General features: G+C 34.0%; 7 protein-coding genes and 1 long non-coding RNA gene across 21 annotated transcripts in view; 3 read left to right on the plus strand and 5 right to left on the minus strand.

Annotated features, from left to right (window-relative positions):
• Positions 1–667: 667 nt before the first annotated feature.
• Positions 668–14,543, minus strand: LOC111694983 (uncharacterized protein KIAA2013 homolog). Its single transcript, XM_023464087.1, has 16 exons — positions 14,451–14,543; positions 14,268–14,380; positions 13,684–13,876; positions 12,964–13,109; positions 11,200–11,327; positions 9,701–9,857; positions 7,144–7,268; positions 6,521–6,682; positions 5,587–5,676; positions 5,411–5,500; positions 4,628–4,707; positions 4,141–4,254; positions 3,019–3,134; positions 2,636–2,732; positions 2,032–2,166; positions 668–1,235 (listed from the first exon to the last, which is right to left on the minus strand). Exons 1-16 carry the CDS (start codon positions 14,507–14,509, stop codon positions 1,214–1,216), a joined length of 1,827 nt encoding a protein of 608 aa, XP_023319855.1. The 5' UTR covers positions 14,510–14,543; the 3' UTR covers positions 668–1,213.
• Positions 7,284–9,159, plus strand: LOC111694962 (uncharacterized). The gene is made up of 5 exons (XR_002763758.1): positions 7,284–8,203; positions 8,285–8,387; positions 8,461–8,532; positions 8,587–8,661; positions 8,740–9,159. It is a non-coding gene; the product is annotated as an uncharacterized LOC111694962 (long non-coding RNA).
• Positions 14,381–17,003, minus strand: LOC111694960 (uncharacterized protein YER152C). The gene is made up of 2 exons (XM_023464049.1): positions 16,913–17,003; positions 14,381–16,009 (listed from the first exon to the last, which is right to left on the minus strand). Exon 2 carries the CDS (start codon positions 15,923–15,925, stop codon positions 14,675–14,677), a length of 1,251 nt encoding a protein of 416 aa, XP_023319817.1. The 5' UTR covers positions 15,926–16,009; positions 16,913–17,003; the 3' UTR covers positions 14,381–14,674.
• On the minus strand, positions 17,001–25,321 carry LOC111694961 (patatin-like phospholipase domain-containing protein 2). Of its 2 annotated transcripts, none has more exons than XM_023464051.1 (5): positions 25,241–25,321; positions 20,270–20,532; positions 19,489–19,592; positions 18,469–18,552; positions 17,001–18,149 (listed from the first exon to the last, which is right to left on the minus strand). In XM_023464051.1, exons 2-5 carry the CDS (start codon positions 20,525–20,527, stop codon positions 17,489–17,491), a joined length of 1,107 nt encoding a protein of 368 aa, XP_023319819.1. In that variant the 5' UTR covers positions 20,528–20,532; positions 25,241–25,321; the 3' UTR covers positions 17,001–17,488. The 2 variants fall into 2 exon arrangements, with proteins under 2 accessions (XP_023319819.1, XP_023319818.1); XM_023464050.1 differs by lacking the exon at positions 25,241–25,321 and adding an exon at positions 22,120–22,192.
• LOC111694959 (dual specificity mitogen-activated protein kinase kinase 4) lies at positions 21,131–28,167 on the plus strand. Of its 2 annotated transcripts, XM_023464048.1 has the most exons (7): positions 21,131–21,486; positions 24,121–24,205; positions 24,598–24,869; positions 25,255–25,363; positions 25,948–27,121; positions 27,757–27,801; positions 28,050–28,167. In XM_023464048.1, the coding sequence occupies exons 1-5, from the start codon at positions 21,308–21,310 to the stop codon at positions 26,668–26,670; spliced, it is 1,368 nt and encodes a 455-aa protein (XP_023319816.1). In that variant the 5' UTR covers positions 21,131–21,307; the 3' UTR covers positions 26,671–27,121; positions 27,757–27,801; positions 28,050–28,167. The 2 variants fall into 2 exon arrangements, with proteins under 2 accessions (XP_023319816.1, XP_023319815.1); XM_023464047.1 differs by having other exon boundaries at positions 27,757–28,167.
• A 770-nt stretch (positions 28,168–28,937) lies between these two features.
• LOC111694958 (DNA replication licensing factor mcm7) lies at positions 28,938–38,908 on the minus strand. The gene is made up of 14 exons (XM_023464046.1): positions 38,710–38,908; positions 38,054–38,150; positions 37,746–37,837; positions 36,397–36,577; positions 35,336–35,542; positions 35,015–35,103; positions 34,558–34,860; positions 34,252–34,420; positions 34,102–34,158; positions 31,740–31,802; positions 31,356–31,546; positions 29,946–30,152; positions 29,337–29,621; positions 28,938–29,201 (listed from the first exon to the last, which is right to left on the minus strand). The coding sequence occupies exons 1-14, from the start codon at positions 38,838–38,840 to the stop codon at positions 29,087–29,089; spliced, it is 2,187 nt and encodes a 728-aa protein (XP_023319814.1). The 5' UTR covers positions 38,841–38,908; the 3' UTR covers positions 28,938–29,086.
• Positions 38,909–39,334: 426 nt separating this feature from the next.
• On the plus strand, positions 39,335–60,639 carry LOC111694963 (broad-complex core protein isoforms 1/2/3/4/5). Of its 11 annotated transcripts, XM_023464053.1 has the most exons (5): positions 39,335–39,528; positions 40,973–41,709; positions 53,421–53,536; positions 58,718–58,821; positions 60,455–60,639. In XM_023464053.1, the coding sequence occupies exons 2-5, from the start codon at positions 41,010–41,012 to the stop codon at positions 60,576–60,578; spliced, it is 1,044 nt and encodes a 347-aa protein (XP_023319821.1). In that variant the 5' UTR covers positions 39,335–39,528; positions 40,973–41,009; the 3' UTR covers positions 60,579–60,639. The 11 variants fall into 11 exon arrangements, with proteins under 11 accessions (XP_023319821.1, XP_023319826.1, XP_023319822.1 ...); XM_023464058.1 differs by lacking the exon at positions 53,421–53,536 and having other exon boundaries at positions 39,336–39,528; XM_023464054.1 differs by lacking the exons at positions 58,718–58,821; positions 60,455–60,639 and adding an exon at positions 53,921–54,143 and having other exon boundaries at positions 39,336–39,528.
• Positions 60,640–63,593: 2,954 nt separating this feature from the next.
• The window catches only part of LOC111694980 (putative uncharacterized protein DDB_G0289263), a 14,657-nt gene continuing 7,481 nt past the window's right edge, over positions 63,594–70,769 (minus strand). For both annotated transcript variants that reach the window (XM_023464083.1, XM_023464082.1), the window contains 5 exons: positions 69,357–69,620; positions 68,894–68,930; positions 65,787–66,011; positions 64,553–64,642; positions 63,594–63,846 (listed from right to left, as the gene is read on the minus strand). In XM_023464083.1, the coding sequence (XP_023319851.1) occupies positions 63,609–63,846; positions 64,553–64,642; positions 65,787–66,011; positions 68,894–68,930; positions 69,357–69,620 (854 nt within the window). In that variant the 3' untranslated portion in view covers positions 63,594–63,608. The remainder of the gene's footprint in view (positions 63,847–64,552; positions 64,643–65,786; positions 66,012–68,893; positions 68,931–69,356; positions 69,621–70,769) is intronic.

Consider the following 70,769-nt stretch of genomic DNA (forward strand, 5'->3'; position numbering starts at 1 on the left):
GAGTTTTTTCTCACGTTAGAATTGAATTGCTTTACATTTAAATTGAAACATTTGAGGAGCAAAAATGCATTATTTCAAGAAAAGATTAGAACCATATAAAAGAAAAGATACAAAATTTTAATCATTTGAGAAGCGGAAAGGCATTATTTCATGAAAAGATTAAAACCATCTATTTATAAAATTAGCTTGTCTGGATGTCTGTTTGTTTGCAGTATCCAATAAATTCCAAAACGGCTGAACCGATCGGGCCCAATTTTGTGTGGGACCTCACGTGAACCCAGGAAAGATTTATGAATGATCAAAATTTTTAAAATTTGAATTAAAGATTTTTTATTTTTGTAGAATTTTGAAAATGCGCGAGAAAATATTATGAAATCCGCAACCTTTCTTGTTTTTGTTTTATACTGTACAAAGAGATGCTCACGACTCACTCTGCTCACAGATAAAGCCACAATTAAAAGTAGAAATAGAAGATGGACGCGAAGTGCCCTAAAAGCCTAGTGTAATAGAAAAGATATGAAGTTTCGAACATTTAAGGAGAAGGAAAGGCATTTTTTTCATAAAAATAGAAAAAAGAAAAAGGCGGGTCTGTGGATTAATTTACATCCCTGAATCATCATCATCGTCTGAGGAAGAATAAGCAGTCAGCAGTCCGAGAGACATTTCGTCTGAAACAAAATATTTGCTTAAATACGTGGGGATCACAGATTAGTTGGAGGCACACAGTACCTCGGTATTAACACGATTCATTATTAACTAATCAATCAATCATTGTACATATATCAAAACTACAAATACGAAAATTTTTTAGATTTTAAAGAAAAGAGTTTGCATATACGATCAAGTTAAAATAATAAGGACTAACATTAATTCTAGTTTAGTACAGTGCATAGACATTTGATCATTCTATTTTGCAGATGGGAATCCGGGAAGTGATCAATTGTCCGGATGAAATATATAAATATGATGAATATTATTGATGTTTTTTTTTTGGATCGAATAATGCAACATCAGGAAGAATTCTTAAAGTCTGAATGACTGATAATGTACATGGCTTTAGTTCGAATACTGTAACCAAGTAGCACTCTATAACTGTAAATGATCGCCAAGTAACAGTATGAATACTGTAGATGATCGCCAAATAACAGTCTATCACTATAAGATGTAGATGATCGCTCAGGAAGAGACCTCTAGCTCTATTCGGTGATATCGCCTAGTTATAGTCCGAATGCTTCCTGAAAAGTAAAAATAATAATTTTAAATGTTGTCTTCTTATAAAACCAATAATTTCATGTATCTACCTATTTCACACAATGTACATTCCAATTAAAATGCATGAACAATATTATCAAAAATCTTATGGAGACAAGAGCCCCAAGATTCCTGGTTCAAATCCAAATTGGTTCTTAGGTCAATCGTCAAGAATTTCTGAAAGAATTTAAATTAGATGATTCCATATCGCCTTAAAAACCTTTTATTGGTTAAATCTACTCGTTGACCAAAAAAATGTTTTAAAATTACAAAAAGTTAACCCAAAAAGGTATGTGAGTTCCCCCCTCCCCCCACCGCCCGCCCCCAAAAAAATCAATTCAAATCTTCAGCACACTCTTAGACTCTCGCTAAAGATCGATTTATGCAAATACAAATTCAGTTTTCAGCTCTCTAAAATCTGAACGAATACTGTTGTCAAGAACTTGCTGCCAAAAATTCGGTCCGGTACTTCAAACAGCGACTAGTGGTTTTCAAAGCCCTTCTCTAAAATCTATAATGTAGTCTCTGTTTGCTAGGCTATACGATCATAATTCAGGAAATCGAACCCCGTAACCGATTTGCCTCAAAATTTAATTGGGTAACTCGGGAGACCCAAAGGAATGTTCTTAGTTTCCGTTTGAGATTTTAAATTAAATGGGTCCACTTTACTAGAAAAAAAGCTAAAATCGTAATTTAATTCCAAGCGCGGGTAAACGGCGGGAGTAACTGTGCCATGGGAAATTAACGCTGGGTTCTCAAGGTAATCTGGCATAAACTAACCTGATCCTCTGTTTCTCCTGTCCTGCACAGTACTCGTTGTAAATCAGCTTGAACAGGAATAGGTGGAACACTATGATAAGCGAGGCGATGGATATCCAGAATATTACAGGTAAACCTCCAAGCTTGTTTCCAGATCTGGAATATATATTTCTTTAAAAAAGTCATTTCCCCCATTTATTTTTTCCGTGTATTCTTAAGATATTTTTTATTAGCTGATTGGAGGAAATTTCTTGCTAGTTGGAGATACTTCTTTCTAATATATACCCTTACCATTCGTCTCAAATTCTTATAATATGTTTTTTTTTATCAATTCAAAAATTTCGTTTAAAAGTTTAAAAGGGGCAGAGACGTATTCAGGGGGGCTACTAGGGCTAAGCCCCCCCCCCTGGACCAGTGAAATCTATTGATTTCAGGGGGTTTTTCATGCCCCAACGGGTGCTTAGCCCCCCACCCTGGAAAGAAAAAAATTTAAGCCCCCCGGACAAATTCCTGAATACGCTGTGGATCTGATTTTTTTTTATCTTTTTATCGTAATAATTGTAAAATTGTTTCAGCAGTAATAAATGATTTGATTCGAATTCATTTACTTGTAACCATATCTTACCTGTGCAGTTCGAGGACATGAGGTTGGTGTGCTGGAGCCTCTACGACCTCCTTTACGTGGATCGTATGCTTCAGGTCCATCATATGCTCTTGATCAGCTAAATTTAAATGTTTTCAGATGTTGAAACTTAATTAAAACTGTTTTCAAACATTTATTTTTTAGATTCGGAAAAATGTAAAATAAAATCTCTAATCCTAAAATTTTAGTGAAATTATTATTTTAAAAAATGGCGACGGGAAGATTAATGGGACTGCAGAGTGCAGCCGTTAAATTAAGTGACCCTGTGGCCTGTCCATTTCAAAACGGTGCCAATTAGACCTTTTTCCGATCAAAGAAGACGAAGATATCATTGTTTTTCTTCCTGAAAATTGAGTGTTTTATACCTGTAATATAAAGGATTGCAGTGACAGGATCGGTTAGTTTGACCGGAAACTGAACAGGAACTAGACCAAGTTGTACAGGAGGATCCAGACAACCCGCATCACAACCATAATAATCCCTTCAAAATTCGAATTTTTAAAATAATTACATAAGGTGTTCTGCTACAGATTTTGTGGCAAATTTTTTAAACATAAAGATACTTAAAGGGAGTGTTAGCGAAAAATGAAAGGGGGTATGGGCTTAATGTGATAAAAAAGCGCTTTTGATCGCTACTAATCTTACTTCTATCTGTTGCGTCTAATAAGGAGAAAATTGTTAAAAACGACTCACATGATGCAACATTCTACTAGGATCTTAAACAAATCAATTTAATTCCAAACAAATCATTCAGATATTACAAACAGTAGTTAATCGATTATTTTTCGACGCATTCGTATATAGTTAATATTTCATAATATTTTTGATTTTGTTTCTTTAACATAATTTTCGCTGGCGCTGGATTTTCGAACATTCCTGGAAAATATAAAAATGTCGTCTTCATCATCAAAAATCCTATTCCAAGTCAAATCCCTGAAATATCGAGCGCTGCAGCAACACCTATGTGACCAAATAATCGTCGTTTTATATATAAAAATATAAATATTAAGAAAAATCAACTATATACGATATATGCATAGAATTGAATTCGATATTCATATGTTGTGATATCTGAATGATTAATTTTAAATTTAATTGAATTATTTACGATCTGAGCGGAATGATGCAACTCTGTGAATATAAATGGACGCTACGCTCTTGGGTAGAAGATAAAAGTATAATTAGTATGTGAATTCAATTCGATATCAGCCTATACTCCATTTCATTTTCCGCGAACACTCCTTTTAAGTGACATTTTTTGGGAGTACCATGTTCAATGTTCATCCATTTTCATTATTCATCTTTAATAAACTCCTGATTTACAATGTTTTGATGTCTGAAAAACAGAAAAGGCGTGACACAGAAAGCGCTTACCAAGAACTTAAAGGTTTTGAAATGGTTAGGTTCTACTTTCGTAGTTGGCCATACAAGAATCCTTCATCAACAGCCTGTGGACGGGTTACTGCAATACATGTACAAAATCTAACCTGTTCTTTTTATCCATACTAACGAAGAGAGCTGCTCTGTTGTCGTCCATGACGTTGATACTGATGTTAATATGAGTCTCATTTCCGTAGTTCACCCGCCGCAACATAATATCCCTAGAATAGATAAATTTGTTTATTCTTATGAACTTAAATATATTAGTGCTTAAGATCCGGATCCGTTAGATCCGAAACATTTTGGCTTCCTGGATCCGGATCCGTAAAATATACGGATCCAAGGCACAAAATACCAATCAAAACCTGGTAAACATATAATATTTGCTCTCTCAAAACACAAATCTCAACGAATATAAGCGATTATTAAAACTTTATAATCTCTGAATTGATTATTAAGTTTAAGGCGTAAGCTTAAATTTTTTTTATCTGTTTGAAAAATTATTAAATCTTAAGGAAATGGTCATGACATGGATCCGGATCTGCATTAAAATGAAAAGGATCCTAAGCAATGCTTGAAGAGTTATGAAGTTACCTGTGGAGTTCTCTTGGATGAACATCAAGCTCTAGATGCTGATTACTAAACTTTAATCCAGGAAGGGATAAAACCATTGCCTATAATTAAAATACACAATATAAATACATATCAGTTGAAACGCAACAATCTTCTTATAACATTTTATTCATAAACAAATTGTTTCATGCTTTCATGCAATCATCAGTATCAGTATCAGTATCAGTATCAGTATCAGTATCAGTATCTGTAAATACATAGATAATAGATATGTAGAATTTACTAATTGTACTAAAAAGTTTCGAAAATACTCCCGTTTTCCTAGGAGCAGATTTAATGAATAGCAAGACATGGTTGAACCGCGCAGATGTGGTTAAACCCCTACTTTTTAGCTTACACGGCGCACAATAGAGTGGATGAACTAAGTATGTGCGATTTAGCTACTTCTTGCTTTTCATTACATCATGTATATCGTCAAATTTTTTTGTTAGTGTTCAGATCTTCTTAGATTTGTTAACTTAAATTGCTCCATCTGCTAACCTGAACTACTCCGTCTGCTAGCCTGAACTACTACGTCTACTAACCTGAACTACTTCGTCTGCTAATCTGAACTACTCAGTCTGCTAACCTAAACTACTCCGTCTGCTAACCTGAACTACTCAGTCTGCTAACCTGAACTACTTCGTCTGCTGACCTGAACTACTCCGTCTGCTAGCCTGAACTACTACGTCTGCTAATCTGAACTATTCAGTCTGCTAACCTGAACTACTCCGTCTGCTAACCTAAACTTCTCCGTCTGCTAACCTGAACTACTCCGTCTGCTCCAGCTTTGAGAAGATAATGGCAGCCGTTTTTCTCCAGGGTAAGAAGCCAGTAAGAGACAACTGTTACTGCCTGAACAGTTATTCATTGATGTAACTTTGTTCATAACACATAATGCAAGAACAAACCAAAACTCGAGTTTTATTTATATCTATTACCTCTTTCAGAGTTGCAAGAGAAGTCCACAGGTTTGGAGCTTCAAGAGTTCTTACTCCGGAGTAACAACCTTCAGCATAGCTCAGGTAGCCCTTTAATACAGGAGAGTATCAAATTAACACTTGAATAGAGATAAATAGCAGAAACTAGTGCTGAGAATCCGCAACATTTTTTTTCTAAACACATTTTAACGGTCGACTAATGACTATCGAGTTACTTGAAATAGTATTAAATCCTTCCTAATCAATAAATGGTTTTAAGTTGCGCCATAAAAATGAGCAAAAAAGAAGAAAATTTGGAAAAATTTAGTTTTTGGTGAAAAACTAGCAATACTCGAAGAAAATAGTGATAGGCATCCATCTAATTTAGATACGGATCCAGATCCGGATCCAGATCCTGGATCCGCACTGGAAAAAAATGAATCCGGATCTGGATCCAGGTCAGGAACATTTCTATAAGATTTACAATTTTTTAACACTCTTTTTTCGCTTATTTTTATGCTAGAACTTGTTTAACCATTCAGAGATCAGGAAATATTTATGATCTCTCTGTTTTCAACAATTCAGGTTTGGGTTTTAAGAGAAAACATTTTTTTTCTTCAGTTATTGGTTAATATTCTGCCCCTTGAATCCGCATATTTTTGCGGATCCGGATCCAGGAAGCTAAAAGCTTGCGTATCTTGTATTTAGTATTGTTAATCTTGAACGCTTGATCTCGATATTCGCTCTGGGCAGTGGGCACCAATGCTTGATCCTTTCATTTTAGTTATCCCTTCAGTGTATGGCCACCACGGGATATCGAAAAGGAATTAAATTAAGTCTACATAAGAAGGAGATCAATGCTTGATACCGATATTTATAACACTGAAGTGTAGATTTTCAGATCCGCTTTAAGTTGAAATTGATTCTAAGAACTGGCAGAAATTATATACTCTACCTGCAGCTCCGTCATCTTGTACTGTGGTGTGTTGTGTAGGAGCAAGGAGGGAGAGTGGGAGAGGACGTAGTAAATGGTCGCGTTCACCCGGTTCCCGTTCACTGCACCCTCTGCATACGACCAGGAGATACCGAACCCTGTCGTCCACAGCTTTCTCCAAGCCTAGAGCAAGCATTGTATTAAAATTCGTTGGAATTCTTCTACGATATTTACAGCATGAAAAATGTTATGATATATTGTTCTAAAATTCTAGTCAGAAACAATCCAACCCATATAAAGTCCCATTACGTTTTTAAGCTCCAAACGGACAAAAAGTAAGGGGAAAAAAATAAAAGATATAACCGATAGTATATCAAAATGTTTCAATAACACAATAAAATATTAAAATGTTATTTTTTGTCATTTGTCTTGCTATTCTTTTTCCTCTATTAGGTAAGGAGGGGGAGAGCTATCCTTATTCACAACAATAACAATGATGATAATGATGATGATGATGATGATGGTGATAATGATGATAATGATAATAATAATAATAATAATAATAATAATAATAATATTAATGATGATAATAATATCAATAATATTGATAATAATAATGATAATGATAATAATAATAATGCTACCTCTGTGTGAGCATCTATAAGGGACTGCCAGGTCATTGCTAACGCTGACTTAACCCCCTCCACCGCTTCCTTCTCCATCTCCTTGCGTAGACTCTCATGAGAGTTCACCTCCCTGTACGCAACTCCTAGAATCATGAGATATAATGTGCCTTCAACGATAAATTAGAAGTTTAAAATCAAATATGTTAGGTTTATTTGAGGAAATATATTTCTTTGTTAAGCTTTTAGATTACTTCGTCCCGATTGGATTGTAAACGGAGTTACAACAGTAACAAAAAATCAGCATTCGAAGGTTACTTTTGTTGGTAAAATAAGGCAGATTTAATTTATAAACATGAAAATGATATAAAGAAAATAACAGAAATAATAACAAAATAAACAGCTTTCATTTACTCCTACTTTTTGGCTAGGTTTGGAAGGGACCCTTCTTCAATCTGAATGTTTTCTCAAGAAAATACAGGGTGACCCAAAAAACAGGGATTAAGGTTTTAAAGTCTCAATAATCTTTTGAAATTACTCTAAAAAGTGCACTAGTATATAGTTTTTAATTTTAGAAGGAGTTGTTTTGGCGTTCAATACTTTCGTTTGACGTAAAACTGTGTCTAATTTTTAAAACCTATCTGTTAACTTTAAACAATTAATAATTTTAATCATTCTATATAAATCTGTATAGAAGATGCAGAGAAAAAAACAACTTAACAATGCTTAGACGTCATAATACTTAATACTTATTTAGGTTACTATAATGTTTATTGTTTATATTTCAAACTATTTCTTTCAGAGGTCCCAATTTGATTCCATGCAAAAAAAAGTCGCCTATGTAAACTTTAGGAGTATCATGGCTCCTCTCCAGATTGAGAAAACTCTACCTGAACCTGGAATTAAGCCTAACCTCAAACAATTGTGATCTTCAATGCATATTTGTGCCAAATCACAATTATCCCAATATAAAGCTTTTAATATTTTATATTTCAGAGTAGAATGGCAGGTCATGATCTTCAAGACTGAAGCTCTACTACCTGCTCTTGAACCTGTTGAGCTTTCCAGCTCAGAAAATCAGGTAGGATATTGCTAATAATTGCAATATCTAGTTGGGTTTTTACAAGAATTGCTTTTGCTTAATAAAGCTATTCTTATTAAGGAATACCAGATCTGAAACTAAATCTGATGAACCTGATCGTTATTGAGCTGAGGATCACTGGGGCCTGCTAAACTCGGTGCGGCTGATCTCCTTTCGAGTCAAGGTAAACACCTAGCTCATAAGTTGAAACCAAATGTTGAACTTAAATGGAGGCAAACTATTAATAAATATTTTAGTTCCGACCGCTAAAAGTTGAACAACTCGCAGCTCCAAGTCTCTCCTATTCAGAAGATTGAGAGCCTTGTTAGGTAAAAACAACCTTGATGATGTCGTAACCCTTACTTTACAAAATGTATTTATAGGAGAACCCGCTATAAACCTCCTTGATCTAAAACAGCTAATCACACTCTACAGGGTACCGTCCTTTTTGTAGAGAGGTAGATACATTTTCAAGAGAGCTTAAACATTGGGTAAGGAATCAATCTTAACAAAGCATAAGATTGATCTTTGTTCAGGAATGGCATGATTAGCCATCGTGTTTTAACTGTTCTGATCCTGGAAGTTTAGAGCTAAACCTGAAACCAAACTAAACTAAACCTCACTAACTGGACTGGACTAAGCACCAAATTGTAAGTAACCTTGTTAATAATCTAGTAGTAACTTGCTTCACTCCTCTGTATCAATCAATCAAGCTGACCATCTCTTTGCTGATCCCATCAATCAATCTGGACATTTCTTTCTGAAGCCTTCAATCAATCTCAACATTCTTCTCTGAGTCCATCAATCAACTAGTTGTTATCTATCAATCAGTCTGCAAATGATCTCTATCAAACAAACTTCAACATTTCAAATTAAAAGCCTTTTCATAAAGAAACTAAAATACTTTTTATAAATGAGACAAATGTTTTATCTTTCTATCTGACAACTGATATTTTACTCTAAACATTTTTATAAATAAAACTAACTTTGTGTTTTTGTTTCAGTTTCACCACGTTGATGTTAATAAAGAATTAAACCAACTTGTTCTTTTACTTGTGCGTGCATAAAAGGTTAAAAGTCCAGGGTTAATACACTCAACCTGCCAGTTAGAGGAAGTTAAAAATCATAAGAGTGTACAGCCTATTTCTATTATTTTTCAAGGTTCGTCAAAGCAGTTCCAATCATGGGGCCGGGATTTATACAACTAATCTTTTTAGGGTTCTCTTCGGAGTTATGGGTATTGGAGTACGTATACAACATGGATTTCATAGAGCCCAGAAGAAAAATCTAAGGTGGTTCAGAAAGATGTAAATGAATTTTTTTGTTTCTTAAGCAATATTAGTTAGCTAAAGTTTTATATTGGTTAGCTATAGTTTTAATAGGACGACAAACACTTACTTATAGACATCTTCTAAAATTAATGAACTTTATAATGGGAAACATTTTTGAGTACTTTCTAAAGATTAAAGAGCTGTTAGCCAATTTAAGTACTAGTACCTGTGAGTATTCTGAGACTGGTAGTCATCCTTGGAGCAATCTCAATACTTGAATCTAAACGCTTAGATACAACACTAACCATCATCCTTCTAGACTCAGATGTTACTTCTCCAGTAACAAGACTATACTTCTGCCCGCCTTCACCGTGCTCGATAACCTAGAAACATCAAATATAAGAATTGCGAGGCTTAATTAAAAACTTAGTCTCGAGTTTAAATTTCTTAGTATTTTGTTAAAGATAGACCAAGGCAGGCACTGAGTGACTTGAGACGAATTGATTTTCTGGTTTTTATTTTATAATTTTCACAAATTATCTCAAGTCTAGAGACTTACTTTTGTCTCAATGGCAGAGTCTAGACTCTAGAGACTTATATTTCCAGAACTATTTAAATTATTTAAATGAAGTTGCTTAATAATGAAGCTACTCCCCCCCCCCTCCCCCTCCTTTAAGTTTTTAACGTTATAAAGACTAGATAAAATATTGGAGATGGGAAGCATTATTACCTCTTTTTAAAAATTTTCCTCAAAATATAAATAAAATATATATATAAATTTGGTTTGTCTGTCTGTTTGTTTGTATCCAATAAACGTCAAAACGGCTGAACCGATCGGGCCCAAATTTTTTGTGCAGGGACATCACGTGACCACAGGGAAGGTTTATGAATGATAATTTGGTCAAATCTTTTTTCTTTGTTTTCATTTTTTGACATTTTCCTTTTTTTCTCTAAAATTTGGCCTTTCTGTTTTCTTTTTATGTAATCTTTTTTGGGGGGCTCTTTTTGTCCAAACGCTAGAAAGCAGATCAGATTAGAAAAATTTAAATGAATTATAATATCTAGATGTAAAAGTTTTTATATCACAGTGTAAATAATTTCTTGGCTCGAAACAACTCTTTAGCTAAAAAATGTTTACGAAAATCAGTTTAACAAAAATTGACACGAAGTGAAAGAGGATTATCTGACGTTCTTGTAATTCTATTGAATGTATCCGCTAACATGAAATAAACAAAAAATGCAATAATAAAAAGAACTAACTAACAATCTAAGAAGATAACTAAATACGTATAGATGATTAAATATGAAAAATTGAAAATAATATAATTTAAAATAACAAATCAATTAAAAATTTAACCTATCAGCAATTAATTTGTAAGTTGGCAAATCAAACAAACAAGCAAATAATGACCAATCAATCAATAAAACAAAAAACGAACCATACAATGAAATGTATTAAAATGGCCACCAACTTCAAAAGGCGCTTGATCCAAATAGTTCTAGTCAGGGGTTACCCGAGATTTTGTACGAGTGACATATTTGATGGACTAAAAATACTCTCTAAGGAAGATTTGATAAACTAAGATATTATTTGAGTCAAATTTAATGTGTCTAAATGTTGTTCAGTTGTTTGGGTGTACTGGATGCAAAATGTTCACCCAGATTCCCCCGATTAATCCTAGATAAGCCCCTGTTTGATTGGTGTTGTTGGTTAGAGGATTTAACCTTAGTTTGTGAAGTAGCTCCGTCCCACTGTGATATTCCCAGTTTCTCTACTGATAGCTGAGCAGGATATTCTCCAGGGTTGTGGATCTTCAGCTCCTGAACCAGAACTCCGGGGATAGTTCTAAACAGGCAACATTATATATTGATTGTTTATCCTACTGGTTCTGATTGGACAGTAATTCTAAAAATTATTTATATATTTAAGGAACTACCGTTGTAATTTCAAGTGACCTCTAATTTAGAAAGAGCTATGCCCGGATTACAAACGGACCCTAAACCCTATATCTGATCAATACGTGGAAGATATCTTCGTTTTTCAAGATTGAAAAAAAAACCCAATTAACTTCATTTTTTCTGCGACGAAGGTCACTTTTTTAGAGAAAATGCTGAAGAAAATAAGCAAAGAGAAACTTGTTATTCAATTTTAAGCGTATCATTGTAAATCGGATATGCAGTTCCATAAATGGAAAGTAACTTTGAATTATGTTTACAGTCCCTTCAAAAAAAAAAAAAAATTTTATTTTTCAGAACCCATTTTTCATGCAACTTTTAAAAGGTCAAGATAATTTGTCAAAAATACTAAGGGGAGGCAGGAAAAACACAAAAAGTCAAGAAAAAATACTTTATAAGCTTTGAGCTTTGCACTTTAATTTAGAAAAAGATTTTCTTATAAATTTTAAAACATTAAAACGAAGAAAATGAAATCACAAGTGGTTTAAAGAATCCTTTTGTTAAATACTGAATAGAAAACTCCAAACATAATTCCTATTTCACAATCCAATTTACAATCCTTCACAATCCAAATTACAATCCTTCACAATCCAATTTAAAATCCTTCACAAGCCAAATTTTATAGGTTTCATCATTTAAATTTTAGAAGAAAAATTAGGAACCTATACAATTTTTGAATTTATACTTGAAATTGTTCTCGTTACATAATACGCGCAGCTCTACAAGCTACTATCTTTAGGCACCATATAAGCGTAACTAAATGAACTTCTGACTAAGCCTATGACCTGACAAAAATTAAAATCTTAAAAAGGATTTTTAACGCAAGTGAACCATTATTGCTCGAGTGGTATGTCCGATTAAAAAAGGTATCCTTTTAAAGCTTTCTCTGATCATGTACAATATAAAAATTAAATGTCCGTGTTTTTCTTTTTTAAATAGTTGTTTTTTTACTTTTCAAGTTAAAAGCGATGTTATCTTCTACAATCCTAAACAATTGATCAGGTAAAAGTTAAAAGGGTATCTTAGAGAATCTTATATTTAAACACCCCCGCACTGAGTGACTTNACCTAATCTTACTCCAGGAGCCAAGAACTTGGAGAAGGTTCCATTTGAAATCACAACTCCATCTTTATCCAGAGCTTTCAGTCTAGAGAATACAGGTTTAGTATTGTAGCTGAGTAGATTGTAGACATCATCACATACCCCCCCACACACACACATCAAAGTAATTTTTTTTCAGTGGTAATCCCCAATAGGGAAAAAGTTCACCTTTTAAAATGCAATTTCGGAATCTTTAAACTGTGTAGGCCCACCATTGTCTTTTGGATAGGCCTAGGCAGCCCGGTCTTTCCGTTATTTTTAATATCTAGGTTTTTTTTCGATTTTCAGTAGACTCACATTCACAAATATCTACGATATCGGAAAAATTGATAAATCTTACTGCTACAAGTTTGCAATATTTTTTCGTAGCTTTTCGTGAGACCTCTGAAATCCGAAAAAAAAACTCAAATATTTATTATAAACGGAAAGAACCCAGGTCTAGTTCTGGATGTAATTGTACCTGAACAGATTCCTGTTCTCCTCCTCCCTCCAGATACACGCTTACAAGAGGTTTAAAGTTAACAGCCAGGGAAAGAGTTCGTTTAGATTTTATATATATTTCACTCGCTGCGTTAACACTGTTCAACAATTATCATTTCAACAGATTTTCAAATATTATCATCTAGGTCAATACTTGTTATTGGTCAATTCTTGTTATTATTGAAATAGCGCGCAAATCTAAACTTTACAGTGAGACCCGTAAACCTGGACTTAAAATTTGATTCTAAATAGTCCAATGAGAATGAAACACAGCAACTGTGCAGTGTACATAGGCCAATTTCACTTTGTAACATGATTTTAATGCCACTGGCAAAATTATTTGCTTTGTAACATCATTAAGAGTGTATTAATTGCTATGATGTCGACTTTCATTCCCGAGTTTTATGAGCCTCACTGTACAATGATTGATATCGATATACATTGTGAAAACTTTAAAATTTTGATGGCAAGTATTGATTCAAAAATTTAAGTTATACTTGTAGGGTAAGACCACCACGGGGGGTATCCAAGATGAATTAATCTAATGCGGGAAAAAGCTTAATCCCGGGAATCACAGCACAACAGTTTTGATTAAGGTTCTAAAAGTTTCTACTTCTCCTTCATCATGAAATTGTCAATAAGTTCTAATGTCGAAATGATTAATTATGATTCCTCAGCCCAATGTTTCCGTTTCCAACAAACGAAATGAAGTCCTCCCCGCTCCTGTGCCCGTTGTAGCTGTCCAGGATGTCCTGGTACCTTAGGAGCTTTGAGGCGAGGCAGGAGGGGAGGGGTTGGAGAACTGGAGGCCCCTTCCGTCCCAGGAACCATCGTATAGACCCAGACCCAATATAGTAGAAAAATACTAAAAAATAATTTTTAATTGAATTTACTTTTTTTTAAATGTAAGACATACAGTAAAAAAAAAGGCGCGAAACAATTCGAGAAAATTAAGGTAAGTTCAGAATACTTGAAATTACGCTCCCCCTGCCCCGATCATCTCTTTAAGATGAAACCATTTTTTTCATAATAATTTTTAGAAACTATTCACTTATTGCATTTATGACAACCAACTAGCTTTTTTATTAGACTCGGCTGTACTATATTTTTTATATATAAACTAAGTAACTATGAAATTCAAAGATACACAACTTCAGAGGTGGAATGTTTAATAAATTAACAAAGGGGGGTGAGGGGTGATTTTTTGAGAAAATATACACCCCTGAAGATTTCTTGCTTGTGGTTTGTAAACCTACCTAAAAGAATAAATACTAGAAGACCAGCTTTTCTATAGGAAATATTCCCATCCAGTGATCTCTTCCCTCTCCGCCCCAGCTCCAACAAATCAACCATTTTTAGCCCATTTATACTGAAATAATATAAAATAAATCTTTTTCACAATATGTATATATTTAATTTTTATCCATGTTAAGTTGTACCTTCGATTTATTCCAAAAAAATGTTGATAAATCCAATCCCTTGGGGACTGATGAATCATTTTCTTCCAGAGCAAGGTTTAACCTTTTACTGGAGTATTTTACACACTATTACGAAACTATACGAACAATAGAAAGAAAGAACTAGAGTTTACAGGTGTAGAATCACATGTTGTACCAGGAAGTCTGATCAGTAAGAATATTAATATAATTATATAGACGGAATATTACTTATTGTTCACTGCAACATTACAGATGATACGACACGCTTCGAGGATTTTCTCGGTAGGATAATAAGCAATAGATAATCGAATACAATTTTTCCAATTCTGTTCACAATCCTCCTCTAGGTAGGAATACGGACAGGCTCGCTCACCGTACAGGACGGTAACACCCGCTGTCTCCAAGCTATCGGAGAAATCTACGAGATCGTGATCAGCCGACAACCAGAGAAAGTATCCTCCTCCAGGGTTGAAACAAGTCCAACCAGAGGGTAGGTTTTCACGTAAATACTCTATTGCCGAGTTCATTCTGACTCCGTACAGTTTACGAATGAATTCAAGATTGGATTTGATAACTCCGTCCTGCAACATACTACACACTATACCTGACGTATAGTTGTTTTGAGATCCTCCTGAAAGAAGAACTCCACATTTTCTAAACCTTGAAACCAGAGCCTTGGGAACCTCAAGCCAACCTAATCTTACTCCAGGAGCCAAGAACTTGGAGAAGGTTCCATTTGAAATCACAACTCCATCTTTATCCAGAGCTTTCAGTCTAGAGAATACAGGTTTAGTATTGTAGCTGAGTAGATTGTAGACATCATCACATATAACCAACATGTTATTATCCCGTGCTACTTTCAACACACCCTTGCAGGTTTCTATGCTGTACGTTACTCCGGTAGGATTATGATAGTTTGGAATAATATAAAGCAAACTTTGGTATCTTCCTGGTCTGGTTTTTACATTCTCATTCTCCTTAGCATTTTTCTGAACGGTTCGTTCCAGTTCTCTCCAATCAATTCCGTCCTTGTCCATCGGAATAGGTTTAATCCTGAACCCAAGATCGCCAGCTAGAAGTTTGAGCGCAATGAAGTAGGTTGGGTTCTCTACATACACTACAGCATTAGTATCCAGTAGGATAGAACATGTTAGGAAGAGTCCATTAGTAGCTCCAGTGGTTAGAATTAGCTCCTCAATATCAACGGCAGATTCATATTCAGATTCAAGAAAATCCGCCAAATTTTTACGAAAAGAGACAATTCCTTGCTCGGGTCCGTACTGGAATAAGTTTCCGAAATCTTGCTCCTGTTTCATTCGCTTTTCCGTAGCTTTCTGAAACATGTCCGGAAGTTTGCATAGGATTTCCGGACCCGGAGCACCGATTGACAAATCGATCCCGTCCTTGTGGTTCTTGCATGAGAAAAGATGCTCCACGGTGTCTGGAACCTCAGGAAAACCTTGATTCTGATCCATAATGTTAGTTCAGGTTTTTAATCCGTGAATATTAGGAGCAGGTACTAGCTGACCGGATCGGGACGGAGCAGCGGGTAAACCAAACTAGGAAAAGAGACAGGTTAATTTTTGATCCAGAAGAACAGGTTCAACTTATTATGCTAAATTTAACCAATTCGTTTATATTTACAGTTTTACGGTAAAATAACTTTAGAAACTAAAATTGCGTAAATCTTTAACCCTATTCCCGCTGGGGGGGGGGTCAATTTGACCCCCTCCCTGTAGTTTTTTTTTACATAACTCAAAAAGTATTGGTCTGAGGCTGTTGAAATTTTCACTGCTTTTGCCTGTAGCAACCTAAATCTTTGTTTTGACCCACTTTCACTTGTCAGATTTTGATCAAATTTAGCTTTTTGGAAAGCCTATGACATAAGGAAACGGATTGCACAAGTTTTGCAAAAAAAAAATTGCAAATTTTTTGCAAACAACCTGTCAAAGGAAATTTGCACATTTTTAGTTTTTCTTGATTAAAAATCAGGTTATTTAAAAGTTTGCACAAATTTTTGCATATTTGAAATGGCATGGTCAAGGGCTTTTCAAAAATGTATAATTTGTCATTTTTTGCAAACATTTTTACTATAAAACTGGATTTTGCGATAAAAAATTCAATTTTCGCAAATTTGCAATTTTTTTGCAGATTCTAAAAGTAGAGCACAAGAGCTTTCTAATGATGTATCATTTGTCATATTTGGACATAAAACATGGGATTTAGAGGGGGGGGGTCAAATTGACCCCCCCCCCAGCATATCCTGGTTTTCAAGTACCCCAGCGGGGATAGGGTTAAGATTCATTTGATAACAAGGCTATCGCATTAAAAGTTCATTTTAAAATTAGGTGAATTTTTTCTAATTTTTTCAAAACGTTAAAATTTTCTATGGACGGGTTTATCTTAATTATTATTTACACATGAAAAATAAAAATAAAAATAAAACAATATAATTGAATTACTTGATGTTTAGTGTGTGTAATGTTTACGTGTTTTACTAAACATTACAATCATGTCACGTGATGAGTTAAGTCCAGGTCGCCATTTTTATCTTAAAAACAGTATCATGCAGTTTAAACACTAATCCAGTTTAATAAACATAAATTTTTTAAGTCAAGATTAATATATATATTTCTTATATAAACCTATGCGAATGAAAGTAAAAATAATGCCAAAATTATTAATACATGCAAATTGTTAAATTTACAAAAAAAAAACAGTTAAAGCGATAAATGTATAATAAACATATGAAACCTAAAATTTTAACACTGGAATGATATCTAGGATCGAGGACAACAACAACCTTAGAAATTATTGTTGAGGGTTTGTTTAAATTAAAAAAGTTTACATTTAATTTGAATTTTTCAAAAATATTCTTGAAATTTATTATAAAACACCGTTGTTGTCCTTCCTTTCCAATAAACCCGTAAAATAATTATAAATTTCTTTCTCACAGGGAGTTGTTACAATGAAACCGGCTGGTCACAGAAAAATAGATATAATTGTCACAGAGTAAATAACTGTTCGCAATATAAAAATTATGAAGCAAAAGGACAAGCAGCAAAGTCTGGAGCTAGGCCCAATACTGCTTTAAAATAGGATTCCCAAGGAACAATAATTTGCATAATATTGGCAGACTTAATTGCAACATGCTTGGAGAGTGTGTACGGAGAAATAGCAATGGTTGACATGGCAGCAACAAAACCTGAGTTTCGCATTCTCATATCATCAAGCGCTTCCTGGAACACTTCACAGATATCCAGGGGAAGATTAAGAAGCCGAGCATCACGAAACATTGCGTCACATTCGAGACAGGACGCATCAGGTTTACGCTTCCAATCTTGCATTTTCTCCAGGTTCAGTTTAAGCTTCTCCTCTCGGCAAGACTCACACTGGATGATATTTCGAGAGCGGAGATACTCAAAAGTATCATCGAACCCCTGCCTGCACACTGCCAGGAGATCCTCGGGTTTCGGTGGGATCATTGCCATCCTGAACCTCTGCATGTTCTCCATGGAGAGGGCCACGGAGGTTGTGGGACCGGTCGAAAGACTGAGATTAAGAAGAGCTCCGATCTCTGAGTCATCCCTAGGACAGATATCATGTTCTCCGCTGAAGGGGGAGATAGTGATTGTATTCCCGTCAAACCTTGGAGCATTATCTGTATATCCACCGTCAACTACAAACTCGCCATTGTGCCTGACAAGAAAGAATCAGAAATTAGTCTTCAAAAATAATTTAAACAACAGGGTTACCAACAAAGTCTAAGACTTAATAAACTTCTTTATTCTGAAGTTATGAAGCTTAATCGTTGGCTTTGGTCTTTTAAATGGTTTAAATGATTTGGCAAAGAATGTAATCAGTTAAAATATTTTTAAGAAAGAGGCTGGTTAGATTCCGTATAATCGTCTCTGAAGTCTCATTATTTGTGGGTAACTCTGTAAATTGATAATCCCTTTAAAATTAATGTTTTTTTGTGCAATTTTAAGAACTTAGTGATGGAAATCTCAGATCCCACCTTGGAGGAATCCATCCTGATAGAAGAGGAATAAAGGAAGATGCAAGGATAACACTGATTAATTCTTCTCGAGACGCAAACTCACTAAAAAAATTTAAATAGAACGTTGACGTAATAATAATTGAGGCATCCTTTCAATGTTTGTAGGACAGGTTCACCCTTTTAACCTTTCTCTGAGCAATACAAAGGAAGATAAGATATTGTCGCTTTTTATCGGGAAAAGGTTGAAGTCTAGCTCTTTTTTCATTGTCTCTTTCAAATCAATTATCCGGGGAAGTCACTTTTATAAAGAAATTACCAGGGGACATTATCCGTTTGAAGATAGAAAAACAAATATTCAGTGTTGTTGCTTACAGGAAGTGTACCTTAAAGACTCAGACATGTCCCTCTTTAAATAAAGTGAAACTGAATATTTACGTCGACATTGAATTATTTCTTAAATATTTAAGTCGACAGTTCCTTTAAATTTAAATATTTCTTTAATATTTACGTTGACAGTTCCTTTAAATTTAAATATTTCTTTAATATTAATGTCGACAGTTCCTTTAAATTTAAATATTTCTTTAATATTTACGTCGACAATTCCTTTAAATTTAAATATTTCTTTAATATTTACGTCGACAGTTCCTTTAAATTTAAATATTTCTTTAATATTTATGTCGACAGTTCCTTTAAATTTAAATATTTCTTTAATGTTTACGTCGACAGTTCCTTGAAATTAAAATACTTCTTTATTTAAGTCGACAGTTCATTTAAATTAAAATATTTCTTAAATATTTCCGTCGACAGTTCCTTTAAAATGAAATATTTCTTATATATTTAAGTCGACAGTTCCTTTAAATCTAAATATTTCTTTAATATTTACGCGGACAGTTACTTTAAATTAAAATAATTCTTAAAAATTTACGAAAACAGTTCCTATAAATCTAAACATTTCTTTAGTATTTACGTAGACAGTAGTTCCTTTAAATTGAAATATATCTTTAATATATTTGTTTCGTTATTCCTTTAGGAACTTACCTAACGATCAAATTTTTCCTATCCGCAGCTCTGGTTAAAGATATGTGTAGTCTATTGTTTGCTCTGATATGAATATCTTCTGGAAGAACTCGTTCTAACCCCTCCTAATCATTAAATAAATGTAACCTAACAAGTTTTATAGGTTTTCAGTAGTCATTTCTTAATACAATTTTTATTTTTATATCAATCTTCTTTTAATCCTATCAACATAACTTCACTCTTCTTAGTCAGGGTAAATATTATTGAGCTCATTGAACCTTCTTTGTACTTCTTAACTACCTTTGCCTTAGTTATCAAATCAAATCGATTTAAGTCAAGAAGCTTGGGATTTTCCCGCATGGCTCTCTAGCTAAAGAGGGGTCTGTCCTAGAGAACGATTTCTGTCCCCCCTCCCCTCCCTATCAATTTTGTACATGACCACTTATTTTTCAGCAAAATTTTGATTATTTTAGGGTTAGGTTAGATTAAGACAATTTCTGGGCCGAGCGCTGCGGCTAGAATAGGATGGGGGGCCTAGCGCTGCGGCTAAGACAGAATAGGGGACCGAGCGCCGCGGATAGGACAGGCTAGGGGGCCGGGCGCTGCGGCGCCATGACCATGTGTTGATGATATCAATGTCCAAAAATCGCTCTCTTGGAAATTACAAGACTTTATTAGATAGGCATTTCTTAAGATGTTTTTTAAGATTAACAATACATTTACACAAATATCCCGAGCTTTGGATATAATTTAACAAAAAACAATAAAGTTGGTATAATACTGATAGTAAGTTAACCATTACCTTTAACATGTTGTTAAGACTGAACACAGGATTGAAAGGTCCAAATATCTTCTCTGAAGCACTAATAACAACCTTCAACACCTCCCTCGCCATATCGGCCATGGACACTTCCCCTATTAGCGCCGCGGCGGCCATCGCCCCGGCACTGGCCCCGGCGATCTTGTTCTGAAGCAAGAACGGAGCAAATGTTTTGATACAGGATGCAGAACCAACATGGTACAATCCTATGAATCCGCAACCAGCAAAAGATAGGTGCATATCTCCTGAAAAATAAGCAAATCTGAGATGTCTAAGAAAAAAAAATTCTCATAAAAAACACGTAAACATATTAATAACTTATAGGTTTTGATAATGTTTAGTTTTTTTACAAATTTCTAATCGTTATTAAAATAAATTAACAGAAAATGCCAGAAAAATATCGGTATATTCCTAGTATACGATTTTTGGACCCCCCCCCCTCCTATCAATTTTGTACATGGGTCTGACAAGAAGTTTCTTACCTTAACCTAACCCGTGGCCGCAGCGCCGGCCCAGAAAGTGTCTTAACTAACCTAACCCGTGGCCGCAGCGCTCAGGGGGGGTCCAAAAATCGTATACTAGGACAGACCCAAAATATCAGGCAACAAATTAACATTGCCATCTTTATATGACTTCGAAGACACTTTTCGTGAAGGTATTCACTATCTTATTGTCGTGAAAAGGGAATTTAAAAGCAAATAGAAAGCGAAGTTAAAATAAATTGTTGAATGAAATTTGTGTTGACAGTGCAGTGTGTTGTATATACACAGGTTCGAGGTTTCTTGTTTAGCTCCTAATGCAAGGTTTTCTCCAATCCCGGAGCAGGTTCAGAATATCCCAGCCAATGAGGAGACAGGACGAGTGTACTCTAAAGTCTGACTAGCTGTCTAGTTTCACCAAAATATCTGAGAAACTCAGATTCTGTGTTTCTTCAATAAACTGTGATACTTAACCGTGTTGAAAATGAATCCTTAACCTCGTAAAAAAAAATCGGCCCGAAAAATCTAAATTTTGACCATCATGTCCGACGTTTGGAATATGAAACGAAATGGGGACTTTGATCGTTCGTCACGGCCGGGCTCCGGACGATCTGAGAGTGGACAGGAATTCCTCCGAACCTCGAACCAGACCTCAATGTCGACCTCGTCCTCGTCCTACTCTCTGTCCCCCTCCTCCCCCATGGAAAGCTTCCCATCCAGGTTTAAATTTGATAAAATACAAAGTATCGATTTATTGCCGGAAATATGGAAATCCTTTAAATTTCTTTTTCTCTTTTAAATCGATACATTTTAGCTCCGAATTATTGTACAGTATGTTTTAACAGATTAATTTTTTATTCGATCTAGATTGAATTTTGAGGGTTCAGTTTCAGGGTTACCCATAAAGAATGAGACTATAAGACGACCTGAAACTTTTTAAAATTTTAATGAATACAATCGTTTGATAGCTTATTCAATGATTGGGTAACAAAGTTTACAATCGTATCTGAAGTCTTATCCTTTATGGGTAACTATGTAGTAGATCTAGTATATATAGTGAAGAGTTACCCAATCAAAAAAGTTTTTTTTGCATTTTTATTAAAGTTGATCACTTTTCTAATCTTTTTAAAATATATAAGTCAGTACGAATTTTTATACCTCAGAATGTACACATATATTACTTGTAATGTATTTTATCACGATTATTCCTATGGATTTTTTAAAACACTTTGTTTTTGATGAAATTTTTGTTCGCGACCTTAATTACCTATATAATATATGTGTAATTATACGTTTATCTTATATGAAGTATGTCAATATTAAAGTTGAATGACCTATTGTATTGAAATGTACCTGTAAACATGATAAGATGATTAAAATCTCCTTTGTCGAATTATTTCTAAAGATCTATATTTTGAACTCCAACCCTGACAAAGTAAAGTTAAACTAAAACCTTATCTTAACCGTTATTTGGCATAAAAACCTTAAGACCGCTGTCCCAAGCAATTTAATATTTTAACTTTGTTAATATATGTTTACCGCAAATCACTTATCTTTTTTTTCTGAAGTATTGTTTGAATTAACAACTGCATTAAAATATTTAATTATTATCTTTTCTCCCACCCTAATCTAGCACGGATCTAGATTGTGAATTCACAAGATCAGAGTCCAAAATATGTTTTTGTACTTATTGAGTTTATGAAGTTATCATTTTAATTACATAAACAATCTTTAAAAAAGAGGTCTTGTTGAGATTTAGGGAATTCTTATATTAAGCCGTCCACAGAAACAAACGATGTTTGGTCTTTGGATAATGGACAATGGACATGGCAAAGAAAACATTTCATAGAAAGCAAAATCATAGATAGGACATTTTACAGATTAGAGATTTCATATATAGGACATTTAAAAGATGGGACATTTTAAATATAGGACATTTCATAGATGGGACATTTCACAGATGGGAAATTTCACAGATGGACATTTCACAGATGGACATTTCACAGATGGGACATTTCACAGATGGGAAATTTCACAGATGGACATTTCACAGATGGGACATTTCACAGATGGGACATTTCATAGATTGAACATTTCACAGATTGGATATTTCATATATAGGACATTTAGAAGATGGGACATTATATATATGGGAAAATTCATAGATGGGACATTTCACAGATGTGACATTTCACAGATGTGACATTTCACAGATAGGATATTTCATAGATTGGACATTTCACAGATTGGACATTTCATAGATAGGACATTTCACAGACAGACAAAAACTTAACACTTAAACTTAAACAATATTTACCTTTTCAATAAAAATATTTTATGTCTAATATTTCCTTATGCGCCGGAATCTTCCGTAATTAAACCCAGACATATACAGCTTCCTCCTTCTTTAATAAAGCTGTTTATTGTATAGACCCAGACATATGCAGCTTCCTTCTCCTTTAACAAAGCTGTTTATTGTATAGACCCATACATATGCAGCTTCCTTCTCCTTTAATAAAACTGTTTATTGTATAGACCCAGACATATGCAGCTTCCTTCTCCTTTTATAAAGCTGTTTATTGTATAGACCCAGACATGTGCAGCTTCCTTTTCCTTTAATAAAGCTGTTTATTGTAAAGGGCAAGACATATGCAGCTTCCTTCTCCTTTAATAAAGCTGTTTATTGTATAGACCCAGACATATGCAGCTTCCTTCTCCTTTTATAAAGCTGTTTATTGTATAGACCCAGACATGTGCAGTTTCCTTTTCCTTTAATAAAGCTGTTTATTGTATAGACGTAGACATATGCAGTTTTCTTCTCCTTTAATAAAGCTGTTTATTGTATAGACCTAGACATATGCAGCTTCCTTCTCCTTTAATAAAGCTGTTTATTGTATAGACCTAGACATATGCAGTTTTCTTCTCCTTTAATAAAGCTGTTAATTGTATAGACCCAGACATATGCAGCTTCCTTCTCCTTTATTATATAGACCTATACATATGCAGTTTCCTTTTCCTCTAATAAAGCTGTTTATTATATAGACCCAGACATATGCAGCTTCCTTCTCCTTTAAAAAATCTGTTTATTGTATAGGCCCAGACATATGCAGCTACCTTCTCCTTTAAAAAAGCTGTTTATTGTATAGGCCCAGACATTTGCAGCTTCCTTCTCCTTTAACAAAGCTGTTTATTGTATAGACCCAGACATATGCAGCTTCCTTCTCCTTTGATAAAGCTGTTTATTGTATAGACCTAGACATTTGCAGCTTCCTTCTCCTTTAATAAAGCTGTTTATTGTATAGACCCAGACATTTGCAGCTTCCTTCTCCTTTAATAAAGCTGTTTATTGTATAGACCTAGACATATGCAGCTTCCTTCTCCTGGTGGAGGACTGATCCCTGATCCTTTAACCTCTCCAGTTCAGAACAACAAGCGACAGGAAAAAGATCTCGTCAATCAACTAATCAATATACAACAATATTCTCATTCTTTCTCTTTTCAAGGTCTGAAATTATATTTTTCTTTCAAAGCACTGACTTTGAAAACTTTAATTGCACACGATTTTTCTACAGTCTCCTACCCCCCTTTAGTTGCTTGCTAACCCAGCATGGCGCTGCCTCTCAATTTATTTGGGCAGTATTAAAATTAGTTTAAAAAAGTGTTTTTTAGTAGAATTGAATAAAACCTTCACTTTATGAAACTTAATACTTGCATGGAAACCAAAAGTTCTAGACTCATCTTGGTTTCCGGAGCCAATTTTTTAGAATATTAAACTTAACTAATTAACCTCCTTAACATTTTTCACTAAAAAGACGAGGATGATGTTTTTAGGGTTTAAAAATAAGTTTCTCTCAACCTAACCTCAGAAAGGCTGGACAGCTTAACCTCAAATTCCCAGCTAAAGGGTACGAGGCACAACCGGAGAAGTTTCTTATCTACAGCAAGGTTCAGTCGACCGGCAAGCTCAAGTTTGAGAATGAGGAGTACAACTTCTGTGCCGAGGATCTCATGGATTGCGGAGAGATCGGGCGTGGGAACTTTGGTGCGGTCAACAAGATGCTGTTCAGGAAGGCCGGTCGGGTCATGGCCGTTAAAAGAATTAGGTAAGACTCCTAAAAGGGACTATAGACCTAATTTCGAGCGACTCTCTTTTTATTTTATTCGGAGTTTTACCCATAAAAACTTTGTCTGATCAAGGTTTCACGTTGCATCCATAATTTTCTCTTCAAAACTTTATTTTTTACAATTATGGTTTCTCCCTCTCTTTGCAACCAAATGTCGTGGACCTTAGATATTTCAAACTATGAATTCTGTTATATCAAATCATCTTTTTAAATACCAACGGATTACACCATCAGGTTGCAAAGAAATAGGGATGAGAAAACTTGAGTTCGTGGCCAAGATAATGTGGCAATTTAGAAGATCAAATTTATGGATTACAAACTATATATCTTAATGAATTTACTCAAGATACCTTTTTTTCTGTAGGTCTACGGTTGATGAGCGGGAACAGAAGCAGCTTTTAATGGATCTGGAAGTTGTTATGAACTCTAACGACTGTCCTTACATAGTTCTTTTCTACGGAGCAATATTTAAGGTAATATTAAATAATTATTTATATTAAGTAAAATGTACATTATCTAAAATAAATTGAGTTATTTTTTGTGCACAGATTAAACATTACTATTAAAATCAATATATCAGCAATCTAACTTAATTCGTACAATTTAAACATTCAGCTTATTTTTTTGTATTTTGATTTGTTTGAGAACTGTTTATTAAAATTAAATTAAAAATGTGAGCCGATCAAACATTTCTGCAAAGTAGCACATTCTTTATTCGTCATAAACTGTAAATTAACAGTTCGTAGAAGTCAAAGAAAGCATTTTACTCTATTCTGTGAGTTTTATTATATAAATTAATCAATTCAGTATCTTTGGTTCTTAAACTTGAAATATGCATCATGCATTTGGGCTGAAACACTACTTTAATATTTTATTACCATGGGAGGGTATATGTAAGAGAGAATGCTAGAGTTAGAAATGGAAATGAATGAATAAATGAAAATGCATATCTTAGATGTATTCTGAGTTTGAAGCTTGAAATTGATTTACTCAGAAAAGTTTGATCCGGCATCCTTTGACGGAAAAGTTGGAAAAGGAAGTATAGAATATGTTGTAGGAAGGAGATTGTTGGATCTGTATGCAGTTGATGGAGTGCTCCCTGGACAAGTTCTATAAGTTTATTTATGAAGAATTGTCAGAATCTATTCCCGAGACCTTTATCGGGAAGGTGACCCTCGCCACGGTAAAAGCGTTGAACTATCTGAAGGAGGAACTCAAGATTATTCATCGGGACGTGAAACCAAGCAATATTCTCCTGGATAAAACCGGAGCAATCAAACTCTGCGATTTCGGAATATCCGGTCAGTTGGTGGATAGTATTGCAAAGACTCGTGATGCCGGTTGTCGGCCCTACATGGCTCCTGAGCGAATTGATCCTACACGAGCTCGAGGTTACGATGTCCGCTCCGACGTTTGGTCCCTTGGGATAACACTGATCGAGCTTGCTACCGGAAGATTCCCCTACCCTAAGTGGAACTCTGTATTTGAGCAGCTAACGCAGGTTGTTCATGGAGACCCTCCCCAGCTCGGACAGCATTCTAACGGGAATATGTTCACAATCGAATTCATTAATTTCGTTAATCTTTGTCTCATGAAGGATGAGACTGTTCGGCCGAAGTACACAAAGCTCCTGGAGCAGCCGTTTATACGACGGAGTGAATCAGAGCAGGTGGACACGGCGGCGTACGTAAACTCTATCCTGGATAGGATGCAGGGGAACCAACCTAGACCAGAGACTTTGCTCGGCAAAATGGAAATTTCGGATAAAAACGGGTTCTAAAGTGTTCTAGACGCAATCCTCATTTTGAAGGCATTTTGTTAATCCTAAAATAGGGAAACAGTCAAATCCATTCCCTGTCGTTCACACAGTAATGTTCCTGCTTAAACTACTTCGATTATATTAATCATGAGTTAAGATTTTAACCGCGGAGAAACTAGTTTTACCTTTGACCCAACTCAGTTCCTTGAGACAAGTGTTCTTCTCTGTACGACTAGTTTCTTCTTCGCATGAAATATAAACTCAGTTTTAATTCATCGGTGGTATTCTTTATACATTCGTACATATTACCAACGCATTTTCTGTTACATTCATAATACATCACCAATGACCTACATTCAATGTTATTCCTTACAGAGCTCATATTTAATCATTGTATACAATCTCAGGACTTCAAGAAATGATTCCAAATTTTAGACTAGATGATTATTACTCCATTATTCTTGTTATGTAGGTATTATTTATTACGAGGATGCAGACCGGTTCTTTTCTTAACATTTTTGAAATCACTTATTATCCAGATAGGACAATAAATGATGTAATTGTATCTTGGTCTATAAAAATTGTACATTATAATTCCCATGGTTATTCTAGAGAGAAATAAAAAAATCGGTTATGTCCAAAAAGAATCATCAAGGAAATGAGTTTTATCTATTAATTAAAATTTTTCAATCATTATATCTTTGCAACCCGATGTTGAAAACCTTTGATATTTTTAACTATGAATTCTGTTAGAGTCTGAGTTTGAAGTATCAAAAATGTCAAAGATACCAATATGTAAACAAAAAGGGATTATAAAATCGGAGTTTGTGGCGACGACCCAATTCCTTTAAAGGAACCTCTTAACAAATTATTATGTACAATGTCCAGATCGAATAAAATTACGACATTTTTATCTCGTCTAGCCGTAATTGTACAAGAAATGTTTCAGTAAAATCTTTTAAAAAATGTTTTTGGCAGCTTGTTTACTCTTAAACCAGGACTTAATAATTTCCTAGTCCTTCATAAGTCACGTGTTTTATTGCAACCCTCGGCAAATTAAATATTATTCTGATCATTTAAATTACAGTGTAAAGAACCGGTCGAAAGCAATGTCAAGACGCTCGCTCGCTTGTAATCTTGTTATGAGAAAGAGTTGTGCATCGTTTTCTTACGTTTCAAGTTGATCTTGGGTTTTGGCGCTGTTCACAAAAATCTACGAAAATTTTATTTTCAATTCCCTTTCGTTGCAACTCGAATTTTCCGCTAACAATCAAGATATTGCTCAGTGTATTTTAAGTTATGGAGAAAACAATTAAAAAATCTATCGAACTTTTTAAATTTTGTGAGAATTCTCTAAAACCTAGAAACGTATCATAACGATACTCAACTCTATAATTAAGTCTTGCCAGTACATTCTTTATAACTCTTTCTATTCTTCCCTGTTCAGTAGATATTCCAGATTATGTGATTTATGTTCTAGATATTATTATACGATCATGAATAAAGCATTGTATAGTAGCGATATTTTATATCTCAGATTTGAGACCGTTAGTATGTATGTTCTGAACCATAGAGACCGTTAGTATGTAGATTCTAAACCATTGAGACCACTAGTATGTATGTATGTTCTAAACCATTGAGACCGTTAGTATGTATGTTCTAAACCATTGAGACCGCTAGTATGTAAGTTCAAAACACCGAGTATATATTGGTTCTAGGTTCAGTGAAGTGAGTACTGCAAGTCCTGCAAGCTGGGGAAAAAATGTACAATTTTAGAATAACTAAGGTTGCTTGTGTACGTTTTCTCAAAAAAATGTTTTTTTCTCCAGTGCTTTCTGTGTTTACTTTCTTCTATTTTGTTTAAATAATATCTATCTCTGAGATCATTAAGTATTGACGTGTACGCCGGCAAAATGCCTACTAAATATTTGCCAAAACCGAAGTTTAAACAAACTTTTGCAAATCGTTTGAAAATATTTGTACTGTGTGATCCCCAGTTCCTCTTAGGATCAAGGTGTCGTGAGCTGAGTTGGCTGTCTATCTTTATCTATGGTTCTAAAATATAATCTAAACAAGTTTTAAAAGTTATGGAGTTGAAAATCGATTTGTTCTTTAAAGCATAAAAAATAAAAAATTCAGTTGGGTAGAAATTTTTTTTTGGAGTGGGGGCGGGGACAGTAATAACTTCCATTTAATCACAATTTTATTTTTGTAGAACAACTAATTTGCGCCCAATTTAAGTGATAAGAATGTATTTTTGTTGAAAAATATATTAAATATTCTGAACATAATACTTTCCAGATATATGTATATTAGTAAAATGCAGAAGTACAAACATGTTTAAAATAATTTGTACTATTTTCTGATCTGATAAAAGTTTGGCAGATTTCTGTACTCGGAGTGAAAGTCGAAGGTTTAAGAACTTGGTTTTGAAGATTTATTGAACAAAGGTGAGCTTGGTTCTGGCCTGGTTGAGCTGCCAGATATCAAGCTCCTCGTAATCCTCCAAACACTTGTCTACGTCAGCCTGCTTGAACCCCTTCGCAGTACACCTGGAGAAATATTCAGTTATGGAATTTTCCAAGCTTTAAAAAAATTATCTATTTTTTTTTTTTGGGGGGGGGGCTATCCTAGCAACTTCTGTTTAAACATTACTAAGAAAAAAAAATTCGAATATTCGAAAATACCTGTCTCTGACATCCTGAACCTTGAGAGTGGTCTGTCCATCCCTCATATTTCTGATTGTGTTGTAAACCTGGTCCACTATCTTGGTCACCGTCCTACCAGTTCCCTTGTCCTTCAAGCTGTCCTTGCACATCTCCATCAGTCTCATCGCCTCCTTAACGTCGTCCTTTTCCACGGTGTTGACGATCCTAAGCCTGGCGAGGGCGGTGGCAAGGCGTAGGATTGCGAGAAGAGTACGGGCGGAGGTGAAGGTACTGTTACGAGAGTTATTCTCCGCCTTGTCTTGCCTAAAAAATTGGTCAAAAAATTTGAGACTTTATAAAAAAATTGCATCAGGTGTAAAATTTCTTTTTTTTACTAACAATATTTTATATGAATTTTATAGATTTTTTAAACCCACTAATTCCTGTCCTGAATTTGAGAGGCCTAATTCTAATTTGCCATATTAATTTAAATGAAGTATAAATTTTACGTAGTGATAAATATGAAATAATAAGCCTAGTGCAAATACTGATTTAAATGAATTCCTTATCTTAATTCCATATTCAATATTGAACAAATACATTTACGGAATTAATATTGAAAGTATGAATATGCCTCAATCTCCTTACCTTGCTTCTTGACGCATCTGACAGTACGCGCCGACAATAAAATCTGAGAGCGCGGCAGGGATGACGGGCGTCTGCTTCTTACAGAGCGCGATATATCTGCGCATAATCTTCATATCCAGGGGCGCATACTGCTGGGGAGGATTGGTGTTGTGTTGGTGAACGTAGGTGATGTGCTTCGCCAGACGAAGATCATTCTCTCGATCAGATCTAGCAAAATTTACAATTTGAAGATTTATTCAAGATCGTGAGAACGCAAGTTTATTTTGTGAAGCCATATGTTTAGCATATTGTCACGGAAAAGATTAATTTTGTCCAAGAATAAGTGGAGTATATTGTTCAGAAAACGAAAAGGAAGTATTTTTTGTGGAAACCCCAGGTTTTTGACAATTAAGTTAAGACACCTCGCGATTAGACTAGGCAAAGTTGATCCAAAACGAATATTGAATCAGATATCTTAAAAGCACCCCATGTACAGAATACACTGAATTTTAAGGAAACCAGTGCTTAGGGTTAATTTAATTTCAATACGTAAGCAAGCCTGTAGGGGGGGGGGGGGGGGGGAAGAGCCAAGAAGTCCACCCTGTTTTGCAATTTAGCGATTCATGAATCCTGACCCTAAGCAAATTTAAGAGCTCTGATCGCAAAATAATAATTGAACGTTAGTTTATTAAGCTTATTGTTCAATCGATATACTGTAGTACAACTATTAAATTAATCCTAAATGTTCACCGCAAATATTGTGTGATGTGTAATATAAAAAAATGTCATGTAAAATCATGATTTTGTAATGTAAGGCCTTTCTTGTCATGGTTTGAGTACAATGTACATATTTGATTTATGGATGAATAATGAATATATATATGAAAATTGTAAATTAATTATTATTGTGATTTAAATTAAGCAATAACCAGAATAGATTTTTTTTATTTCATATCAGATAACACGTCTGACTTACTGCATATCCGGTGGGTAAGTTTTTTTTTTATTGTTTGAGTGTAATACAGATTTTTCTTGCCCCCCCAAGAAATGTTTAGGGGGGGGAAGAAAATTTCCCTCTTAGACCCCCCCCCCACAAAATGACTAGTTGCGCGCCTGTACGCAAGTCCTGTAAACAATGAGGCAAATCCATCTAGCTCATCAATATTCTTTTCCGTTTAAATTATTCTTAAAGGGACATCAGTAAGCGTGATTTCAAGTGACCCTCCATGCAAAGATGGCAATGCCAGATTTACAACGGTACCCTTAACAGTGATTTGAGCATTTCTTGCTTATATGGAGCAATGGAGAAATTCACAAAATTAACACCTTACCGAGTCAGAATTCCTTTCAAATTAGTTTTTTATCTGATAAATGAAACCCTAAAATCTACATTAATATTAGTTTGGTGCGCCCTGTTTAAAAGTTGCTTACTTGTCAGCTATGAGCCAGAGAAGATCAAATCTTGAAAGAAGAGCAGCTGGGAGATTAATATTGTCGGAGATACTTCTCTTACTGTTATACCGTCCATAAGCAGGATTAGCTGCGGCTAGGATGGATACCCTGGCGTTCAGGCTTGTCAAGATACCGGCCTTTGCGATAGAAATAGTCTGCTGTTCCATTACCTACGGAAAGTCTTGTTGTTAAATTATTCTTTGTACTAAATGCATCAACTAATTGGGTGAACCATGAAGAGATATCAATTTAAGATTTCATATATGATGAATATGATGAATGTAGAATAGGAATTATAACATTTTATTGCCAATTAAAGGTTTTACAACTTCTAATATTTGAGCCAACTTGACTTGTTATTACCTCGTGAATAGCAGTTCTGTCACCTTCGTCCATTTTATCGAACTCGTCAATACAGCAGATACCCTAAACATATTCACTTTTTACAAAAATTGCAATACCTCTCGATTACAGCAAATACCCTAGACAAATACACGTTTTACAAAAATTGCAATACCTCTCGAATACAGCAAATACCCTAGACAAATTCACTTTTTACAAAAAACTGCAATACCTCTCGAATACAGTTAATACCATAAACATATTTACTTTGTTAGAAATACCGCAAAACCTCTCGACTTTCGACTATGTAAATTTTTGCCCTTCATACACAAAATAAATAGAATAAATAATTATTAATAATAAATTGAAGAATCTAAGAAACTCACGACTGTTTTGTGGGCACTTTCACGGTTAATGGCATCTATAAGGTTGTAATCTCTGTCTGTATGTTTGTCCGATCATAACTCAGGAACTCGTGGGCCGATTTGTCTCAAATTTTGATTGGAGAAATCGGGAGTCATGCGGAATGTTTTTAGCTTGGTGTTCAGATTTTAAGTTGGATGGGTCGACTTAAATAGCAAAAGTTTAGTTTCCCGGTAAAATTGTCTAAGTGCGGGTAAACGGCGGAAGTAACTTTAAGACACCTTGGCAGCGCCAGGTTTCCAAGCTAGTTATAGTAATTATATATTTAGAATTGCGTTGACTGGATATTTCAAGTTCGTATTCACTTGTTTTCTGGAAAAATAATTCATCAAAAACAAAATAAGAATTTCAAAATTTACATCTGCTTGTTGATGATAAATCTAGCGGACTGCAGAGTGTAAAATCTAGTCAGATGATAAAGAACTCTGCACTAAACTTGCACTCTGCAGTCGACTGGATAGTTTTCAGTCTGCAGTCGACTGGATAGTTTTCAGTCTGCAAATTACTCTTTAAAGTCCTAGTTCTAGGTTCTTCATCAATTTCTGGGTCTGCTTACCTGGTAGAATCGTTGATAAGAGTTAAGTATATATTAAAAATATTAACCCTATTTAGCCTGAAATCTGGTTTACAGACTGGCTACCTGGGAGGGGGGGGGGGGAGGCAAATTAACCTCCTCCCTATATTTTCTTTAAGTGATACAAATCTTTAACATTTGTAACGTTTACGGAAATCCCTTGAGCTACTTTAATAATCTGCAAATAATTGCAAATATTTAAAAATCCAAAATTGTATTGCGAAATCTAGTTGAGCGCTTTTTTTATAGGCTTTCCAAAGTTCTTTAAAATGCTGAAATCCAATGACTGAAAGTAGATATGAATATTAATTTAGTCTGATTTAAGTAGAATAAAGCATAGAGGCAGTATATCTGAGGACTCAGGCAGTAGGTATAAAAGCCAAGCTTTAAGCCTCAAGTCAGGGGCATGTGTTGTTATAAAAGCCAGAAAATTTAAGCTTCCTAACTCAAGCACTTTTTGAGAGATCACAAAAAAACGATCGGGGTGGGTGGGTCAATTTACCCCCCTCCCCCCCCCGGCCAGATAGGGTTAAGCATCCCGCGATTATTGGAGTAACATTAACATTTTTGATAGAAAATCTTCCATGCTGATTTTCTGCCTCTGCGGTTCTGTATTTTACACAATGTTATTTTTAGTAATGAATCCTGAGAAAAAATTAGTTTTTTTTGGTTAAGGTTTCGCTTTGAAGGAATAATAAATTGCAACAGAAAAGCTTGCTATTAAAGGTAAAATCTCAAGTTAAGATTTTTTTCCCAACAGTATTATATTTTAGGATAATTAAAAACTCTGGTTCCATCGAGTTCTGAAAGATTTGGCTTTGGTTTCTGGTCTGTGTAGATCCGACTGGTCTGGTAGTGGTATGTGCTTCTGGTATGTTGATTTTAAAAAACAATTAATTATGAGTGTCTGGTCTAGTCAACTAATAAGAACGTGGACTATCCAAACACCCATAACCAACTGTTCAATCATTTATATCATCTCAGCTCCAGTTTTACAATATTCGCTTCTGGCTCCTATCCTGACAACATATTAGTCGAGGAGATCCGGGCCATAGTGAGTAGTGTCACTAGTTACTAGTTCGAGCAATAAACATCTTGCTTGCTCCCAGCATTCCGACAGATGATGGTAAAAAGACGTTGTCGGAGGTCATTATGTTGAATGACAAACATGCAAACCTGCTAATTCTCAAACCTGCCAGGATGATGTCATTATTAATAATTGAGAAGGTTCGATGAAGCATGGGTCCAAGAGACTGGTACGCGAACCTCATCCCAAAAAACTTAATTATTTGCGTGTTCAGTGGCTACAACATCAACTACAGATTAGTTCAGTGGCTACAACAACATCAACTACAGATTAGGATTAAAAGTTGTGTTTAAACCAACCTGATCAGCAAGAACCAGTGCTCCTCCTTCAAGAGTCATCTCACCAGTTAAAGGATCCTAAACGATTAAGTCAAGAATAAAAGAAAAGTTATTTTCAACGTTTTACTTTTATATATATATATATATATATATATATGTATAATACAATACCTTGACAACAGCAGCGGTTAGACCGACTCCCGAGCTACCTCTGCCTGTGGTATACTGGGACCTTGGAGCTAGACGATCTATATAACCAAGCAATTGGGACTTAGCTACTCCAGGGTCTCCCATCAGTAGGACGTTGATATTTCCACGAATCTTCATTCCAGCAGGGTTTCTAAAATAAAAATTTAAATAGTTTGAGAACATAAAAACGTAGATTCCTCCAAATTTCATCTCTTCTCTAAATTAAAATAAATGAATTCTACGGCGTTGCATTAGATATCTATGCATGGGTTGGAAAAGTAAACTTACTTATCAACTCCCCCGACCAAGAGGAGCAACAAGGCTTTCTTGACGTCCTCGTGCCCGTAGATCTCTGGAGCAATTGAAGCAGCCAGCTTCTCATAGAAATCCTCTCCAGCCAAGGACTTGAGCTCCTCCTGGCTCAACTCCTCCTCATCCACAGCATCGTCGTCCGTCTTGTTGATCTTGACGATCTTGTGAGCGTCGATGAAGGTTTCTGAGACGAGTCCTCCCATCATTGCCTGGAATCCTTCCTTCTTCAAGGGTAGATAGATACCAGATACTGTCACGTGATCTCCAGGGACACAGGCTCTGAATTAAAATATTATTACTGATAAATATTCAATTTAATTCACAAATTGTTTTGTGGCAATTTAAGTTAAAATAATCAAAAGAATCACGATTTAAAAAAGGGTTTAAGATACATTTCCGTTTCTATTGGCCCTTTTTATGATATTATTATTACCTAGTGACCTCGCCCCTGCAGAAAATAGTAACACTGCGAGGAATATGTCCAGTTGGAACTACGTCACTATGCTCCTGAATCTTCAGCTCCTTAACATTAACAAGGAATTAAATACTAGGAGTTAACAATTAACAGAAGCGGACAGATAGCAGAAGTAAATAATTGCAAGGAGTAGACAATTACAAGGGATTAGTAATAGGAGAAAACAATTAGAAGGCGTAAGCAATTGCAAGGAGTAAACAATAGCAAGGAGTTAACAATTACAAGAAGTAAAAACTTGCCCATTATTTCAAGAATTACAAGAATTAAAATAATTCTTACCTGGAACTTGGTAAACTTGCTTCCGCGACACATGAGGGTCAGTCTGCCGCCCGACCTGTTGACCCTGCAGTCCTCTCCCGGGCAGCTGAGCAGGGGCATGAAGGAGGTTCCGTTGATGGTTTGATACGTTTCTACTCCACACTTGTCACAAGTATAGGTAGCAACCTGCATCATAGGTTTGACCTCGGTACATCTCGTCACGATTCCCTGAATTGTAAAAAACGTTATGTAAGATTGAGTCCTTGCCTCGAACCCAAACTTATTAATCCCTTTTTCTTTTCAATCTGATGGTGTAAACTTTGACAAATTTAAGCAATTTTAGAAAAGAATTGAATTGGAGTCCTTGCCACAAACTCATATTTTTTAATCCCTATACCTTTTTAACCTGATGGTGTAGACAAATGCCATTTCAAAATTACTATTATTCAATTTAAAATTTTGAAATATCTAAGGCCTACGAAATTGAAATTACACTGATATGTGGAGTAGAAAATCAGAGTTTGAAGTGTGGTGTTAATAATAAATATATACAAAAACTACTCTTCTGACTTCTAAAGATTACGAATATCAAAACCATATGTAATATAGCTCTTCGCCCAATTATATAATACTAGCTTGGGAACCCTGCGGTGCTCTGATAGTTAATCCCATCGTTTACCCACACTTGGTCGATTTTACCGGGAAACTAAATTTTCGCTAAAAAGTCGACCCACTCAACTCAGAATCTCAAACCAAACTAAGACAATTACCGTGGGTCTCCCAAGTTCCCCGATCAAATTTTAGACAAATCGGTCCAGGTGTTCTTGAGTTATGATCGGACAAGGAAACAGACAGACAAACAGAGATAACAACTTTATATTTAAACTAGTTTGGGAACCCAGCGTTGCCCAGGGTATAGAAGTCGACCCACTCAACATAGAATCTTAAAACCAAGACAAGAACTTTCCCGTGGCTCAATCGATTTCCGCAATAAAAAATTTGAGGAAATGGGTCCAGGGGTTATGAATTCCACAGGCAACGCCGGGCACTTCAGCAAGTAATGTTTATGTAAGCATTTCTACCTTGAGTGTGACAAGTTTCCCGATATACTCGGCCTTGATATCCCTGATGTGGACAACCTTGTCCGAGGATTGGGGTTTGATGAGGACCTCGAACCTCCTGAGTAGTGAGGGAGGGATATCGTTGTTTCCTCCTCGAGTGTGTGCTGGTTCCTCACCACGAATGTTCGCGGTCATTAGTTTCCTTGACATTTACAATTTTACAACTTTATTTAGATTTATTTCAATATTTGTAACCAAGAAAGAAACAGATATCAAAGAAAGATTATCTGGAATTAAACATTTACAAGAAGAACAATGTAACTATTTTAATGCTCTGAATGAATTTTGATTAGGGTAGAAATATCAATTTTAAAATTTAGACCAATATTTTCAAAGTTTTGTCTATACTAACTCTAAGGGACTGTCGGCGTACTCTCAAGTGACCCTCCATGTAAAGAAAAGCGTGTCCAATGGGGTCGATTTTACCAATTGCACCGTGTCTTTCGGAATTGGAAGAGATTTAGATTTAAAAGCAACATTTAGGAACGGGGTTTTTTTTTAAATAAAAATTGCCTTGCGGAAAACGGTTAAAGTCGAAAAATTCACAAACGCAAGCGGGAAAAAAATCTTCAAAATACATCAAAAGATCCGTGTTGAAACACTGAATTCAGAAACCTTAAAATAATCAAAATCCGTTAAAAAAATAAGCATAGTGTTGCCCAAAAACTGATATTGAGACAAAAATTAAGCCAAAAAAAACAACAGTTTTTTTCGGCCCTTGATTAAACAATTTAAGATATCGATACGAAAATAAAATGGGCAGTAATCAGCGGATTCTCACGCATCTTTAGATACCCCTTTCGGCATATTTTGTAAAACAAATTTATTTTATAAGTGACATTTATTTATTTTTCCCGCCTTAAAGACAAGACAAAGTCATTTTCGCATGACAATTTTAATATTACAGAAAACGTTTTTCTAAAAGTTGTACGGATTGACAATACCCGTCTATTACCAACTCACAATATTAAGATTTCAAATAAATGTAATATAGACCACCTTACTGTCCGATTCAAAACCTTTATATGATCAACAATTTGGATGATAAAATATATCCCTGTTTGTAAAACTGTTTAAGTATGACACTTCTTACATGGCTGTCCTGCAGCAGAATTGCGCGAATCATTTTTATGAAAAAGTCAAAAATAATCAGTTTCAAAATCGTAACTTAAATTAGCAGGTTTATGCGTAACCCACTTCGAGTTTTCTTTATGTAAAACAACAAAAATTTGACATAATAATTATTTTGAGATGCGTAATGCTAGGAGACAACATTTTACACCCCACGACTATGCCGATGGAGAGCCTACCGATGATTAATGTAAACATCAAGAACATCCTTGGCAGCTGGTTCTCTCTCCTTGTATTCAGGGATCAGGGTGTCTATCACGTCTTCAACCAGCTAAATAGAAAACCATCAATTGGAATATACACCGGAGAACTATGGGACCATTTTAACTATAAACTCACGGGGGGGGGGGGGGCTGCAACAAGCTGCTTCTTTGACGCCTGTATGTTTTTTCATTAAATAATAAAAAATGCAACTCTGTTCAAACGATCCTCTGCAATTTTTTGATATTAACTTATTAAGAAATAATTTTAAACCAGCTATTCCTACCGAAACATATCTACGGGTGTTTCCACGAACTGCTTCGGCTAGATCTTGGTCAAACTCTGCAACATCGTCTAGGTCAAGCACAAGACTGTTCTGCTCTCTAAATTTATGTATTGGAATTTAAACATGGCACTTAAAGAATAGGTCGAAACAATTAGAGGCAGAATTTACTAATCCAAGGGTAAAGGCAAATCGTTCACTAGAAAATTAACAACTTTTAGGTCTAGCGCTGCGGCTACGATTGGCTACGGGGCGAGTGCCACGGCTAGAACAGGCCTTAAGCATATGTTACAATTTTAGAATCTGAAAATTATTACAAGAGAAGGGGGGTGTCCGTCCAAGCAAACAATTTTTGGACACATCAATTTATTACATGACCACTAATTTTCAGCAAATTTATTATTTACTTCTAAATATTTTAGCGTTAGGTTAGGTTTAGACAATTTCTGGACCGAGCGCTGCGGCTTGCACAGGCAAGGAGGCCGAGCGCTACCGTGCGGCTAGGACAGGCTAGGGGGCCGGGCGCCACGGCTAGGACAGGCTAGGGGCCGGGGGCTGCGGCCACATGACCAATTTATATCCATGTGTTGCATATGAGGTCCAAATATCGTTAACAAAGATATTACAAGGGGGTTAATAAATCTCAATTATTTTTCAACCTGTGTGCGATGTTAGTTATCTGTTCGGCGTAAGGAAACTGTTTCCGGCCGTTCTCGTCCGTCCTTGTGAAACTAGTCAGAAACTCCTTCAGTTTAGCCTTAATGGCATTGTAGTCAGTTTTCTTGGCCATTATATCCACTGAAATAAAACATTGAGAACATTTAAGCACGAATCGAAAAAAATGCTTATGATGTAAATCATGCGGCGCTCTGCAAAGCAAACCATTCACTTCTTTTGTGGAATTGGATTGGCTTGAATTGATGTAACAACAGAAAACAAAACACTCAGTATCAGGTTTTGGCGGGAATTCTTTTAATGAAAGTGGAATTATTTGGTTTGGAAAGTTGAGTTGCCTTAAGCGAGTAGGACATAAAAAAATGAAAAAATCAAGGTGTCAACCCAACAACTTTGTTCTCATATATATTTCATAAATATTTTTTTTCATGGAAATGAAGCCAAAGCTTATAATTTAAGCTAAATTCAAAATTGTAAAATTAACAAAATATTAAAAATGGTCTGTTTTGTTGCGTCCAAATACTAAATTGTGATTGGCTGCAAAAAGTTGATTGAACCAATCAGAATTCAGTAAATTATATTTTTAACCAATCAGAGTTCGGTATTTCAGGAGCCTTAACAAACCGGCAAGCGACCGCCATGTTGGTTTTATATATTGATAACAAAAAAATACGTTATAACTGCGTAAACTTCTTCCAGTGAAATCGGAATAATTCCAAACTATCTAGGGAGACCCTAGTCATTTCCGAAGAAAAGAGACACACTTCTACAGATGTAAATTTTCTGTTGCTTGCCATGTGAAGGTAATAATAATATTTCTGTTGTTAAACTAAACTTCCTGAGATTTTCTTAGATTTTAGCTTGAATTTTGGGATCAAAGAATTTGTTTTAATTCTTGGTAATTTCCTAGTATACGATTTTTGGATAGGACAGACCCAATTCTTCATTAGAGAAAAATATATGGATAAAGTGGGTCATGTGGCCGTAGCATCCGGCCCCCTTAGCCTGTTCTAGCCGCAGCGCTCGGCCCCTATGCCTGCTCTAGTCGCAGGGCTCGGCCCCCTAGCCTGTCATAGCCGCAGTGCTTAGCCTATAAAATGTCTTAACCTGACTCCTAATATTTAATAACAGTGTTGAAACTAAAGGTCTGTCCTGGCCGCAGCGCTCGGCACCGAAATTATCCGAATCTAATCTAACCCTGGAATAATACAAAATAAATATTGTTTTGTTGAAAATAGTTGAAATCTAAGTCATGTACAAAATTATAGGAGGGAGGAGGGTGCCGTGACAAACTCCTGAAAGACAAACTCCGGAAAGACAAACTCCGGAAAGACAAACTCCTGAAAGACAGACTCCTGACGAGACAAACTCCTGAAATTATGAAATTGGTAATTTCCTAGTATACGATTTTTGGACCCCCCCCCAGCCCCCCTTCCCTCCTATCAATTTTGTACATGGGTCTGACAGTTAACTTAACCTAACCCGTGGCCGCAGCGCTCGGCCCCCTAGCCCATCCTAGCCGCAGCGCTCGGCCCAGAAAGTGTGGCCGCAGCGCTCGGCCTTTCCTTAACCTAACCTAACCCTAAATAACAAAAAAATAAATAATAATAACCTAACCCGTGGCCGCAGCGCTCGGCCCCCTAGCCCATCCTAGCCGCAGCGCTCGGCCCAGAAAGTGTGGCCGCAGCGCTCGGCCTTTCCTTAACCTAACCTAACCCTAAATAACAAAAAAATAAATAATAATAACCTAACCCGTGGCCGCAGCGCTCGGCCCAGAAAGTGTCATAGTCATGGTCATGTACAAAATTGATAGGAGGGGGGGGGGGTCCAAAAATCGTATACTAGGACAGACCCATGAAATTTTTCTTTGAATGAAATTTGATAAAATTCATAAACTTTAGAAGAATAATCCGCAAATATTCTATAAAAAATTCTCAATCTTTAGTAATTTGAATATGTTTCTAGCAGCAAAGTATTACAATGATCAGAATAACCAGCAAATTTATTATTATTTACTTTTTATTATTTAGGGTTAGGTTAGGTTGAGACACTTTCTGGGCCGAGCGCTGCGGCTAGGACAGGCTAGTGGGCCGAGCGCTGCGGCAAATTCGAATTAATTCTCGAATCTTTATAATTTTGAACTATAGTTTTCACATATTGGATAGCAGGTTTCGTGGTTTGTTAATCTAAGAAGTTCGAAATTAATCTTATTTTAGTTTAGGCTACCAATATTATTTTCTTTTTCAGCTTCTATCTTGAACTCTCAACACAGTAAGTGCCCAGAATGGGTTCGTCGGAGAAGTTTTGTCTCCGTTGGAACGATTTTGAGTCCAACATTAGTAAAGCATTCCGAGAGATTAGAGAAGATAAAGACTTTTTCGACATAACCTTAGCGTGTGAAGATGATCAGATCCCAGCACATAAAGTTATTCTCTCCGCCTGCAGTCCGTTCTTCAGAGCTATCCTCAAGCGGAACAAACACGAACATCCGCTTCTCTATCTGAAAGGTGTGAAATACAGTGATCTTGTTTCCGTTTTGAACTTTATGTACCACGGCGAGGTGAATGTGGCGCAGGAGGATTTAAACACTTTTCTCGCCGTGGCGGAGGATCTCAAGGTCAAAGGTTTAACTCAAAGTGATAGTTCAAATAACACATCCGCCCCGGCAGTTAAATCTAAGTCAAGAGAACCCCCCGAATCGTCAATACCTCCGCCATCCAAGAAAATCCGTCCTAATCCCACCACTTCAACCCCTCTCCCTGCTGTGTATAAAGACGATGATATCCAGGAAGTGACTCCTGTTAAAACTGAACCTCAGCTGAGTACAGATAACAATGTGATGGCCCCCGTTGACCACTATGGCGGTGGTGAACTGGTTGATGCTGATTACGGGGAGGATTATGGTGACTACGAGGGAGGATATGAAGGGAACTATGACGGAACTATAGGAGATCAAAATTCATCAACAGCTGACGGAAATAAAGGTAGGAAATACTTTCTTAAAATTAGAACATACTCAACCAGAAAATGAAGTGAAAATATTTCTTGTCATATTTAACCACAAAAGTTCCTTTATAATGTCCGATAAAATGGGGGGGGGGGGGGGGTATAATTTATGGGACTTAATTATGTCCTCAACTATGGGTGGTGCCATTTGTAGAGTTACTATTTCTTTTGTGAGAAGGAATATTTTCAATTCATTCTCTTTTTCTTATGAAGCTGTTAAGTGTTCAAAATAACCCTTTAATAGTCTCTTTTCTGAATCTTAATTCTTTTCTTAGATTTGGCATCAGGGCCCAAGGGCTTATCTATTAAGGACATTAATTATTATTAACTGTGGAAAAATGAGAAATGGGGCCTAAAAGAATTTTTTTTAGGGGGGGGTGATTTTAAAGAAAATATACATTCTTGTTCAGCAATTGTGGAAAAATATTCTTGGGGGGGGGGGGTAAATAGATGAATAATTTGTATTATAATTTTTTCTTACACGGGTAGGTTTTTCTCTTTTTTTAGACATGCCAAACAGCTTCATGTGAAGAGATTATTTGATTGAATTGACTGAATATAAAACTTTAAAGAGAAAAAACGCAGTTTTAATATCTGTTTATTTCAATCAAAAATTCTTTTCAACTTTTTTCCTGATTTCTTTTTTTGTACTTGTATCTTTGTCACATAACAAAATTTGTTTAAAAACTGAGAAATATTCAATATTTTTTACATGTTTAGCAAATATAAAGATTTGGTAGATTTGAAATGTGATGACTATACAGTATACACTGAGATACAGAAAACATGAGACACTGATTCCGATGTTGACTTTTGATAATTTGGGGTTCAAGATATGTCAGACGAAAATGAGCATTTTAAAAGCTAAAAGTGATTTGATCATGTTCTCTGGTTCTCTCTGTACACAAAACCTTGGAATCTGGTACTTTGTTGCTCAAGTAAAACAATTGCATTTGAACCTCCTTTTCCATTTGTTCATGGTATTCTTACAGAACTAGTTTTCTGACAGATAATTCTACGTTCTTATTATTTTCATACTTAAAAATTATCGTCGACTTTATTTCCGCACAATGACGAATATTATGAAAAACAGGAAAACTTTGTGACGTAGTAGGCTTCATTCAAGGCGATTGTTTTATTGCATCATGATACATTATCTCGTAAATTTACAAGACAAAGATTGAAATTGTTTCATGAAATTGTCTTTTTAAAATCAAAATATTTTGTCATAACTGTTAAGAGCGTAAAAAATGGCAAAATATTTTGTTTTCTTATGAAACACAAGAAAGAAAGAAAAATTACTTAAAATTCAATTCAAATTTTCTTCCCTTCTTGTTAAATTGTAATTACTGTGGGCTGTCATTTACACTGGCAAAAAGAAGTTTAACCGAGGCAGAATGTGCCATTTATTTAATTCCAACATTAAGAGAAGCTCTTGATCACGTAGGTCCGTTTATTCTTAAACAATAATCCCGAACTTACTCANCTACTTGGCAAGTTTTCTGTCCGTAGTATTGTACAAATTATGCATAGTAGTATTTCTAAATCCCACAGTAAGTACCGAGAGGGTCAATTCTATTCTATTTATATTGTATTTCTTGTAACATTTTAAATGAATATAAGATTAGGATAGGTCAGTCAGATTTATTTTTAAACACCAATTCAATCACTCCAAGCTAAAAATGTCTTTTATAGTAAATTTTTGAATGATAAAATTACATAAATCACCAACTTTGTCATCATCTCCAAATAGCCTAAGCAATATCACAATACTTATATGCATTAATATTAAGTTGTTAACATCAGATTAATTAATATTAGATTTCGGGACATTTTTACAGGTCCAAAAATTACATATCTGAACTTAATAGCTGCAAATTATTATACCAATATTAAAATTTAAAAAATGTAAAGAATTCTCGCTGATCGTCATAATTCTTTCTATTAAATGTAAATCTGTTTTTTTTATCTATTTCTACAACGCAAAGTAGAAATAGATCTCATTTTTTTAAAAAAAATACCTCATAAAAGTGAAGAACTCGTTTAAATAAGTATACTTTTTTATGCATTTCTAAAACTTTTAATGTATAGATCATTGAAAAAAATTGAACGCACTTTTTTGCTGGTTATTAATTAATTTTTTTTGTTATGAAAAATTATGTCATGAATTAAATAGTATTTATGGATGTTATGGTTCTTTGAGTCCCTCGCTTTGATACATCAAGACGGTCTGAAGACTCAAGTTCTAGTTTTATCCTCATTAAAACTTTAAAACGGAAAGACTTTTAATCCCTTATTAGGATTGTTAAGAGAAAGAACTAGAAAATATAATTTTAGTGTCTCTAGAGAGAAAATCGTTACGAATGCTTTATACTAAATACGAAAGCATTTTTTTAGAATAAATGCGAGCTTTAAAATTATTTTCTTTTCGAAATGTAAGGTGTATTTAGAGAAGAAAGTTCTGTACTTCTATTAAAAATTGTTAAAGACTCGTTCATCTTTCATACTTGTTGTACCTACAGAACCCTCTAAACAAACCTATACTAAGCTGGAGTTTATATTCAAGATTCTGCTTCACAGAAAGCTTCCAAGAATTGACGTGAAGACCGGCCCACAGTGTCCCCTTATTTCTGGATTGATAAAATGTTTGAAACAATTTCGTTTTCAGTTGCGATTGAATCCTTCATGAGTTGTAGCGCTGAATCCGTGGAAACGGGAGGGAAGCGTTGGATCTGTGTTCAATGTGGAAAAGGATTTAACAAGAAAGATCATCTGAAAAATCATATTGAAGCTCTCCACTTGCAAATGCAGTATCCGTGCACATATCCTAATTGTATTAAAGTTTGCAATAGTCAACCCGCGCTCCGGGGGCATATAAGAAATTGGCATATCTAGTCAAAGAAAGACATGTTTATGAAGTCATTTTCAATTTAAGCATTTTACCGGGAAAAAAATGGAAGAGGGTACAAGTAGAATTGATGTACATTTAGTAAAATATGTGTTTTCTTAAATAAATACAATTATTTATTAATTAAAAGTTTGAGAGAAAAGTAAAATTGTTTCTGCAAAGTTAAGACATATATGACAGCCCGTAGTTTCATTACAAATATTAATAGAATTATTTTGACATATTTTGAGAAAACTTGATGTTTAGAATATTCTCATCTTGATGTCCACATGAGGACGGTTGTAACCTCGATGGGAGGATATCTATGGCAGTGTACCATATGCGACAAAATGGTGAAAACGAAGAATAATCTGAAAGAACATATCGAAGGACAACATCTGGACAACGTATATCCATGTACTGAATGTGACAAAATATTAACCTCTAAAGGTGCTCTGCGAATGCACATGCATAGAAACCACAGACTTAAGATGGGATCATAATGAAATTAAAAACTAATGAAATAAAACAGGATCTTCCAAAATTATTCACATCAAAACTTTTTCCAGAGATATGACAGCCCTAGTGGTAATATCTACTTTAGATGAAAACATATCTTGATCTATTCTATCGTAGAGGTTGATCTCCTGGTCTCCGAGCATATAGAGAAGATACATTGTGAGGTTCGTGGTACAGTCTGGAGATGTGTGTCTTGTCTCAAGGTTTCAAAATGGAAAACCGCGCTCAAAAACCACGTGCAAACTAACCATCTACAGATGCTCAGTTTTCCCTGTAATATTTGTGATTATGTGGGGAGCACAAGTGCCAATCTAAAAATGCATAACAGAAGAAATCATAAAGAAATCATTGATGGATCTACATTTTAAAAATCTCGTTAATCAAGTTTCCAATTTTTATTTTTAAGAGAAACTCGTAACATTTGTTTAATTATTATAAAATATAATATTACTATTAAATGACCAATTGTATAATAAAGAGGAATAAAATGTCAATCTTCATAAATCTGGTTTTATTGTTCTCGTAATATTAGAGCTTCCGAGGCCTGCATCAAACTTAATAAAAGAAAACGGATAAAAATACTAAAGTCGTCATAATTCTTCTTTGCCTCCAATTCTCTTAATTTTATGAAAGATAAAATGAAAAATAAAAAATGAATGACAGCTCAATCGTTGTGTTTGTAATTGCTGTTGGATTAAGTAGTCCTGATCGATTCGGTTGTTTAGTGTTGTGGGAGGAGGTGAAGAGAATGATGTTGACCTCGACCGACAGGATGGGTTTGAAACAGTTCTCCTGCTCCCTCTGCAACCTTGGGTTCAGGAACTCCAGTAATCTTCGGAGTCATATTGAGGCTAAGCATACTACAAGGATGTATATGTGCAGAATGTGTAGGGAGGAGAAGAGAACATGGCAAGGGTTTCTCACGCACATGCGTAGTGTGCACGGAATTAGTGCCAAAGCTAACGATTTGTAACATACTTCTAGCATACCATTTCTTTTGTTAATATATTGTTTTTTAAAAATAAAGAGCTTACTTCTAATTAAACACTTAAAATGACAGCTCATGGTTTTTTAATAATACCTAAATAACTGTTTTGATATACGTAGAAGATTGTTAGGTTTTTGTGATAAAATGTGAACTATGTGTAGAAATTGTGAACGTGTAAAAATTGTTAACCATGTTTGAACAACTTAGAAATAGAAAAGTGTAAGTGAGCACTGTCCTTGGTACAGGGCTAATGTAGATTGGTAATTGTAGAATGTATCAATAAACACTACATAAAGTGGAAAAAATAAGTAAACGTACACAAGGATTGGTAATTTTAAAGAAAAATTGTGCATGATGATTTTGATATTAAAAGTGGACGATTACATAAAAATCCCTATTTTTGTTGTGGAACTGTACAATAAATAATAATTTGAATACTAAACAGAGTGGGTGTGCATTAAATATCATTTTAGGAGTGAAAATGTAGATGCTGAAATTTGAATATTTAGAAGTGTAAATAAGAATTCAAATTGATAAGTACGTGTAGATAAAAGTTCAAATTTTAGAAGTGGAAGTGTACATGAAGATGGTTGAGGTTAATGGAAGTGAATCCTGGCAATGTCTAGTTTGTAGCAAGGAAAAACATTATTTAAATCTTTGATCTTAATTTTTTTCACATTTTTCTTTTCATAATATTTTGAACTAGTCTGACAAAAACTTTTAATTCATGGATAATTTTTAGATCTATCATGAACAAATTAAAGAGCAGGATGACAAAATTTGGGAAATGATTTCTGTTGGTAATTTGGTTATGATTCAACGATAAATGTTTAACGACTGTCCAGGTTTGCAAAAGAAAATATATCCTGAAGGATCATGTTGAGAGTCTCCATTTGAACACGATGACCCACACGTGTGTTTACTGTGCTAAGAACTATCTTACGAGAAACAGTCTTCAAAATCACATGTCAACCTATCATAAGAATATTTAGAACAATGTACCAACCGATCATGTGAATATCTAGAACCATGTATCAACCTGTCATAAGAATATTTAGAACGGAGAACCATGTATCAACCTATCATAAGAATATTTAGAACGGAGAACCATGTATCAACCTATCATAAGAATATTTAGAACCATGGATCAACCTATCATAAGAATATTTAGAACCATGTCAACCTATCATAAGAATATTTAGAACCATGGATCAACCTATCATAAGAATATTTAGAACCATGTATCAACCTATCATAAGAATATTTAGAACCATGGATCAACCTATCATTAGAATATTTAGAACCATGTATCAACCTGCCATAAAAATATCTAAAACCATGTATCAACCTATCATAAGAATATTTAGAACCATCCATGTATCAACCTATCGTTAGAATATTTAGAACCATGTATCTACCTGTCATACAAATATCTAAAACTATGTATCAACCTATCATAAGAATATTTAGAACCATGTATCAACCTATTATTAGAATATATCTAAAACTATGTATCAACCTATCATAAGAATATTTAGAACCATGTATCAACCTATTATTAGAATATTTAGAACCATGTATCAACCTATCATAAGAATATCTGGAACCATGTATCAACCTATCATAAGAATATCTGGAACCATGTATCAACCTATCATAAGAATATCTGGAACCATGTATCCACCTATCATAAGAATATCTGGAACCATGTATCAGTCTATCATAAGAATATCTAGAACGATGTATCCACCTATCATGTGAATATTTAAAAAAGAAATATATTGTAAAATTTAAAAAAATTAACATTTAATTTTTAAAGATTAATTTAAAGCTAGTTTTAATCCTACCTCCGAGCTAATATTCATTCATAAAGACGAGGGAGGGGGTGTAGTGCCGCCATGCGCCCCACAAAGTAGTCCCCAAGCCTCCGTATTCGTAAATGAGTATTTAAAATGACCTGGCACTACCCATACACGTTAGAATAGATATTATATAAGTTAATCTTTAAAAGTTATGCAGTATTTTCTTGAATATCTAAAAAACCTTCATAACTATTATAATATTAAATATTTTTTCCAAAATATTTTATACATTACTTCTAAAATATTAATTCTAAAGGAGAGGGGTAACGCCAGGTCAGCGAATACAGAGGCTTGGAGACCATTTCGCAAGGCTTATCGCGTCCCTCCCTTTCAATTCATCGAAAGTGTTCGTTGGTAATTTTTTATTTATTTATTTCTAAAATTCCCAGCTATAAATGACAACCTTCACATTTCACTGAACATTGTCATTCGTTTGATGAACCTTTATTTAAGACGTGTCTGAGTACATGGAATATCTGCACTTCGATACGTGGAAATGTACTCTCTGTGGGAAAGTAGTAAAGCGTAAATGTCGAATGAAGGATCACATCGAGAGCCGCCATTTGTTCAATTCACCAAACCATATCTGCAATCTGTGTAATAAACAGTACACTACTAAGAACAGTCTGCAGAACCATATGGCTTTATATCACAGCAATAAAGTGTAATAAAATGACAACCCTCAGTATAAATAAACTATTTTGTGAATCAATCAATAAATTAATTTTGTGGTAGACGTGTCCGAATATATGGAGCTGGTCAACCCACTGGATCCAGAGACATGGAGGTGTACCATCTGCGCTAAGATTATCCGCCGGAGATGTAGAATGAAAGATCACGTGACCAGTCGCCATTTTGGCGGATTTCCCGGATATTCCTGTCATTTTTGCGCCAAAACATATTCAACAAAGAACAGTCTTCAAACCCATCTGGCGGTTTATCATAAAAAATGAAACAATGTGTGTTCATCTCTAGAGCTTATAAATATAAATAGATAAAAAACCTTTCATTAAGATTGAAAATCAAACCAGATTAGAATATAAATATATGGGAAATTATTGTACTTATCTTTATTTTCTTTGATAGTTCACTTTTTTCTGCCAAAAAAAAATAGGAGAATTTGGTCCACTTGACAATTGTACTTTCTCTGTTTCTTCCAGTAAATGACAGCCAAATAATGTATAAAATGTACATATGCAATGTATATTGTACGTATTTTTATCTTGAATATGTATTCTTAGCTGTCATACCCGTTTTAGAATCTGTATATCTTTTTGTCAACTACTTTATTCTATTGTATTAAATTTTCTTTATCTAATAGAATTTATAGGAAATATTTATGTATTGCAACTGGATATCTTCATTTTTTGTTCTAAAAATATTTTTTTCAGGATTATATCATTAAATTTTAATAATACATGATACATATGATGCATAGATTATTTTAAAAAAACTGTTATTTGTAAATTGTCCATAAACGAATCTTAAATTTATGTGCAAATGTATCTTATATGTGCAAATGTATCTTGTATCTGCAAGTGTATCTTATATCTGCAAGTGTATCTTATATGTGCAAATGTATCTTGTATCTGCAAATGTATCCTATATCTGCAAATGTATCCTATATCTGCAAGTGTATCTCATATGTGCAAATGTATCTTGTATCTGCAAATGTATCTTATATCTGCAAGTGTATCTTATATGTGCAAATGTATCTTGTATCTGCAAATGTATCCTATATCTGCAAATGTATCCTATATCTCCAAGTGTATCCTATATGTGCAAATGTATCTTGTATCTACAAATGTATCCTATATCTCCAAGTGTATCTTGTATGTGCAAATGTATCTTGTATCTGCAAATGTATCCTATATCTGCAAATGTATCCTATATCTCCAAGTGTATCTTATATGTGCAAATGTATCTTGTATCTACAAATGTATCCTATATCTCCAAGTGTATCTTATATGTGCAAATGTATCTTGTATCTGCAATTGTATCCTATATCTGCAAGTGTATCTTATATGTGCAAATCAAATGTATCCTATATCTCCAAGTGTATCTTATATGTGCAAATGTATCTTGTATCTGCAATTGTATCCTATATCTGCAAGTGTATCTTATATGTGCAAATTGTATCCTGTATCTACAAATGTATCCTATATCTGTAAATGAATCCTGTATCTGCAAATGTATCCTATATATGCAATGTATTCTGTATCTACAAATATATCCGTATCTCCAAATGTATTCTGTATCTGCAAATGTATACTCTAACTGCAATTGTATCCTATAACATCAAATGTATACTCTAACTGCAATTGTATCCTATAACTGCAAATGTTTACTCTAACTGCAATTGTATCCTATAACTGCAAATGTATACTCTAACTGCAATTGTATCCTATATCTGCAAATGTATACTATGACTGCAAATGTATCCTATATCTGCAAATTTTATTCTATATCTGAAAGTGAATCCTATATCCAAATGTTTCCTATATCTCCAAATGTATCCTATATCTGCAAATGTATCCTATACCTCCAAATGTATCCTGTACCTCGAAGTGTAACCTATATCTGTACTCTGTAGATGTATCCGGATATATGACTCCGGTCCTGGACGACACCTCGTGCAAGGATACCTGGAGATGTCTCATCTGTACCAGGGTTATCAAGAGAAAGTACAGGATGAAGGATCATATTGAGAGCAGACATTTTATCGGTACACCCTGTCATCCCTGCTCGCGATGCGGAAAACTTTACAGCACAAAGAATAGTTTAGAAAAACACATATCGACCTATCACAAGGAAGCATTCGTCGACGGAAAATGGAACTTCTAAACTCCTCTAATTTCACAATAAAGAGGCTGAAAATGTAATTTAAAGTAACCCTCAACTATCGAGTGGCAATTAATTTTTTTTTTGATAGAAAAACAAATATATGGTTTTAATATGGTTTTAATGGGTGTTGTTAATCTGTTAATATAGAGGGCACTTAAAATTTCTTCTAACTGAGGTGGAAACTTTAGAATGGTGGATATCAGGATTAAGGCTTAATCCACTCTTTTTCTTAATCTCCAGATTAAATATTGCTTGTTTTCCTAATGACTTTAATCTTCAGATTAATTATCCGACGGGATATCTGGATATTTCATTCTAAAGTTTCCACCTCTGTTTCTTTCTATATGTTTTCTTTGAACCTATCTAAAGTTAAAAATAAATACTTTATAATATTTAAATGCTCCGAGTGTTTGAAAGTTAGTGTGAATGTTCAATACTAGTTCTATTTAAACTATGGGAGCTTACAATAGATTTACTTTACTCTCCCCTTTCACAAATTTAGATTGAAAATTATCGACTTTTCTATCTGATTTTGCACGACATGAGTTAGACAACTTTTATAGTATATTTAAATTCAAAATGTGAATATACTAAACTGGATTTGCTAAAATTTAAACCCAAGGTACCAAAAAAAAAATAGTGACAAGTGACAACTTTTTAAATGTGTTTTTTTAACACCATTTTTGTAAGGTGATATGTCAATATTCTAATGCTTAAAACATGTCAAAAATCGAAAATTATTTAATTCAACGAAATTATCTAAACTACAAAAAAGTATCATCATTTTTAAAAAGAATTATTAAAAGATGGATATGAATAACAGATTTTTTTTACAAAAGAAACCATAAATAGAAAAAAACATCCAATATTGCATAAATTTTTTTTATCATCCAGTATGTTTTTTAAGAAACGAAAGTTTAACCTTTCTTAGAAGCACGCTATGTCATTTGGCCATCAAATATCAAAATCCCTTATTTCTATTTTTGTGTATTTTCCCGCCGAATGCATTAATAATCCTGATTTAACAAAATTAAATTTTTTAAATCTACCTCGTGCGTGTATGTGAGCTAAGTTTAAGTTATCGATTTTTTATTCTTTTATCTTTTTTATTCCCCTCGGACTCAAATTACATATTTTCCCGGTTAAGGTTAGGAATAGAAGATTAGGGGGATTTTATCTTTATTGAATTTTATATTTTCACAGCATTTACATTCAAAATGGTTTCTCAATGCTGAAAATATAAAATAATATTTAAAGTGTATTTTGATACCAGGCTTCATGGAACAAACGCCATAAGAGACAGCGCACTGTAATTTACAATTTATAATATACACAGAAATAGCAGAAAATCGCGACCACTTTTAACCATTAGCAAATTTTTTTAATCTACTTTCTTGACATTGATTTCTTTATGTTAATTTTTTTACTGACAGCAAAGATCGGATTCAATATTTATCTACCTTTCTGATCAAAACAAGCCACTTTAAATAAGGTCATAATTTATATGCTTCCAAAAGCAATATTTGATCAGAAACTTTAAATAAAAATAAAAATGTCACAATGAAAACTGAATCATAATAAGAAACTTTGTAAATTCACAGCTTTTAAAAGTTCGAGGACAGTTTAGAAATGTTTTTAAATCCTTATAGAGAGCGTCCCATATCATAATAGATTTATCTCCAAGCTTTAACGCCAATATACGCACATAATACTCGAAAAACCTAATATTTTCTGCAAGAAAACTTATAAAAACCTTTTACATTTTTAAAAAATGATTCATTGTTTTTAGATTTTCTGATTTGTCCCTAAAATCACAATTTTGAGCTATGCGCGATCTAATATGATGTGGGACACCCTGTATGTAAAAAATGCTTTTGATCGCAGTTCAGTGTCCAGTGTCCACTAATTCCAATATTTCTAACACCCAATTTTATGGTGGTCCCCGGAATAGGATGGAATATGAACTTAATTTAACTAGCCTTAGAGGGCGCTTCGCGCCCATCTTCTAAATTAGTTGTGAACATGTTCTCTTTGTGTACATCGTAAAACAAAACAAAAATAATTCGCGGATTTTCACAAAAAAATTCGCGGATTTTCAAAATTTTTAAAAATTTAATGACGATCGAATTTTGATGGAGACAAATATTTGAAATTTTGATTTTTCATAAACCTTCCCTGAGGTCCCTAGATGTCCCACAAAAAATTTGGGCCCGATCGGTTAAGCCGTTTTGACGTTTATTGGATACAAACAGACAGACAAACAGACAAGCCAAATTTATATATAGAAGGCGATCAAAGTTTACTTGGTAAACATTGCTAATTCTGATCAACTTAAAAATGAATTTTTTGATGGAAATTAGTTCATGCATTGGTGCAAACTAAATTGTGTTCGATCTAAATTTAGACTGAAATCAACGAAATTTTTTGGACGAAAATAAAAAAAAAATTAAACCTCGAAGGAACGCATTTTTTCATAAAATCTTTTCCAATGTAAAAATGCTACTAACATACAAAATTTGTAATATTTGTTATGATTTGAGAGTTTAGCAAACCTCAATTCTGCTCATGTGTGTCTCCGTGTGTGTTTAGAGCTTGAGGAACTAGTGCTGGCCTCCCTGGTCTACAGGATGGAGAAGAGGATCTGGGAGTGCACCAGGTGTGGGAAGGAGAGTACAGACAAAGCCAGGATACGACGTCACGCAGAGGTAGAGGGTGTCTCACGAAACATGGCATTTGGTGAAAAGTTTTGAATGTTATCTTTCACATACTGTATTAGATATTAAAGACTTTTTGCAGTTTATTTCTTTAAAAAAATGTTTAACTCATATATTTTACTGTGAAATCAATGTTATTAGTCTCTTTAGTATCAAACAACTTATCAAATTATGGAAGAAGACATTTTAAACTATTCACCAACTGTCATGTTTCGTTGGACACCCTGTAACATACTTTACATTCAGAAAAAATAATTGTAAAATATTTTATCGATATTTCGTTTTCGGTATCTAACTATTGGCCATATTGCGAATGTGATTGGTAAATATTAGTTGGGGAAAAATTTAAATTTAAATTTTAATTTTCTTTTTTAGATTCATTTCCCTGGGTTTATCCATACCTGTTCCCATTGCGGAGTAGAGAAGAATTCTAGTACTGCACTTAGGATGCATATTCATACTTATCATAGGTTCAGCAAGATTACTCCTGGAGTACCTGGACCTATATAGTTCATATACCTAGCAAAGGTTCAACAAGATTACTCCTGTTATACCTATAATTTCATGGTTATTGAAATAAATACGAGTTTTGATTTTATTACCAATTGCAATTTATTTTATTCAAAGTTGATAAGGAAGTTTTTTTGAAAAAAAAAAACCTGCAAAGTGTAAGAAAATGAAATGTAAAATATAAAATTTAAGGAACTTACATCCAACCTTAATTTTCTAATTCATAAATCTCTGCAACCGGATGTCTTAGACCTTTGATATTTTAAACTACGGTCAAAAAGCCTCAAATTTTCATGTTTAAAAGGTTTACAGTATCAGGTTGCAAAAATATAATGATTAGAAAAGTAAAATTTGATGCGAATTATCAGTTTTGCTAACATATCTGGTTGTATAAATGCACTTAATTCTGTTGAAAAGAAAGATGATAGGCTGTAGCCAGTGTAGGAAATTGAATCAGTCTCTTGAATTTCGATCAATACTTTATCAGAGCACAATGATCAATTGGTAACAATCCCTTCCCGTGATAGTTTAATGTATAGATATAGATATAGATATAGATATAGATATAGATATAGATATAGATATAGATATAGATATAGATATAGATATAGATATAGATATAGATATAGATATAGATAGAGTCAGAGAGAGTCAGTATAGAGAGAGTCAAGTCTTACAGTAGGATATTGTACTGTGTTCTAACGATTAACAATTAAGTTTAACCGTTACAGGAAGTACATTTGAAAACTAAAACTACAGTGACTACTGTGTAACTAAATCTAAACTAAAACTACAGTTACAGGAAGTACATTTGAAAACTAAAACTACAGTGACTACTGTGTAACTAAATCTAAACTAAAACTACAGTTACAGGAAGTACATTTGAAAACTAAAACTACAGTTACTACTGTAACTAAATCTAAACTAAAACTAAAACTACAGTTACAGGAAGTACATTTGAAAACTTAAACTGGATATTATAAAATAAACTGTAGATTTCTTGCTAATATTCTATTTCGGTCCGTTGAGTTTTTATCGCAAAAAAAGATTTACTTGCATTAGCCGTGATTTGGTGTAACAAGTAAGAGCCGGAATTTTGTTAGTTTTAAGTACAACCCAAACTATCTGAAGGATCAAATATTTTAAAACTGTATTTTATTTGCTTTAATGCAACTAAGCAAAAAAACTGGGTTTTTTTGCATTTATCTTCTCTGAGGAGTTTAAGTTGGCAAAGTGTAAGGAAAACATTTGTTTTTTGTTTAAACAAATTTAAATGAGTAAAATTTCAAGATTTCTTTGGAATGAATTTTAAGTCCAAACTCATTAAAGTTTTTTTACTAAGTTATCGCCCATCATTAGTTCTTATACCAGCAATTCATAGCTTATCCAGATCAAATAGATCAATTACAATAGGTGGCAATATAGATTTGGATCAATCATGCACGACGTCAAAAGTGTCAAATACAACAAGGAAAACGAAATTTTTCGCAAAAGTTTTTCAAGATTAAATTAAAAAAGTGCAAAACAGAAAATAAAGAACAAGTAAAATTTCACTTATTTTACATGTAAGAGAAGCCCTTTATTCTAACATTATCACTATTATTAATAATTTTGTCGGAAACAAAACCTAAGTTGACACTTGTGACGTAAGAATACAGATGTACTGAGAGTTTACAAATTCTACGTTGCCATCTATTGTACTAGTATCTATTTGCTCCAGATATGGTATAGTATTACCATAAATTATATATAAAGGGTAAATTGCCCTCCCCCCCCCATAACCGATATAAGCTTAACTGCAATCTTTGTTGGAAATAAGTAAAATGGTTTTGCCTCTTGTAAATGACAGCCGTAATATGATTTATCAATTTCTTAACAATCTCCAAACAGGTTTGTACTCTTCCCTAATGCTTAAAGGGACTCTCATCGTAATTTTAAGTGTCCCTCCAATAAAAATTAAGGGCTTGTCCGATCCACTACGGTACCTCAAATCCTGAATTTGATTAACAACCGTGTATCGTTTTGATGATTTCTTTATTACTTTTAAAGCAAGAAATACACACGCCTTTTTTTAGAGTAACCACAAATAAAAATTAAGTTTTCAAAAAGAAAACAAAAACATGGGATATCTAAATCATACTTTATTAGCCAACGCTTTTAAGGGTACCGTTGTGAATTAGATATGCCACTCTTTTAATGAAGGGTTACGGCACAGCCAGAGGCGTAATCGGGGGGGGGGACATAGTCCCCCCTTGGACCAGAGAAATCTATTGATTTTAGGGGGTTTTCAGGCCCCAACGGGTGCTGACCCCCCTCCCCTGGAAAGAGAAAAAAAAATGTAAGCCTGGAAAGAGAACAAATTTAAGCCCCCCCTGGACAAATTCCTGAATACGCCCTGGCAACAGCCCCTTTAATCAGAAAACCCGCAAGGCTTTGAAACCGATTTAGGAATAAATTCGGGATCAGATTATTCTTAAGTTTTGATTCCTGTCGGATCAAAAAGTTTAAAATCCCAGTTTTTAGTTTGGAAACATATTATGGAAAGTTTCCGTGTTTCTAGTCGCCTCATTCTTCCAACACATTTTCTTTTAAAACTTCATTCTTCATTATAAGATCAGAAACATGGAAGTGTTCAAAAAGTGGTCAGTCTCATTTATGGCTTAAAACAGTTGGCGCCCAGAAAGAAAATAATGATAATAATAATTGGTTATTTATAAGGGCTATTTACGATGTCATATTTTTTGGTTGGACAATCTTCTGATAAAATTTCAATTTTTATCTTTCGCTAAATTAGGACTTTTTAACGTTATGATGGCGCACAACATGGAAAAGTGGAGAGGCGTTCAAGCAAGATTTATCTTTTTTTTGTATTTTCTGCAACCTAAAAATGTTAGTTTTTTTAATCTCGTCCATATTTCTGAGAAACTTTCCAGACAAAAGGAATTGAGTCTTTGCCACAAACTCAAACTTTCTGATTCCAATATCTTTGCAACCAGATGGCGTAAAACTTTGATATTTCAAACTTAGATTTTTTAATGTGACAGAATGTATATTGTTTGGATGGAAAGATATAAGAATTAGAATAAAAGAGATTGTGACACAGACTCAATTCCTTTGCTCACACACTTTTTGATGAAATTTCCCCTTTTTTCATTGCTTTTTTCTTCTTCCTCTTGTTATAATGATTTAGATCCTATTTTATATTATTTCTCTTGTTATAATGATTTAGATCCTATTTTATATTATTTCTCTTGTTATTATTCTTGATTTTGATACTATTTTACATTATTTCTCTTGTTATTATTCTTGATTTAGTTCCTATTTTACATTATTTCTCTTATTATTATTCTTGATTTAGATCCTATTTTACATTATTTCTCTTGTTATTATTCTTGATTTAGATCCTATTTTACATTATTTCTCTTGTTATTATTTTAGATTTAGATCCTATTTTACATTATTTCTCTTGTTATTATTCTTGATTTAGATCCTATTTTACATTATTTCTCTTGTTATTATTTTAGATTTAGATCCTATTTTACATTATTTCTCTTGTTATTATTCTTGATTTAGACCCTATTTTACATTATTTCTCGTCTCTCTATAGTCAGATTCTTATTTAAACGCTTTAATGGCCTCCGATAATGTTAAAATTATGCTTGCATCGATTCCTCTTTATTTCCCATAAACTTTATTTTTATCCCTTCTCGGCCCTTCACATTATCCTAATTCAATATTATCCTAACCCTATATTTAATATTATCCTAATCCTATATTTAATATTATCTTAACCCTATATTTAATATTATCTTAATCCTATATTTAATATCTTAATCCTATATTCAATATTATCCTAACCCTATATTTAATATTATCCTACCCCTAAATTTAATATTATCTTAACTATATATTTAATATTATCTTAACCCTATATTTAATATTATCTTAACCCTATATTTAATATTATCTTAACCCTATATTTAATATTATCTTAATCCTATATTTAATATTATCTTAACCCTATATTTAATGTTATCTTAACCCTGTATTTGATATTAGCCTAACCCTTTATTTGATATTATCTTAACCCTATATTTGATATTAGCCTAACCCTTTATTTGATATTATCTTAATCCTATATTCAATATTATCCTATATTAATATCACTTTAACCCAATATTGAATATTGTCTTAACCCCATATTCAATACTATCCTATATCAATATCACTTTAACCCTATATAAAATATTGTCTTAATCCTATATTCAATATTATCCTATATCAATATCACTTTAACCCAATATTGAATATTGTCTTAACCCTATATTCAATAATATCCTATATCAATATCACTTTAATCCTATATTAAATATTGTCTTAATCCTATATTCAATATTATCCTATATCAATGTCACTTTAACCCAATATTGAATATTGTCTTAACCCTATATTCAATATTATCCTATATCAATATCGCTTCAACCCTATATTAAATATTAGCCTAACCCTATATTCAATATTACCCAATATCAATATCACTTTCACCCAATATTGAATATTGTCTTAACCCTATATTCAATATTATCCTATATCAATATCACTTCAACCCTATATTCAATTTTATCCTAAACCGATTTTTTACCCAACATTTAATTTATTCAGAGGACTGTTCGCTGTACATGCATGCAATACCTACGGGAAATGGAAAATCTTCTTGGAGCTGCACCCTCTGTACACAGTTGTACGTTTCTAGGTCTTCAATGGTGGTATGTATGTACCATATAATCAAAGATAATATATATATAGATATGCAGGCAGGTAGAAACCTCCTTCCTAAATTGCTTGTAGCAGACAACTAATTTTTGAACCTCTGAGAGAAGGTGCAAGGAGAGACATCTATAGCAAATTGATTACTTTCTATATTCCTTTCTCCCCTTGCTGCCATCTGTAGGAAATATTTGTGTTATATAAACATACAGTACGCGTATTGCATCCTGTATAGTTCAAGTGTTGCTATCTGGACCTGTTTGGCCAATAAAATCAAATTTCAAGGTAACACAAACATACAGTACGCGTTTTGTTTATGTTATGATCAGTTGTACTTAGTAAAGATATAGTAGACAAACAGAAATATTGACAAACCTTTGGAAATTATTTTATATTTGTTAAATAAGTGATATCTATTAAATCAAACGGTTTTTATGAGATATTTAAATAAAATTAGATTTTTTAATTGGTACCACAATATGCAATTAAGATGTTGGGGTTGATGGTTTAAAGAATTATTAAAATTACTGTTTTTTATACATGAATTCTAGTAAACAAGGCAAATAAATTGCAACTTTTTTTGGGAGGACTTTGTCCTAGATTCGATGTACTTTTTAATCATAATTTTTATTTAAATTGCGTTAATTTACGTATGCCATTCAGTACAACTTGCACATTTAAACTTTGTCTAGTCAAATTCCTACCTCAGTTTTATTTGCATTGATTAATTTGTTTCATTAAGTACAATATGCAGTATACATTGTTGATACTATAGTACGCATTTAGTGTTATCACGCATAAACAAAGTGATAAATTGGGGTGGTTCCTAACTTGGCGGAGGGGGGGATAGATAAAACTCCTAAATTGATTATTTGGCCGCAGCGCCGGCCCCCTAGCCTGTCCTAGCCGCGGCGCTCGGCCCCCTAGCCTGTGCTAGCCGCAGCGCTCGGCCCCCTAGCCCATCCTAGCCGCAGCGCTCGGCCCAGAAATAGTCTTAACCTAACCTAACCCTCAATAATAGGAGTTTTATCTATCCCCCCCTCCGCCAAGCTAGGAACCATCCCTGATAAATTAGCAACAATCCAGAGGATAAAATGCCATGCGTACGACAGAGATGGTGCTGTTTGCACCTTTTCTCAAGACCTCAAAATTTATACCTGCCTGCATATCTATATATATATATATATTATCTTTGCATATAATAGATTTTTCTTGGTCTCCAAGATGTGTATAATAAAGATCGGAGAGTTAGTGTTTGCGACTATTTTGTATGAGTTATTAGAACTGGTTTAATGTAAATATTTGGCAATTGGCCTCTCATTCCTACCAAGGAAGGTTCCGACCTTTGTTACAATCTTTGCTATTTTTGATCAAGCTAGTTCCTACATGTCATAGTTCTTAGCAGAAACCTTATCCCTCCTATACCTGTATTAAATATACCTTGCAGGACCATTTATACTGTTTATTTAAAACTTAAACTGTCATTTTAATATTTTGACACTATACTTTATGTCCCCAAAAAACATGATAAATCTTTTTATTATGATTACGTAACAAAGTAACTAGTAAACCCGCTGAATATTTTTGTTTTTAATACCTGTAATAATTTAATGATATTTTTACAAATTTTAGGATCATGTGCGCGGCGCTCATCTTGGTGCTGAACCGTTCTTCCCGTGCACATTTTGTGGGCGCGTGTTCAGATCTCGGAACAGTAGAAGCGGACATGTATCTAAGAACCATAAACCCATTATAATCCCATCTTGATCAATTCTTTCTCATAAGGGATGTACACTGTAATAAAACTTTAGACGTAATTTTAAGTGACCCCATTTTTAGAGTGGCACGTACGATTCACGACGTTACCCTTCTCTTAAAGGCGTTGTATGATCAAGATTGAAATTATTCTTGTTGTTTCTCTTTATTAATGGCTTGCATATGTTTTCAAACAAACAATGAAGGAAATGTCAGAATGTGAGCTAGAAAAACAACAATATCTTCCATATTATTGATCAGATAAAGGTTTAAACTGTACTGTTTTAAATCTGACACGGTACTCGAATGTTTACCTGCAATTATAATTTAATTGTAATAAACTATTCAATCTGAAATCTGTTTAATTGCAATTAGTGATAAAATATTCATTAAAACCTCCTTCAACGAGAGTTAACTAACTAGAGTTTAGAACCGGGACTTGTTTAAACTGTCATCCTGTCAGTTCATCCTCCAGTGTGATTTATTTCCCTACTAAACTACTGCAGAGTGTCCCAATAAAAATGGGAATTAATTTTCAAATTGTTCTAAGCGGAATTTTCCGTTAATACACTTTATTTGTTACTAACTGAAGGGCCCGGCGTTGCCCGTGAAAAAAAAATCATTAAAAAATGTATTTTGAAAAAAATTTAGCCTATAACACCCCCCGGCCACCTACACCAATTTTCAGCCCATTCGGTCCAGCCGTTTGGCGGCTATACGCAACATATATATATGAATGTCTTGTTTTATTATATAGATAAATTCACTTTAAACTGAAGATACAAGAAACTCCTAGTCTTGGGATTTCCAAAATGTGGTCTATCATTAAAATTGTGATATATTACTGAAAATCTCTGAATACATCACAAAATGACGTTATGTAATAAAAAAATCACTAAAGACATTATAAACCCTGCAAATAGTCTCAAACTAAATCTTTTTTGTTTTTCCAAACTTAATAGAAGTCTTTCACAAAACTGAACACTTTTCACAATCCTAATATCTTTGAAATCTGTTGTTTATAGATCAAACAGTCAAAGTTTCAAAAGTTGACCGATCAGACCACAAAGATAAATGAATTTGAAAATTAATTTTTGAAGCAATTACGTACCCGCAGTCGCTTCCTTTTAAGTTATGGGAAAGATGTTACAGTTGATGAAACCTTAAAAATCCCAGAAATGAATATTATATTGTATCAAATAAAGATTTCTAACGAATGCTGTCTTCAATTAATGGTGAAAAGTTGAAGCAAAACTTTTGACATTTCTCTGGAGATATTTCACATTGTTTACATTTATGTTTATTTGTTGTTTATGCATTTAGTACTTCATACTTTCCTCGTTTATTCTCTTCTTTTATATTTATATCTAGATGCATCATCTTCTTTCATGCTCATGCAGATTCTATAAATACAACTAGGCTTGTTGAAATTGGATAACTTCTGAGTTTGGAACTTTTTAGTAAAAATAAGCTACAAAGCGACCATAAACTATAAACTATAATTTTTCATTTAAAACGCATTCGCCGACAAATAATTAAACGGTAAAAAAGAAAAACGAAAAATGATGTTTAAATATGTTAAATTGATCAAATTTTGATCGAAAGTCCCAGGTTTCTAGGTTAAGGACCAAACAAATATCAAATCTAATTCGATATCTGCAACTTCTAACTGAAAGGATTTATCAATTAATCTCAAAATAGGTAAAACTTTTTATCCATTTCGATACGTTTTAATATTTTAATTATTAGCCTTAGTAAACATGAAACATATAAGTTGTGTAGTACCACCCCACTCTAAAAGATGCATGTTCCGTGCCAGTACAACGTGTATGTATTCACTCGTACTGTCCAGTCTAGACAGCGTAGAGTCGACCCAGCACGTTATAAGCAACAAATTTAGCCTGGCAAGATTCATTTCATTTTATTTTCAATCTATAGGAACACTGCTTTAAAACAACATCTATAAAATAAAACAAGACATTCGTATCTATATATATGTTTCGTATAGCCTGCCAAACGACTGGACCGATTGAGCTGAAATTTTGTGTGGACACTCATGGGTGGCCGGGGGGTGTTATAGGCTAAAAAAAGTTCGAAATTATTTTTTTTCAAAATTTTTTACTTATTTACAAAAAATATTTTTCCAAGGGCAACGCTAGTATCAGCTAGTATCAAATGAACACTTAAAATTGCTTGAATGCCTCATTTTTCGAAATAAAGACATCAGAGACAGTATAACTCTGTTTTCCATAATATATAAAACATGAAGAAGATATAAAACATGAAGAATATATAAAACACGAAGATATAAAACATGAAAAAGGAAAGTATCAAGGGCTGGTTTTCGAGTTGACTAAATCTGAAACTCACATTCTTTCCTTATTGGTCAAATCAGTCGATATCCGCGATATCACTATTGCGAAAATTTTAATAAATTCATTCAGAGCTGGGAACTTTTGAATGGTGGATATCGGGATTAATGCTTGATCCACTCTTTTTCTTAATCTCGAGATTAAATAACACTTGTTCTCCTCTTGTTATCAATCTTCAGAGCTGGGAACTTTTTTGAATGGTGGATATCGGGATTAATATTTAATCTCCTCTTTTTCTTAATCTCAAGATTTAATAATTCTTGTTCTCCTCGTGTTATTAATCTCCAGATTAATTTACCGATCGGGATTAAGGATATCCCATTCTAAAGTTCCCAGAGTTTGGAACTTTTGAATGGTGGATATCGGGATCAATGCTTGATCCACTCTTTTTTTCATAATCTCCAAATTAAATTATGCTTGTTCTCCTCTTGTTACTAATCTCCAGATTAATAAACCGATCGGAATTAAGGATATTCCGTTCTAAAGATTTCAGCTCAGCTTAGATTAATTAACCGAAAGGGACTAAGGATATCCCATTCTAAAGTTTTCAGCTCAGTCTTCAAAAGTTTTTAGCATTGAACTAATATAATTAAATCTTTGTATCAAATATTCATATCTCCGTAAATGTTGAAGGTTACAAACTATAAAGTTAAAACACTTTATTTATCATAATAATCTAGAAGGACATAATCAAATATTTTCTTCAAAATATCGTCTTTACTGCACATCTCTGAGTTCGGAGCAGGCCTATCCTGGAGATTCTGGAGATATGAATTTTCAAGAATTAAACTCGGGTTGGTTTTATCAGAGTTGAGTATGGATTCCATCTCCTGTTTTGAGAATGATAGATCGGAGAGAAGATCCCAGTCCTGTATATCATGTTTACAGCTTCCATATCTTTAGAAAACAAACTTTTCAACTTTTTAGGAATAAGAAGAGACATAGTTAAGAGACTGTCAAAGAATTTTAAGCAACCCTCAATAGGGCGTCCCAAAAAGGAAAAAAAATTGTACTCGGTATTTTTTCCCATTCTACTATGTATCTATCCTAAGCCTCTCTTTATCGAAAAAAAAACTCTAACCACTATTTTAGCTTTCTGTAAAACTTAAAAAAAAGGGAAAAAAACGTAAATTTAATTTGTTTTCTTGCAGAGCATCTAAAAATACAACACCAAATAATGATCCAGTTCTCAGCTTAAGCGAACCCTATCTGAACGTCTGCTAATAAGATTAAACTAGTTTTAGATATTCATAACATGATTTTAGATAACCCTGCCTGAACTTGCCTCAATTAATGATCATTTTATGTTTCTTGAAACAGAAAATAACATGAGTATAGAATCACACTGTATAAACAACTAGTTTTGAGGAATATCTTTTCATATTTTAACAAACCTCTACAGATTACATTGATAATGATATAAAAGTCAATCTTACTGTTCTTTAAACCTAACTTCACAAACGTTGTGGGATCAACTTATATCAGCTGGTTTTGAGGCGGAATAAAATCATCAATAAAAAATGTTTTTAAACATATCTTTTCATACAATTTTTTCTCGCTAAATTCAAATTTTTGTTCCGATATTTGAAAATTTTTGTTTATCCTGTAGATGGAGGAGAGGAGATGAAAACAATGAAGAACTGCTTCCTCCCTTACAGCCAGGATACTTGAACCCTCAGATCCATCCACCAAACTACCAAACCAAACCAATTCTATCAACACACCAAACCAAAACAATCATAATAATCCTCCAAACTAAATCAGTTCTATCAATCCTCTTAGCCAAACCATTCCAATCACCAAACTACCCAAGAAAATCAAAACAAAACACCAAAACCCAAACCCATCCATCCACCAAGCCACACCAATTTAACCAATCCTCAAAACCAAACCGATTCTATCAATCCACTAAGCCCATGCATCCACCAAACCAAACCATTCTATTCAACAAACTACTAAACCAATTTTATCAATGTACAAAACCAAACCCATCCAACCACCAAACCAAAAAAATCCTACCTATGCTCCAAACACCCAAACCAAATCAATTCTATCCACACCAACCCAAATTAATATATTCCCCAAAACAAACAAAACTCATCCATCCATTCAACCAAACCAAACCCATTAATCCACCAAACCAAACCAAGCCTACCCATCCATCAACCACTTAAACCAAAAAAATCCAATCCATCCACAAAACACTCAATCATGTTCATCCACAAAACCAAACAAATAATATCCATCCACCTCTAGCTAATCTTATCCATTTATCAATCCTTCCCCCCCCCCAGAAAAAAAAATCTCTTTCAATCTACCAAAGAACTAAATCAATCCACTAAACTAATCTTATCTCTTCACCAAACTATCAAACCAATCTAGTTTCATCCATCCAACAAACCATCCTTACCTATCCACCAACCCATCCTTATCCATCTACCAAACCATCCTTATCCATCCACCAAACCATCCTTATCCATCTACCAAACCATCCTTATCCATCCACCAAACAATCCTTATCCATCCACCAAACCATCCTTATCCATCCACCAAACAATCCTTATTTATCTACCAAACCATCCTCATCCATCCACCAAACCATCCTTATCCATCCACCAAACCATCCTTATCCATCTACCAAACCATCCTTATCCATCTACCAAACCATCCTTATCCATCCACCAAACCATCCTTATCCATCCACCAAACCATCCTTATCCATCTTCCAGACTCACTCAGTAAGTTAATCCAATCCAATCACAAAACCAATTAAATTCCAAACCAATCAAAGCGTCGATTTCTTAATTAGAAAAAATTAGATTTGATTGGTTTAATCCCTGTTTATATCAAGATTATTGAGTAATTTAACAATCATACTCTCAGAGATTCTTTCCCGGTAATCCCGTCTCTTTCGCCCATTGTTGTTCATGTTGGTGTTAGTGTTATCGTTGTTGTTGTTATTATTGTTGTTATTGTTATTGTTATTGTTATTGTTTACAACAACGTTAGTTCCGACCCCGGCTCCAACTCCAGTAGCTGTTATCATGATGTTTAACATCAAACTGAAAAATATCAATTATTTTTATTTGGTTTCCCGTCGAGGTTATTTAAAGAGACTAGTCGACATAACTTCATTTTACCCTTCATTTAATGAGTAGCATATTAACTATCTGAAAACTTTTTTTCTGTTCAGAAACGATTGAGCTATTGTCTTGTTTTTTTCTAAAAATTGATAATTTTAATTGAAAGTGATTTGTGGATTCTTGCAGCTTAGTTATAGACGGAAATTGAGTGAATTTAATCTTTTCAATAAAGAAAAAAGTATTTTTTATCCAATAAAGCGGGGGGGGGGGACTGGAGATTGATATTTCTAGCTTTCACTTGGGACAGATCGCATCCAATGTGTTTTTAATCAAACCTTTATTTGTTGAGGAGGGGTGTGTCTGATATTTAGAAATTATAAAACCTGTTTGTAACTTCACAAATAAAAAACATGTGCAGATTAGGTTTCTTGTGATTATGTTTAATTCACCCCATACTGAACTACAGTGAGAACTAGAAAATTCTGGAATAGTAAGACGACTTTCAGACCCAAGTTAAGTCTTAAGTTCAATGTTCATGAGAGACAGACCAGGTATCTTGTGAATATGTTTAATATGTTATCTTCTCCCTATCCCGGGCTCGGTATGTTTTGAAGAGAAAGAGTAAAATTTAACAAAATTAGCTTCTTGATGGGTGACGAAGTATTTCTCTTAACTTCATACTTTAAATAATATGATTATCTTCAAACAGGAACTTTAGTCTTTTCTAGACTCTCTAGACTCTCTAGACTCTCTAGTCTCTCTAGACTCTCTAGACTCTCTAGACTCTCTAGACTCTCTAGACTCTCTAGACTCTCTAGACTCTCTAGACTCATATGGACTCTCTAGACTCTGTAGACTCTCTAGACTCTCTGGATTATCTAGGTTGCCTAGATTCTCTAGACTCTCTAGATTATCTAGATTCTCTAGATTCTCCCGATTCTCCCGCTTTTCTAGATTCTCTAGATTATCTAGATTCTCTAAACTCGATCTAGACTCTCTAGGTTATCTTGCCTCTCTAGACTCTTTCTAAACTTTTCAACCTCTTCAGATTCTTTAAACTCTCTAAATTTTTTAAAATCTCCAAACTCTTTAAACTCTCCAACCTCTTTAAACTCTCCAAACTCTTTAAAACTTTCCAGACTCTTTAAACTCTCCAAACTCTTTAAACTCTCCAAACTCTTTAAAACTTTCCAGACTCTTTAAAATCTTTAGTTTTCCTAGACTTTCTAAACTCCCTGAACTCTTTAAACTATTGACTCTTTAGACTCCCTAGACTCTCAGTTTTTTCTAACCCTTTCAAATTCTTCAGATTCTAGACTCTTTTATCTATCTCGATAGCCAACGTTATTTAATGTTATTACTAGCTTGGGAACCCGGCGTCGCCCAGGTATTGATATATATTCAACGTTATCGTTACTCCCGAGTCCCGCCGTTTGCCCACGCTAACTATCACATTATGATTTTAGCTAAAGTTATAGAATGTTACCCCCAAGGGGTACTCACGGGTTTCCTTACAAAATTTCAGCCATGTTGGTCCAGCCGTTCTCCCAGCTCTGGCTAACATATTTATATACATATATATGAGCGAAGAGCTTTAATATATGCAATATGTATGTTTTAAAGATTATGTATATAAGGTTGAGAGAAGAGAAGGGATGTAAATGTTTAATATAATGTATAAGTTTGAAGAGCTTTATTATATGCAATATGTATGTTTTAAAGGTTATGTATATAAGGTTGAGAGAAGAGAAGGGATGTAAATGTTTAATATAATGTATAAGTTTAAAGAGCTTTATTATATGCAATATGTATGTTTTAAAGGTTATGTATATAAGGTTGAGAGAAGAGAAGGGATGTAAATGTTTAATATAATGTATAAGTTTGAAGAGTAGAGTATGAGGGAAGGTGTAAAGTTCTGCAAGAAAGTTGAATAACAAGATCTGATAGTTTTCAGTTTTAATATTTGATGAGATATTATATAAGAGAAATTAAGGATCTGTAAGAAAAAGTGACCTTCCGTGCAAAGATGACAATGCCCGATTCACTACGGTACCCAATTGAAATCTTTGGATAAATAAAATGGGAGATATTGTAGTTTTTCTAGGTTTAAACGTTTTTTATTGTTATAATTCGTTTATGTATTTCTGTAATAGAAATGTTCAAGTCACTTTTATAAACATTGATATCTTATTCATACTTGATCAGTAGCCCAATTTAAATGCATTAAGAAACTGCAAAGCTATTGTTCATAAAGCTAGAAGGAGTAATTGGCAAAATAATGCTCGATTTTTGCGTGAGAGTGTGGACATTTTGGTTAGCAGTGGCTCGGCTCTTTAAGGAGAGTGTTTGCTAAAAATGAAAATGGGGTATATAGGGTTACATCAAAAGATTATCGATGGTGATCGCTAGTAATCTTACTTCTATCTGTTGCGTCTATAAGGAGAAAATTGTAAAGACTCCTTTTAAGGATTTGCGGGCCCAATTCTTTTAAATCGTAATTATTCCTTTTAGGATTTCATTTCTTTGTTTTGAATTCTGGTTCAAATAATCTTACAGATTATTGAAATCGACAAGAACGAACCGAACATTCGCCTCAAACTCCTACAAAATCGCAACCTAATAGCCTTTTATATTTTTTAATGTCTGGTAGATCAAAAAGTCGAATTTTAAATATCAAAAATTTACACGATCTGGATGCATCGAGATATAAGTACTATTAACAATTTAGAGTGTGAGGAAAGTGGTCAGTAACTTTGTAGGGTTTTTGAGATCAAAATTCCAGGAGGGGGGGGGGATTATTTCGCCGCGCTTTGTGCAAAATATTTCAATCATTAAAAAAATGTAATATATTAAATATTTACCTGAACATTACGTTGATTGTTACATTTAAAGCACTCACTGAACATTTTCCGTTTAAATATACAAAATCCATACAGGGAAACCCATAAAACTATGGAATCATTAATTCAACATTTATAAAGATTCGAACTGAAACCCCAGGTGCAGGAAATGAATTGAAACTCCGTCTTATACAAGGAAGACTTAATCAATCCATATAAAAACTCTACTGTAGGATGCATGTAAAGGAATTGAGTATCTGCCACTAACTCACTATTTCTAAGCCCTATATCTTCCTAACCTGATGGTGTAAACCTTTGATATTTCAACCTAAGATGATCTGATCTAGCAGCAGAATTCATAGTTTGAAATATCTTGGGTCTTCGAAGTTGGGTGGCAAGGGATTAGAAACTCAGAGTTTGGGGGAAAGACTCAATTCCTTTAAAATAAAAATTCAGTTAAATTTAAAAAAGGCGAATGTTCTGCCTAAGAAAGCAAAAAGTGCAAAAAATCCCGTGTTGCTCTTGGCACAGATCTCAATAACCTTCTTCCGACCGGGACCGGGGTTTTTCTTCTTCTTTTCCTGCGGGATTCGGAATGTTGTTATCGTGTCCTTGGGAGGTTCTTTCTTCTTCTTCTTCTTCTTAGGTTGTGGAATATGTTTAACAGGTTGACTGACATGCTTGTTTAGAAGATCGAATAGTTTGTTGATGTCTTTATAGGGTATAACAGCGTAGTAATCATTGGGGCCTAAATATTAAATATGGAAAAAGACAATTTTTAAATTTTAGAATTTTTTCAAAACCACTATCACCCCGTGGCAAGTATACTTAGGACAAAAAAGGGAAAATGTGGTATGATAATTAAGAAATAATTACTTTGTCCGTTTCTCCAATGTTTCAGATTTATGAATGTATCTTTTTTAGATTTTCAACGTTTAAAAAACTTTCAATGAAAGTTTGCTTTTTTACCTAATTTTCAAATTTTTGCCTTCCATATCTTCAAGAATTAGAAAAGCAAAAGTTTAAAATACATTTTATTTTGAATTTGTTACTATATCCATACATCATGTACATGAAAAACCTTCTTTATGATACTATTGAATGTTTTTAAAGATTATAAGATAAATAAACACATTTTTAAAACTTAAATGACATAATTTTTTTATTTAGACTTTATTTCTATATTTCTTTCAGTGAATATTGCTTAAACAACAGGCCCTGAACATTTTTGATATTTAGTATTATCTGTTTCTAACTCTCAGCGTTTATAGAATATTTCCCATTGGGAAATGTAAAATTACTAAAGTTAGCACTACTAACCACAACATAACTAATAATGTAATAGACTTTTAATAGAAATACAGGCTTAAACACATGAACCTCTGTTATTTCATTATTTAAAGGCAAATGAAATCTGCAAAAAAGGAACTGAGTCTTTGCCACAAACTCAGATTTTCTAATCCCTATATCTTTTCAACCTGATAGCGTAAACTTTTTATATTTCAAACTTTGATTATTCGATCTAGTATAATTTCTAGTTAAAAATATATACGGTCTACGACTTTAATTTGCAAAGATATAGGGATTAGAAAATTTTAAGTTGAGGGAAAAACTCAATTCCTTTGTCCTTTGCATATATAATTAGATTGCAAAGATATATAATTAGATTGCAAAGATATATAATTAGATTGGAAAGAAATATAATGAGAAAATTAAAGTTTGTGATATGTTACCAGTTATTGAAAAATTCAGGCACTTGACAAACGTTTCTTTGGTTTGTGGATATTTAATACTACAAATTCAAGGCTCTTCGCGCCCTTCTTTCTAGGCTTTTAGGGCGCTTCGCGCCCATCTTCTATTTAAATTGTGAACATGTTCTTTTTTTACATTTAAAAAC

The sequence above is a fragment of the Eurytemora carolleeae genome, unplaced genomic scaffold (genome assembly GCF_000591075.1).
Source record: "Eurytemora carolleeae unplaced genomic scaffold, Eaff_2.0 scaffold66, whole genome shotgun sequence".
NCBI classification, from domain to species: Eukaryota; Metazoa; Arthropoda; class Copepoda; order Calanoida; family Temoridae; genus Eurytemora; species Eurytemora carolleeae.

Coding starts and splice junctions, on each gene's coding strand:
- LOC111694983 (XM_023464087.1), bottom strand. CDS start 14,509: ATGATTCATCAGTCCCCAAGGGATTGGATTTATCAACATTTTTTTGGA. Junction 9,858..11,199: donor GAGCTACTTCACAAACTAAG/GTTAAATCCTCT, acceptor TGATGTTTCTAG/GTTATCGAGCACGGTGAAGG. Junction 4,708..5,410: donor GAGCAGACGGAGTAGTTCAG/GTTAGCAGACGG, acceptor TTTTAATTATAG/GCAATGGTTTTATCCCTTCC.
- LOC111694960 (XM_023464049.1), bottom strand. CDS start 15,925: ATGGATCAGAATCAAGGTTTTCCTGAGGTTCCAGACACCGTGGAGCAT.
- LOC111694959 (XM_023464047.1), top strand. CDS start 21,308: ATGTCCGACGTTTGGAATATGAAACGAAATGGGGACTTTGATCGTTCG. Junction 21,487..24,120: donor ATGGAAAGCTTCCCATCCAG/GTTTAAATTTGA, acceptor TTTATTGTATAG/ACCTAGACATATGCAGCTTC. Junction 24,206..24,597: donor TTCAGAACAACAAGCGACAG/GAAAAAGATCTC, acceptor TGATGTTTTTAG/GGTTTAAAAATAAGTTTCTC.
- LOC111694961 (XM_023464050.1), bottom strand. Junction 19,593..20,269: donor GTCTTAACAACATGTTAAAG/GTAATGGTTAAC, acceptor TTTAATGATTAG/GAGGGGTTAGAACGAGTTCT. Junction 18,553..19,488: donor AGGAAAAATTTGATCGTTAG/GTAAGTTCCTAA, acceptor AAATTTTTTTAG/TGAGTTTGCGTCTCGAGAAG.
- LOC111694958 (XM_023464046.1), bottom strand. CDS start 38,840: ATGGCCAAGAAAACTGACTACAATGCCATTAAGGCTAAACTGAAGGAG. Junction 38,151..38,709: donor ATAACTAACATCGCACACAG/GTTGAAAAATAA, acceptor ACATAAATTTAG/AGAGCAGAACAGTCTTGTGC. Junction 34,421..34,557: donor TTGGTCGGGGGAGTTGATAA/GTAAGTTTACTT, acceptor TTTTTATTTTAG/AAACCCTGCTGGAATGAAGA.
- LOC111694963 (XM_023464053.1), top strand. CDS start 41,010: ATGGGTTCGTCGGAGAAGTTTTGTCTCCGTTGGAACGATTTTGAGTCC. Junction 41,710..53,420: donor AACAGCTGACGGAAATAAAG/GTAGGAAATACT, acceptor GTGTGTGTTTAG/AGCTTGAGGAACTAGTGCTG. Junction 53,537..58,717: donor GGATACGACGTCACGCAGAG/GTAGAGGGTGTC, acceptor TAATTTATTCAG/AGGACTGTTCGCTGTACATG.